Source organism: Spermophilus citellus, assembly GCF_964194105.1.
Source record: "Spermophilus citellus genome assembly, chromosome: 10".
Taxonomy (NCBI): Eukaryota; Metazoa; Chordata; class Mammalia; order Rodentia; family Sciuridae; genus Spermophilus; species Spermophilus citellus.
In genome coordinates, this window is record NC_138197.1 from 125,507,935 (window position 1) to 125,575,537 (window position 67,603).

At 60.6% G+C, this 67,603-nt stretch overlaps 2 protein-coding genes and 1 long non-coding RNA gene across 6 annotated transcripts; 2 read left to right on the forward strand and 1 right to left on the reverse strand.

Annotated features, from left to right (window-relative positions):
- The first annotated feature begins 7,141 nt into the window (after positions 1-7,141).
- On the forward strand, positions 7,142-18,090 carry RASD2 (RASD family member 2). 3 transcript variants are annotated; one of them, XM_081311107.1, is made up of 3 exons: positions 7,142-7,223; positions 12,527-12,806; positions 15,766-18,090. In XM_081311107.1, exons 2-3 carry the CDS (start codon positions 12,536-12,538, stop codon positions 16,293-16,295), a joined length of 801 nt encoding a protein of 266 aa, XP_081167233.1. In that variant the 5' UTR covers positions 7,142-7,223; positions 12,527-12,535; the 3' UTR covers positions 16,296-18,090. The 3 variants fall into 3 exon arrangements, with proteins under 3 accessions (XP_081167233.1, XP_081167231.1, XP_081167232.1); XM_081311105.1 differs by lacking the exon at positions 7,142-7,223 and adding an exon at positions 7,230-8,184; XM_081311106.1 differs by lacking the exon at positions 7,142-7,223 and adding an exon at positions 11,750-12,376.
- Positions 18,091-44,949: 26,859 nt separating this feature from the next.
- Positions 44,950-52,654, forward strand: LOC308657645. 2 transcript variants are annotated; one of them, XR_014024029.1, is made up of 3 exons: positions 44,950-46,766; positions 51,182-51,360; positions 52,064-52,654. It is a non-coding gene; the product is annotated as an uncharacterized lncRNA (long non-coding RNA). The 2 variants fall into 2 exon arrangements; XR_014024030.1 differs by having other exon boundaries at positions 52,355-52,654.
- Positions 52,655-57,554: 4,900 nt separating this feature from the next.
- MB (myoglobin) lies at positions 57,555-64,963 on the reverse strand. The gene is made up of 3 exons (XM_081309544.1): positions 64,782-64,963; positions 60,319-60,541; positions 57,555-58,139 (listed from the first exon to the last, which is right to left on the reverse strand). Exons 1-3 carry the CDS (start codon positions 64,874-64,876, stop codon positions 57,993-57,995), a joined length of 465 nt encoding a protein of 154 aa, XP_081165670.1. The 5' UTR covers positions 64,877-64,963; the 3' UTR covers positions 57,555-57,992.
- Positions 64,964-67,603: the final 2,640 nt, after the last annotated feature.

Consider the following 67,603-nt stretch of genomic DNA (forward strand, 5'->3'; position numbering starts at 1 on the left):
CAGAGGAGGGATAAGCACCTGACATGTCCTGTCCAGAGCGGCCAGGTGAAGGAAGTCGTGTTGGCCTTATTTCTCCACCTGACCCCATGTAGCGGTGGTGATTTGGTGGTGATGGTGGTGGTAATGGTGGTGGTGATGGTGGTGATGGTGATGGTGGTGGTGATGGTGGTAATGGTGGTGATGGAGGTGATGGAGGTGATGATGGTGATGGAGGTGATGAGGTGATGGAGGTGATGGTGATGGTGGTGGTGGTGGTGGTGGTGGTGGTGGTGGTGATGGTGGTGGTGATGGTGATGGTGGTGATGGAGGTGATGGTGGTGGTGATAGTGGTGATGGAGGTGATGATGGTGATGGAGGTGATGATGGTGATGGAGGTGATGATGGTGATGGAGGTGATGATGGTGATGCAGGTGATGGTGGTGGTGATGGAGGTGATGGTGGTGATGATGGAGGTGATGATGGTGATGGAGATGATGGTGGTGGTGATGGTGGTGATGGTGGTGGTGGTGGTGATAATGGTGGTGATTTTGGTGGTGATGATGGTGGTGATGATGGTGATGGTGGTGGTGATGGTGGTGGTGATGATGATGATGGTGGTGGTGATGGTAGTGGTGATGATGATGGTGATGATGATAGTAGTGGTGATGGTGATGATGGTGGTGGTGATGGTGGTGGTAGTGGTAATGGTGGTGTTGGTGATGGTGGTGGTGATGGTGGTGGTGATGGTGATGGTGGTGATGGTGATGATGGTGGTGGTGATGGTGGTGGTAGTGGTAATGGTGGTGTTGGTGATGGTGGTGGTGATGGTGTTGGTGGTGATGGTGATGGTGGTGATGGAGGTGATGGTGGTGGTGATGGTGGTGATGGAAGTGATGATGGTGATGGAGGTGATGGTGGTGGTAATGGAGGTGATGATGGTGATGGAAGTGATGGTGGTGGTGATGGTGGTAATGGAGGTGATGATGGTGATGGTGGAGATGGTGATGATGGTGGTGATGGTGGAGATGGTGGTGGTGGTGATGGTGGTGGTGGTGATGGGGTGATGATGATGGTGGTGGTGATGGTGGTGGTAGTGGTAATGGTGGTGTTGGTGATGGTGGTGGTGATGGTGGTGGTGATGGTGATGGTGGTGATGGAGGTGATGGTGGTGGTGATGGTGGTGATGGAAGTGATGATGGTGATGGAGGTGATGGTGTTGGTAATAGAAGTGATGATGGTGATGGAGGTGATGGTGGTGGTGATGGTGGAGATGGTGGTGGTGGTGATGGTGGTGGTGGTGATGGGGTGATGATGATGGTGGTGGTGATGGTGGTGGTAGTGGTAATGGTGGTGGTGGTGATGGTGGTGGTGATGGTGATGGTGGTGATGGAGGTGATGGTGGTGGTGATGGTGGTGATGGAAGTGATGATGGTGATGAAGGTGATGGTGGTGGTAATGGAGGTGATGATGGTGATGGAGGTGATGGTGGTGGTGATGGTGGTGATGGTGGTGGTGGTGATGGTGGTAATGGAGGTGATGATGGTGATGGTGGAGATGGTGATGATGGTGGTGATGGTGGAGATGGTGGTGGTGGTGATGGTGGTGGTGGTGATGGGGTGATGATGATGGTGGTGGTGATGGTGGTGGTGGTGATTGTGGTGGTGATGATGGTGGTGGTGGTGGATGGGTGGAGGGAAGGATGGGTGGATGAGAGAGGGTGCTCTAGCGTGCTCAGGACAGGCCTCAGGACAACAATGGAAGGATGAATTGTTCTAACACCCAGATATTTTTCTACCAGGCTCCACCTCTTATTAGCCACGTGAGCTGGGCAACCACTGAACATCTCTGAGCTTTGGTTGTCACCTGTAAATGGGAACAAAACCCTGCCCTGCCTGCCTCCCAGGAGGCCCCTGGAGACTCTTGGCTACACGGCAGCTCTAGCTGGGGCTGGGGCTGCAGCAGCAGGAAGACCTGGCTCCCGTGAGGTGCCACTTCCTGCCTAGGTGTCCCACTGCATGGGTCCCTCTTGGCCTCACCTTCCTCATCTACAAGTGGACTCACAATGCCCACCCCCTACACTGGGTGGTGGTCTGTAGAATGTGGTTTCCAAGACCAGCCCGACGTCTGCAGGAAGTGGGGGTACTGCACCCAGCGGCAGGGGATGGCCCTGATGTGGTCGAAAGCCTCTGGATCCACTGCTGTTTGTCCTGCTGCTGCTCATCTTGATCCAAACTGGTGGAACGCAGGTGAGGTGGTCACACCCTCTTGGTTTTCACCATTTCCTGCGAAACTGTCTTGTGTCTATTTCAAGGGTGAGATGAGGTCACAAAGGGCTTCCCTGTCTGGTTGTACAGGTTGCTTACTGCTCAAGGGCACTCAGCTGAGAAAATTCAGCTCGAGTTCAGCTCAGGCTGTGAGCCCTGATGCGGGTCTGCCTCTTCGTGGGAAGGCACCTTTCTCTAGTTTCCACACACATGGTCTGGAAAGTGCCTGAGTCACCTGGAGGGGGACTCACCCAGCTCAGTCACGAGGGCTCAGATGGGGCCTCAGAGAACATCTGGCCCAACGTTCTAGTTAACAGAGGAGGACGGAGCCCTGTTCACTCAGCCTGCTGCCCCAAGTGACAAGACAGGGCTGCACCCGCGGCAGGGGTTTCCTTCTGCAGGGCAGCTTCAGCTTTGGGGGTGCGGAGGAGGGGCAGCAGGCTTCCCAGAAGCAGCGAAAGGAAAACTGGGCATCTACCAGCATCCCAGAGATAAGAGGCCCCTCAGGCAGAGGCACTGGCTCCAGCAGGGGCCAGCAGGTGTAGCGAGCCTGGGAAACTCAAGGGCTTACAGGCCAGTGTTTCTGGCAGCAGCGTAAGAGGTAAGGAGGAAAAGTGCTGGGATCAGAGGATCAGCGAGGTTAAACAGCTCATTAAGAGCCACAGAGCAATCTTCTGGTCTAGCTGGGATTAGACTCAGTCTCCTGATTGAGTTGGGGTTTGTTTAGATCATGAGTCTCATGGGGCAGAGTTGGGGCAGGAGGATACCTGTGCAGGCAGCAAAGACAGAAATGGTCGAATGAGAGGAAGGGTGCAGGGTGGCAGCTGTTTTGAATGTGCTCCTGCTGACCTCTGACCTGGAGACACCCCTCTTCCCTGCCATTCTGCCCCCAGAGATGTCAGGCCAGGTTCTGAAAGGCCAGGCACTGCCATTCCACTCTGGCCATCTGTTTTCTACACGGACATGTGTCTGTCCTGTGCCTCAATCCAGTTGGGCTTGCGCAGCTGGTGACCCACTGTCCTCTGCTCAAGTTCAATGCTGAATCAGATGCCCAGGCCTGCCAAGGCCAAGGCCATCAACGCAATTAATGACTGTCCAGCAGGAAAGAGCACTGTTCCCGGAGTCAGAGCTGGGCTCCGGGTCTCGCCTCTGGTCAGCACATGTTGGTCTTGGTCAAGCCACAAACCACGTTTGTCTGCCAACTAGGAAGGTCAGGCATGGGACCTCAGAGGTACTGCACACCCAGGCTCTGGCCAGTGCTTCTCACACTTTGGCGTGTCCCTGAGTTGGACATTCAGATTCCATGGGGTAAGTGGGGCTGAGATTCTGCCTCTTTAATTCCCAGCGGCCGCGTGTTAGGAAGCCACACTGACGCGCTCGGCCTCACTCGGACGAGTTTGGAACACCGCAACTCCCAGGCCCAACCGCGGAGCCACGAGCCTGGGCTTTGGTTCTTTGTAGAGCTCCCTGAGGGCCAGGGTTAGGGGCCACTGTTCTGGAGAAGCAGCTGGGAGGGGACAGGACATTCAGCGGAAAAAATGACCTCAGTCCAGTGCAGCCCCTCACTAGCTGCCTGGCTTTAGAGCCTCCCCGGGCCTCGGTTTCCCTCGCAGCAAGGGGGGCTGTCGGAGGCCCAGCCAGACTCCCCCGCGCCACTCTGCCCTCCCCTGTCCCTCGTCTCCCAGGGGACAGTGTGCAGATCTGCTCTGGGCGTGATTCAATAAGTGTCCATTAAAAGCGCACGAGGTACAGGACGCTGCCCTTAATGATGTGGGGACTGGAAGATGAATCAGGCTGAGTCTCCGCCACGAGGAGCTCACGTGAACCAGGCTGACGAGGACCGTGTCCAGAACATGAGGCAAGAGGGGACACGGGCTAGAGAGCAGGTTGTCAAGACTGGCCAAGGCTGCCTTACACAGGCACTTTACAGTCTGTCTTCGTCCCCCCAACAGTTCCACCCGGCAGCTATGGTGACACTTGCTCTAAGGCAAAGAAATGGGTTTCAAGAACCAGGTTTGGTGCCACGGGAGCCCCGAGGAGGACAGGGTCCTCCTGACAGAGAGGCTAGGAGAAAGTCTGTGGGGAGAAAGGTGAAGGTTGTGCCATTAGGTAGAGATAGAGAACAGGGTGCCCGAGGTAGGGGACCGTGTACACAAACCCGGAGGAGGGCAAGTACCACTTCTTTAAGGACCTGGCAGTAGTTGGATTTAGCCAGAGTGAAGGCTAGCGCAGAGCACGTGAGAATCAGATCCTGGTTAGAGGCTTCGTGGGCCAGCATAAGGAATTTAGATTTTATACCTTAAGAAATGGGGAGCCATTGAAAGTTCTTGAGCAGGGGATGGCGTTTTTAGGAAAAGGTTTAAGTGGTCCTGTTGGGTGCAGAGCAGGCTGAACTGTGTTGTCTGCAGGGCAGGCTGAACAGATGTTGGCTGCAAGATAGCCCACACACTCAAACCCCCCTCTATCTGGTCCTTTATCACCTGTTTGTGTCAAGTCCCGCTCAAGGCTGAGCACTCAACCCCCCTTGGGCCAACAAGGCAGCTTGCAGACCCAGAGGCCCCATTAGATTTGGACTATAAAAACTCCCTCCTGCCAGGGCCCCCTCTCTCTTGCTCTTTCTCTCTTGCTCTTTCTCTCTTGCTCTCTCTCTTGCTCTCTTTATCTTTCTTGCGCGCGCTCTCTGTCTCGCTCTTGCTCTCTCCCTGTTCATCTCTTCTCTCTCTCTCTCTCTCTCTCTCTCTTTCCTTCCTTCTTTTCTCTTTGTTGCACTGCTGCAATAAAGATCTTTTGGTTGCTCCGAGTGTTGTGGTCACTTTCCTTTCAGGTCCTGTTTTCTGTGGGAGAAGGGGTTGACAGAGAGTCCAATGAGGCAGGCAGCTACAGCAAATTGGTCCCGACAGTGGAGAGGATGGGGACATGGGCGCGCGTGTGAGGTGTGCTGTTGCCACAAGAAAGTTCCCTGAGCACTGGTCCCTTCTGTGCATCTGCTTATTAACTGCACTGGGTGGCTGGAGGGACAGCGCAGCAGACAGAGGTAGAGGCAGGGGGCTCTCCCAGGGTCTCTCAGTGCCACATGCAGCTCCCCTCGCCATGGGGACATGGCCAGTGGAGTGTGTGCTCAGAGGAGGACTCAGCTGAAGCGGTAATGGGTTCTTGGGCCAGTTCACAGCTGGCCACCTGCCACAGTCCCATGATGGGAGCTGGCCCAGTGGCCTGAGTCCTCTTGACCCCAGCTTTCCAGGTGAAGCGTGCCTCCCGGCCTGCCTCCCTGCGCCAAGTTCACAGCCAGCTCAAGGCTCAGAGGCTGTGTGCGTCAAGCTCAGCACAAACCCTCCGGGGCTAGAACCAGTTCCTAGAAGACCAAGTCTGGACATGGAAGAGCCCTAGGCCAGGAGCCCGCCTCTTGCCAACCTGTGACCTTGGACACATCCCCGCAGCCCCTCTGAGATGTAGACTGGGTGCCGAACAGTCCAGGAGCACAGTAGTGGGCCTGCTGAACACCCAGCCGCCCCACGACCACTCTCCCCGTCTTCCCTGGTCAGCCTCCCCAGGGCAGCTGGAGAAGGTGCCAGGACAGGAGGACAGGCAACTTTCTAGGCTCAAAGTCAAGGTCATTTTGGCAGTTTTGTCACTCTGTAGACACAGCAGTATCTTGTTCCTCTTATACTTGACCCAGTCAAGGCCCAGAGACTTCCTGGGACTGGCCCAGGATCAGAGATGCGGGTACTCACAGCTGGGGAGCTGGCGCTCCCAGGTCTCAATGCTGTCATGAGGGGGGAGCCAGGTCCCCAGGTGGGGAGCCAGGTCCCCAGGTGGGGCTAACATGGGCAGACACCCCAGGCTCAGGGTTTGGAGTGAGGAACGCAGAGAACATTCTCTTTGAAGCCTCTTGAACACATGAAGAGGAAAATCTCCCTGGTGCGAATGGTCGGAACGTTTCCCATCTCCCTTTTGACCGAGGGCACGTCTCAAACCTTGGCAGGGCACAGATTCCAGCCAGAATCCAATAACTGTGCTTTGTTTCCACCGAGCTTATTCCACTGGTACCGACTATTTATGGTAAGCCATACTGGTTTCCCATTTAAGGCAGTGATATTAACGTGTCTCTGAAAAATACGTTGGGGGTGGGGGAGAGTGGATCTGGGATTTAAAGAAAATATTAAGTAATAAGTGGTGTCTAGATATGGCACAGTCAGATCCCCTGAGGTCTGACCCGTGCAAACCCTTCACCGTGAAGAGAGGGCTGGGGGTAGCTCAGTGGTCGGGTGCCTGCCTATTAATCACGAGGCTTGGATTCGATGTCCAACACGGGAGTGGGGGAGGGGTGGGGGATATGGCGAGAGAGGCGCTGCCCAGGGGCGCATCGGAGTCCCCGGCAGGGCTCGGGGTGCCGCGCTCTCAGACCCGCACAGGCGCAGACTTCCCATTCAGTCGCGCTAGGTCAAGGTGACTCCTGGGCGCCCCCACCCCGCCCCCGAGATTGCACGTGCGCGGCCCATGTGCCAGTCCACGGGGTGCAGCTGGCATTGCGACCTCAAGAAAGAGGCAACGGCTCGGGGGGGGGCAGATGGGGCATTTGGGAGGGTCTTGGGGGTTCCGTGGCGGGGGGGGGGAGCGCCCCGGAGCCCCCTCGGCTCGGTCCGCTGAGGACCCAGCTGGTCACCTGCGACCGGGGCAGGCGAGCCGGCGAGTGCGTGCGCAGACGTCAGCCTCCGAGGCTCGTGCCGCGCCGCTTTCCGGTCACGGTGCGCGCGCCAGAACCTCGGCCGTCCCCGCGGCCCCGGCCCCACGCGCCTGGGCACGCGGAACCAGCAGACTGCAGCGCCCAGGCGGGCGCGGGCGGGCCGGGGGCGGGGCCGGGCCGCGCGACCTCTGCCCATTGGCCGGAGCGGCGGGGGCGGGGCTCGGGGGCGGGGCTGGCAGAGGAGGGAGGCCGCGGGCGCACGCGGCTGGACCCGTCGCTCGCGGGCTGCTGGGCAGGTGGGCGCCGCGCGGCCGGGCCACTAGTGACGCTCGCCCGGCGGGAGAGGGCGCGGGTGCCGCCATCGGGAGCTGGGGCTCCGAGCACTCTGGGGAGGGACCCGCAGCTTCGCTCTGAGGGGAAAAGGGGGGCGTTCTCCAGCCGGAGAGGGGCGGAGCGAGGAGCCGAGCCCGCAGAAAGTTCTCCTCCTCTGGGGGAAAAGGAGGCGAGCAGGGAGGCGGCGCCGGCTCCGGCTAACTTGGAGCGCGGAACCTTGGGGCGGCGTTCAAGGCCTCCTCCCACACGCTCGCGGAGCCGAGCGCCCTGCTCCTCCTCCGGCGGCTGGCGTCGCCTGGCAAGGAGAAGGGAGCCGGGGCTCCAGCCGGGCAGAGCTGCAGAGCTGCGGGCTGAGGAGGAGGCCGCGGCGAGCTGGCAGCGCCTCTGTCCCCACCCGCGAGACCCCCGGGGCAGGAGAAGGTAGCGTAGGCGACCAAGGCGGGCTAGCCAGCCTGGGACGCGCACCCACGCACACACCCACAGTCACCCAGAAGGATCCGAGTCTCCGGGGGGCCGCTCCTGAAGACCGGAGGCGTCCCTTCATCCCTCCCCCAACCCCGGAGCCCCAGGCCGGGATCCCGGATCCGACGTCCCCAAGCCTCCGGTCACCTGGCTCAGCAGGAGGCCCCCGGGTCGGGGCACGGCAGGGCCGGCGACGGCGAGCCGGAGCCCGCCCAGTGCCCGGACCCCGCTGAGCCCTCGGAGCCCACCCATGGGGCCCCGGCTCCGCTCGCCTCCTCGGCCGGCCGCGCCCAGCCCGGCGCCCCGAGCCGCGCAGAGGAGGATCCCTGCGCAGTGACCCGGGAGCCGCCGCGGATGCTGGGAGGCTCGGCGGCTGGAGCGGCAGGCGGTTCTCCGCACCTCCAGGCGCTTCCAGGCAGCCCTCCGAGCCGTTCCAGAGGCCCGGCGGCCCGCCCTTCCCAGGTAGGAAACAAACACCCCATCAGAGCTGGGGTGCTGGGTGAAATGGGGCAGCTGAGAAGATCGAGAAGCCGTCAAGGCCAGGGAAACTTGACATGGCTTTTGCACCTACTGTGTGCCCTCACCATCTGGCAACTTTGCCTATCTAGAGAGAATTAAACACGGGAGCACCTCGTCTGTGTCAACCTGGGCGCTAGACTTTTGACTTATCCCAGGAAAGAGATTTATTGAGCTTCTACTATGTGTTGGGTTTAGTGCTAGGGGCCTTCCGTGTAAGAGATGGAGAATCATAGGCCGTTTAAGGGGGGAAGCTTGCTGCAGCCTCTGTATACCTAGTTGGAGGCGGATGCTGGGGTAAAAGGGTGGGTGGCTTCCCCTGCCCTGGCAGGGACCTCCTGCGAGGAAGGAAGGTCCTGGGCCCCTTGCTCATACAGTCCCCTGAGCTGCTAAGAGTGAGCCGGGGAAGGGCTTCCTGTACTTGCTGGCTCCAGGACCCCTCCCAGAGCTCTAGGGACTTGTCGCCTGCCTCTTTGCCTCCAGCCCTGGGAGGAGGATGGAGGATGTTGTCCAGGACCTCTGAAAGATGGGAGGTCAGGCTGGGAAGGGACGGCCAGCTCAGGGGCTCTTGATTCGGGCCTCCCCTAGCATCAGAGGGACAAGATGGGGTCCCTGCTAGTCCTCTGCCGGCACCTCCAGTTCCACCGGACCTAGCTGCTCTAGGTAGCCCCACGTTTCCAAGAGAAAATGTCTCAAAGAAAGGAACCTCGTGTTTGTTAAGACTGCTGCGTCCAGGGTCAGCAGCAGCCTCTTGACCTCCCACTGGACCTTGGTCCATGCTAGGTGTGTCTGCACCATCCCATTTAACAGTGCAACCCGGGCGGCAGGTGTGGGCAGCGAGAGGCCGGGCTGGTCTGCTGGGAGCTCCCGCCTGTGTGCTCTCTGCGTCCAGAGCTGCCCAGGACAGGGAGATTGGCTTTGCGAAGTCCGCAGGACCCTGGGGGTAGGGCACGGAGGCCAGTGACTGATGTGTGTCCAGAGGCTGGGGTGCACCCTAATGGAGGGGCTGGAGCAGTGGTGGGCAGGACGGGACAAGCCCCCCGGGGACCACACAGGGGAGGGGCACACCCAGACTCATCCTGCTGTCATTGCCTGTCTGACCTGTCCGTCTTCCAGGCAGGCCCTGGGGACAGAGGCAAGGCAGAAGGTGAATCCAAGATGCCCCTCTGGGAGCTGACTTGCAGAGAGTTTGCAGGAGAGTCCTGGGTAGTGACTGCCCCCAGCTGCCTGGAGGGACAGAGAGAATAAGGATAAAATGTGCCTGGGGTCTGTTGCGCCTGTTGCCAGCTGACGCTTCACTGAGTCAGACTCTGCTTAGCAAAAGACTCCGCTGTTGGCCGAGAGGTGCGTTTTCACAGTGCCGAGCGCCCAGGCTTTGGAGCCTAAAAGCCTGCTCTCAGCCCAGCCCAGCCAGTCATCTGCTGTGTGACCCAGGGCAAGTGACTCAACCTCTCTGAGCATCAGTGTCCCCATCAGTCAAGTGGCCCATGGGGAGCCCTCCTCTTGGACTGTTGTGAAGTCGTAGGAATTAGGCACATGCCTGGTGCGAGAGGTGCCTGCTGGTCAGCTGCACCCCATCTCTGCTCCTGTTCCAGGGACATTCTGCCTCCCAGCTGTCCTCAGAATGGCCCTGTGGGGACTCAGCAGTCAGTGCCCACATCCAGGTGTTCTGTTCAGTCTCTGGGTCTCCAAGGTTGGACACCAGACTCTCAAAAGGCCCTGCCTGCTCCTCCCTGTGGGGTCTGCCTGGCTGATGGCAGAGGCTGCCGGCCACAGGTCCCCGAAGTGCTCCCCCCCCCCCCCCCCCCGCCTGGGGAGGCGGAGGGAGGCCTGTCACCTGGCCTCCAGGTGCCTGGAGCATCACCGCCCCACGTGGCTGGGGCCATGTGAAGGCGCTGGTTCCAGGGAAGAAAGCCTCTGGTTACCTCCCCCCGTCTGCCGCTCTGACCCGGCTCCCCTTCCCACCTCCCCGCTCTGTCTCCGGCCCCTGCTGCCTCCTCTCTCATGCTCCAGTTCATTCAGTCCTTGGTGTCACCCCCGCTGTCCCCGCTGTCCCATCTGGAGCTGTCCCGTCTGGGGCTCTGGGCTGAGGCTGGGCCAAGGCAGTGATGGACAGGACCTGTCCCTGGGGCTGCTGGCTCCTTCCTCTCTTCTGCCCAGACCGAGGTGACCACCAGCAGAGTTAAGCTCCCTGCAGGGCACTTGGGGAGGGGGCTTCCTGAGGTGGGGCCTCCCCTTCTGCTTGGAGGAGCTCAGCCAGCTCCATGGGAGCCGGAGCGGGTCCTGCTGCCTGCCCCAGCTCCTCAGCATCCAGCCAGGCTGGGGTCCAGGGCGAGGGAGAGGTCCCCGGGGCAGGGCTTGGGGGGAGACCACAGGGGTCCTTCCTTATGGGCTGGGGTTAGTCATGGCCGTAGGCACTGGTGTGAAGGAGAGGCTGTGGGGATCCGGCCTTGGCCTCTCCACCCAGGCCCCTCATTAACCCGGGGGCGCATCACATAGTCTTGTGATCACGGGGCCCTTATCTGTAAAGTGGGGGGAGAGGCGGTGCCTGGGGTCCAGTCCCCCTCTGCTGGTCACTGGCTGAACAAGTGTGATCAAGTGACTTAACCTCTCTGTGCCTCTGTTTTCTCACCACTTACCTTCTGGTGTTACTGAAAGGATGAGCTGGTGACTGTGTGTGCAGCCTCAGAACACTGACAATGCTGAATGCAAAATCAATGTCAGCTGTCATCACGGCTCTATACTTAGCCCCGTCCTTGGCACAGCCTGGGCTCGGCTGGTGGACCGTCATTGTGGCTGCAGGCCGGGGGCCGGGGGCCAAGCTCGCCTATTGTGTGCATCTCTGCGGTTCATGTGTTGAGGTCGCGCTGGCAGCTGGGAGTTGGCCATGAGGGGAGTGTGTACCCCTGGAGTTGACCAATGCCACCAGCCAGGGCTCTAAAATAAATAAATACAACAGAGCTTTCTCGAGGGTGTCTTGAGGATGGTCACTGCTCAGGGGCTCTCAGCCGGGCTGCGAGGTGTGGACACGTGCCAGGGACTCACTCCCAGGAGGGCTTGCCATTGCCAGGGGCAGGTGGCCTTTCATAGATAGGAAATGATGGCGATTACCTTGGGGTTAATGGGTGAGGCCCTGGGGCTGCTGACCGGGCACCCAGGGGCGCCCGCCACAGCTGAGCACACAGAGCCCTTTGTTGAGGTGCCGCCTTCCTTGCGCAGGGAGCTGCACAGCTGCCCTTTCTCTGGCATGTGGCCCTCACTGGCCACCCAGCCGGGAGCCTCAGGTGGCGCCCCGCCTTGCAGAGGCCAGGGTGTTGCTGCCCCTGTAGGTCAGTGCCCTGGGCAGTTCTGGATTGGAGAGCTCCCTAGAGGGGAGGGAGCCCTGTGGGATGGGAGGCTTTTGAAGGAGGCCCTGCAGGGAGAGGGGGAGGGTAACTGGGGGAGGGGCTAGTGAAGCAGAGGGTGGGGTCCGGGGTCCTGGGGGAATTCTGGTGGAGCTGTCAGAGGAAGAGAGGGCCAAGGGAGGTGGGCCAGGCCGGGTGGGCCTCAGGGGCTGGCTGCTTGCATGTCTCCACTTGGGGTTCAATTTGGATCTGTTTTAGCTTTTCCCTTGAGGCCAAGAGGCTCTGGTGGCCCCGGGAGGTGTGGGGGAAGGTCCAGTTGTCCCTGGGCTGTTCCCCCACCCAGGCCTCTGGGTCTCCCCAAGGCAAGCGAACTCCCTGGGCTGGGAGGTGAGAAACTGGGCAGGAAGCAGAGAGGAGGCTGGTGGCCCGGGTGGGGAGGCTGGAAGTGAGGGTGGGAGAGGAGGCTGGGGCGCTGTGGTGGGGGCCGCCTTGGGCACACCAAGCTCAGGCCCGAGGGGAGTCCTCCCCTCCCTGTAGACTTTCCCTCCTTCTGGGCCACAGCACCCTTAGATGCATTCGAGGACCCTCTGGATCAAGCCCCAGGACTAGGGGCTCTGGAGAGGCCGGGGACAGAAGGCCTGGTTCCAACTGTGCTTAGCTTTTCTGAGGTCCAGGCCTGTGCGGAACCCTCCGCGGACTGCCGCTGGCGGGGAAGCGGGGCTTCACATCCTGTGCTGCCCTCAGACGGGCTGCGTGGACAGAGGGTGACCGAGTGGTCGAGCGGCTGGATGGGGGTAAAGAACCGCCAGGACGCAGATGCGGGTGGTGTGGGTGCAATTTTGCAGACAGAAAACTGAGACCCAGGCGGGGGAGGCCTGGGCCCACGACCAGGGGGGCAGGGCTGGGCCCTGGCCTCCTGACGCCTGTCCCTCACTTTGCCGCAGCCCCGAGCCATGATGAAGACCTTGTCAAGCGGGAACTGCACGCTGAGCGTGCCCGCCAAGAACTCCTACCGCATGGTGGTGCTGGGCGCCTCCAGGGTGGGTAAGAGCTCCATCGTCTCCCGCTTCCTCAACGGCCGCTTCGAGGACCAGTACACCCCCACCATCGAGGACTTCCACCGCAAGGTCTACAACATCCGCGGCGACATGTACCAGCTGGACATCCTGGATACCTCTGGCAACCACCCCTTCCCCGCCATGCGGAGGCTGTCCATCCTCACAGGTGAGACCGCGGGTGGGGCAGCGCCATGCCGGGAGCTGATTGGACTGGGGATCTTCCTGTCCAGGGGACAGAGCTGTGTCAAGCTGCTACCTCCCCACTCAGGGAGTAGACCCGGCAGAGCCTTGGGGACCAAATCTGGGCTCAGGTTCCTGACCTTTTAGGCCTTTGCCACTTCTCCAGGGGTCAGGGCAGGACCCAGGCGGCGGTCAGGCAAAAGGAACGGACCCTGTAGTAACAACCAGGTGGTGAGGGCAGCAGCCCCACTCATCGGAGCCGTGGGCAGGGCGTTCATTTAATCCTTGCAGCTAAATTCCAGACAAGCGCTTGCCTCCGCTCACAGGGGGAAATAAGGCTGAGAGATTAAGTGACTTGCTCCAGGTGGCCAGCGCTGGGCTGGCTGGGCTGGCTGGCTCTCCTTTACCACCAAGGGGCGGAGGTGCAGGGGGAGCTCCTGCAGATGTCCCCCTGGCCAACACATCAAGCAGCTGAGAGGCAGGTCCAGAGGCAGCCTGGGGCCCAGTCCTGGTTTCACTGCTTCCTGGTTTTGGCCTGTGGGGCAAGTGACTTTATCTCCCTGTGCCTCTGTTTTCTCTTCTGGAAACTGGGATCACGTGCACACCCGGCTCAAAGGTCCCGTGAGAATTAAATGAGTTAATACGTGTAAAGTGCTTGGTGAGCAGACATTAATGCTCAATAAATGCTGGGCTTTAAAATTGAGTCAATGTTCCTAGTGTGCCCAGTACGGTTACACTGTCATGTCCCACCGTGTCCCTCCCCTGCTGGGCAGAGGGGAGGGTGTGAGCAAGGACTCCAGGTGGCACTGAAATAGCATTACAACTGAGAGCCTGCTGCTCGGGGAGCCATGCCCTGCCCACCTCTCTCCACACCTGACCAGGATGGAGGCTCATAGGTGACCCAAGGTGAGTGCCCCGGACATGTGGCTTCCTCCTCCAGGCCTCCTTGCTGATCCTCTGACCTAGATTGCTCCCAGATCCCACCTCACCCATATTCTAAAGAGGGAGCATGTAGACAGGGGCCCTGGGTGGACCTGGGTTCAGATCCTGGCTCGGCCTCTTGGTTGGCAGTTAGATGTGTGGCCTCCTGGAGTCTCAGCCTTATGCAGCCATGACCTTAGTCCCCTGTGTGACCGTGAGGATAGAAAGAAGGCACAGGGGCCTCCTCCAGCCCAGCGGGTGTCACTGGTGTCTGCTTTTCCAGTCTTGGGGAGGGCTCTGGGACGGGTATCACAGGGAGGTGCGGGGAGACTCAGGGGAGGACCTCGAGTGTGTTTTCAAAGTTAGTTTCCAGTTTCACAGACGCACCTCCCTCCCACACTACAGAGAGGACGGGGCCCGGGACCGAGTCCCCATCAGGCCGCTGCGTCCCCCCGTGGCTGCCCCCTCAGTCTCCGGTGACTCCTCCAGGCCTCCATGAGCACATTGGCATTCAGATGCGTGTCCCTGCAGCCGCGAGCGCCCTGAGCACATCTGCTGCGGTGCCTCGTTCTCCGACCTGGAGCTGGTGTGCAGGGAATTCTGGAAGCCATTAATCCTGCTGCCGGCTCTCTCTCCAGCTGCCGCCCGGCCGGGCTTTTGGTGCTTGGCGTCCGTGTCGCGTTTAAAAATGTCAGGCTGCCACGTCCTCGGGGGCTGAGATGAGCCTGATGGGACGGGCTGGCTGCCAGGGCAAAAGCGGTGGGCGGGCTGGGGCTGCCTTGCTTGTGCCCTTCAAAACATCGAGGTCCTTCACAGGCCCCACCTGGGCCCAGCCAGCCTTGCGGCCAGCACTGAGTACAGGCCCTGGCTGGGATGGAGTCCCGTGCCCCTGATCCTCCTGTTTAGAGCACACCGCAGCCAGACGCTGTTCTGAACTTGACATGCTCGATTATGGGGGACCAGTGGGCCCTGGGCCCAGAGGGAGAAGGTGGTGGTTCTGCCAGAAGCTGGGCTTGTCCATCTCCTCCCGAAGATACGTCCCAGGGCCACCTCCTGTTCCCTCGCCTGTGAGACAGGGACTCTGAGTCTAAGTGAAAGTGAGAAGAAGCCTGGAGAATGAGATGGTGACCGTCATAGGAACTGTGACCTGGGCAGGAGTGTGGAGGTGCTGGCCACACACTTGCGACCCCCTCCCGCTTCCAGTCACTGTTCAGAGTCACTGTGTTTTAAGTGATGCCGGGAGTTGTAATGCAGGAAGCAAGGGCCTTGGAGGTGATGTTCACCTGCTCATTTCATGGTTTAGTCAAGAAGAGGGAGCACCTACTGTGTGCCAGGCGTGGGCCAGACGAGGACAGAATCGGGTTGCAATCCTGGCTTGGCATTTAAGCTGTGTGACCTTGGACAGGTTGCTTGCCCTTTGTGAGTTTGGTTTGCTCACCTGTAACGGGAAAGTAATGAAATCTCCTTCACAGAAGTGCTGCGGGAAGTTAGGGAGCAGCCAACAGGGAGCTCCAAGAGCTGCCTGTCCTTGTCATCACTGACATTCGAGAAGGCTGAGTGCGTGCCACCTGCATTCGTTATCTCCAGGAACTCTCAGGATAACCCAGTAGGCTGTCCAGATAGGAAACTGAGCTGGAGAGTCGCAGGCCACCCCAGGCCAGGTGAAAGCAGAGGAGGAGCATGTGCACCTGGGGCCCTTGGTGCCAGCATCTGGACCTTAACTATGGCCTCGGGTGTTTGCTGAGCTCCTGCTGCGTGTCCCCGGGGCATGCACTGAGCAGGACAGGCAGGACTCGACTCTCCTGAAATCTGAGAGCATCCTTAGAAATTGCTAACACTCTACAGTCCCCTCAAGTCCTCAGGTCCCCTGCCCCCAGCCCTGCAGTCACATTCAGATGGGGAGAGTAACAGCAGCTACCCCAGAGCCGCGGGGGTTTCCTCACTCTCCCGGGTTGTAGGCAGCAGCTGCTGCGGGGGAGCGGCTGGGAGGGCGGTGCCCGCTCACGCCTCGCTCTCTCCCGCAGGCGACGTCTTCATCCTGGTCTTCAGCCTGGACAACCGGGAGTCCTTCGACGAGGTCAAGCGCCTCCAAAAGCAGATCCTGGAGGTCAAGTCCTGCCTGAAGAATAAGACCAAGGAGGCGGCCGAGCTGCCCATGGTCATCTGCGGCAACAAGAACGACCACAGCGAGCTGTGCCGCCAGGTGCCCGCCACCGAGGCCGAGCTTCTGGTGTCGGGCGACGAGAACTGTGCCTACTTCGAGGTGTCCGCCAAGAAGAACACCAACGTGGACGAGATGTTCTACGTGCTCTTCAGCATGGCCAAGCTGCCCCACGAGATGAGCCCCGCGCTGCACCGAAAGATCTCGGTGCAGCACGGCGACGCCTTCCACCCCCGGCCCTTCTGCATGCGCCGTGTCAAGGACACGGGCGCCTACGGCATGGTGTCGCCCTTCGCCCGCCGCCCCAGCGTCAACAGCGACCTCAAGTACATCAAGGCCAAGGTCCTTCGGGAGGGCCAGGCCCGGGAGAGGGACAAGTGCACCATCCAGTGAGAGGGAGGGACCCTGGGGAGGGGCTCGGGCAGTGCCTTAAGGGAGGTGGCCCCAGACGCCCGCTGCGGTGTCCCCAAGAGCTCAGCAGCATTGTGTTCAAAGACCTTTGGCACCAGCCCGAGGCCCCAGGCGCCGGGCCCTGAGCATTCTGCCCTCGCCACTTCCCTCTTGTCCTCTTGTCCGTGGCTTCCCCGGACTTCGGCTGCTCCGTGGGAAGACCGACGTATCCCTGGGGACAGGGGCAAACCAGGAGCTGTCAGGACTGATGTGGGCCGAATCGGAGCCTTCCAGTCGCTGGGTTGGAAGACAAGCTGATGCTAGAGGTCGGGAGCCTCCGAGGACAAGTTGCAGACTGAGAGCCCGACAGGAGCGGCCTCCCGCGAAGGGACCCTGACGGCCATGTCCACCCACCTGCTGCTGCCGGATGTCGAGCCAGTGGGGGGGGGAGGGGCGGCGCTCCCACCAGGCCACGTCCTCCCAGGCCACACCCACCAGCCATCCCGGGCCACGCCCTCCCAGGTCACACCCACATGGGCCATGCTCTCCGGGGCTGCGGTCTGACCACCTCTCCCACCCCCGCGGCTTCCTTTGCAGCTCGTGCTGTTAGTGGTAGACAGGGAAGCCTCGCCACCTGTCCTTGCCCGGGGCCCCAACTTCAGATTCCCTGCCGCCTCTGGGGACACCTTCCTCTCTTGCTCCCCGACAGGGTCCTGTGGTCTGTCTGCATCTAACCATTGGCCTGCAAGGGAGCGGAGCGCGCCGTTCCCTTGCAGGCCTCTGGGCAGACAGGTGGCCACTGAGACTGGAGGGGAAGGTGACGTGTCCCAGGCCCGCCCTGCCTCCCAGCTAGATCAGGGCAGAGCTCTGTCGCAGGGAGCGGGCTGTCCTCTACTCTGTTCATTCCTGGAGCATTTACTGAGCACCTACTGAGTGCTAGGAAACAGAGAGGGTGAGGGGCTCACATCCCCAGCTCTGGCCTCTGTCCACCTCGATGCCTCAAAAGGAGGGGCAGCTGAGGTCAGAGCAGAGCCTGGGAGGAGGCAGGAGAAAGGCTCCTGCGGGCCTCTCCTGGTGCCCAGGCCACAGGTCTGAACTGGGAGCCCCAGGGCACTAACCACTGAGCCGCACCCCCAGCCCTTTTTATTTTTTTATTTAAGAGAAAGGGTCTCACTAAGTTGCTTAGGGCCTCACAAGTTGCTGAGGCTGGCTTTGAACTTGAGATCCTCCTGCCTCAGCCTCCTGAGTCACTGGGATTATGGGTGGGCACCACCAGGCCCAGCTGTCAACAGATACAGTTTATGTTCTAATCTCCTGAAAAATATTGAAGTTTAAGGTCAGAGGAAACCACAATAGTCACTGAGTGAGTTTTTGGAGGCCCAGGAAGGTAAGCCCCATCCGCGCCAGGTCACCCAGTCAAAGTGGCAGAAGCAGGGTTAGCTCTGGGCCTTTTGCCCACACTGTGGTGTGCCCCTCGCCCGATGCTTCTTCAGGGATCTGGGGTGTCTGACCCCTGTTGCCCCGGGAGGTCCCTGTGGGCAGTGTGGACATGTGCCCACAGGTGAATGCTGACGTCCCCGGCCCCAGCTCCGCACACCTGGCCCCCACCTGCGTCTTGCTCCCGCCCGCCATCAGTGCAGCAGCTCTACCCCCGCTCTGTCTCCTGGCTGTCCACCCTCCCAGTCAGAACCCTCGGAGCAGACCGGCCACCTGTCCATAGGCGCGTGGGGCCTGGTCTCACCCTGTCACCCCCACTGTCCCGGACCTCTGCGTTCACTATAAATTAAAGTGGATTTGTTACGAAGCTGTGGCCTTGCGTTTCCTGTGCTTAAAGAAGAGGTGGCCTGACCCCACCAATGCCAGCCCCTTCCTCCCCGGGTCACCTACTGGTGCCTCACCCTGCGTGTGGCGCCGAGTGGTCTTCAAGTTTAAACTGGGGAGGGGACAGTAAAACCCACCTGTGCATGGGATGTGCATGCGTGTGTGCATGGAATGGTCATGTCCCCCTGGGGTGGCCAGTGAGGCCCACAGCTACCAGGAGGCTGAGGAAGGAGGATCCCTTAACAACATAGAAAGAGCACGTTTCCAAAAAGAAAGGAAACGTGTTGTCACCAGCACCTGAGATGGAGGCGTCCTCCTGCGCACAGGCCCCCCCCAACACAGTTCCTCAGCCCCACCTCAGTCACGGCCACCCCTGGAGGTCAGCACGTGCGCTCCAGGATGGGGAACTTCCCGAACAGCACTCGATAGACTTGGGACAAACAGTGAGCCTCTGTGACATGAGACAGGAAGTGGAGGCCGAGAGAAGGTCCTGGCCCCAAATGCTACCAAATGTGCCTCTTGGCCCTGAGGGGTCCTCCTTGGGTGGGGTGTGGGGGGTGGAGACGGCCACTGGGTGCTGGCTGGGTGACCTGCCGTGTCTGGCTTCCCAAGCCACCTCTGCCATCCAGCTCCTCGAGACACCCACTCCTCAGAGCGCTGCATTGGCAGTGAGGATCGAGGTTCAGAGACCTCAATATCTTGCCCAAAGTGGCCCAGCCGAAGGGGCCGTTGGAGGTGCAGGACCAGAGGCTGTCTCACCTCAGAGCGGGGGAGGAAAGGATTTTGCATCGGGAAAGAGACCGCTCTGCTGTGATGAGCAGATGCCACCGAGCATGACCAGGCGCGAGCCCTGAACACAATCCCAAGAAGTAGGGCGAGTCCCTGGCCACGGGCCTCACCACCCAGTGGAGGGGTCACGACCCTCAGGACACACAGAACAAGAGGCATCAGGCTGAGGACGAGGCGGGCCAGGCAAGCCAGGGAGCTGGGGTAGGGACAGCCGCTGCTCCTGGATCCCGGCTCCCTCTGATCCTGAGCCCACGGCAGCCACGGAAGGTCTGGGTGGGAGGCAAGTCCTTTGGATGCGCTCTAGGTCCTGCCTTTTGTAACCTGAACTGTGGCGTGGCCCCCTCCCCCGTGGCAGCTGAGACTCAGGAAGGGCTGGTGCCCCGCAGGCCCTCCGGGTGCCCTGGAGGCCCCTGCTGCCTCCCTGCCTCCGTGCAGATAAGTCGACCCGGCCTCTGGTTCTTTGTCTGTGAAAGGGACGTGGGCAGGGCGCGTGGGCAGGGGGCGGCTGGCCCAGAGGCACAGGGACGGCCTCCCGCGGCCATGACCTTCTGCAAGAAGGAGCTGGTCTTCCCACTGCACCACCGACATCCTGGTCCTCACCAACAACCCTGCCCCCGGCTCCTGCCCACAGCTCTGGCCCTGGACTGGGCCGAGGACAAGGAGAAAGAGTTCCCTGGCCAGGTCTTCTCGGCCCTGGGGGGGTGGACTCAGATGTCAGGAGAGTTCCCCTCCCGTGAGACCGTTCCACGATAAGCCTAGTCCCAGCCTGGGAAGGCAGCATCGCCCGGGAACGGGAACGTGAACTCCAAGTGCTTGTTGTGTTCCGCCTCCCTGAACCTGTCACTCACTCCAGAGAAAAACTGGAGTCTGCGTCACAGCTTGGCGGGGGGCGGGGGGGGGGTGCCTGCCAGCCTCTGGGCCTCAACGGGTGCCAGGAATGGGGGAAGGAAGGGAGCTGACCTTGGCTGAAGACCCACTATGCACCAAACACTGTGCTGGGCCTGTGACGTTGGATTCTCTTGGCAAAGCTACGTGGAAGGACTATAAATCCTTTTTAGATAGGAGGGAGCAGAGGCTCAGATAGGTAGAGTCACTTGCCCAAGGTTGCACAGCAAATAAGCAGGAGAAAGCTGGGCTAGAATCCATGTCTGATTCCAAAGCACGTTCGGTCTCCAGGGCTTTCATAACCGAGCCTGTTGGGGGGCTGCTCTCGGGAGGGAGAGGCTGGCGTGGGCACTCTGCTCCACCTGGTCATTCAGCACCCAGGATTCTTCCACCTTCGGGCTCCTCTGTCTCCAGGATGTTGTCACCTTGGCATAGGTAGCGGGAGAGAGGGAGGGGAGGCACACCTCCCATTGTCTCACCCCTTCTGCACACATCACCAGGACCCAGGTGAGTGGCGTGCCAACCTGACCAAAGGGCTGAGAAACATGGTCCCCTGCTCGGCGGCCCCAAGACCAGGGGTGACTTCGCTGTGGCCAGACCTGGCTGGCCAGCTGCTGCCTCCACCCCGGCCCCGAGGCAGCGGGTCCAGCGTCAGGACACCAGGACACCGTGTCCACCGTGTCCCTTTTGACCTCACCCAGGCTGCGGGCAGCAGACACGACCGGAGAGCACCTCCCATCTCCCGGGCCTCTGCAATGGCTCAGGGGCTCCTGATACCTCATCCCTAAGTGAAGCCTGGACCCCCCACATCTCTCATCCCTCACGGTGACAGGGACCCCCCAGGCGCTCCCAGTGGCAAATGCCAGCTCAACTAAACATCCTCGGCCCACGTGACCCCGCATTTTGGTCTTTATGGGGGGCTTCCTCTGCGGCTGGCGGCTACTGCACCACCGAGGGGGGGAGGGGGCTCCTGGGTCCCTCTAGCGGCTTCCGGTTTCCCTCCCCCCAATTCTTGGGGTGCTCTGGGGCGCAGGGGAAGAGGCCAGCAGAGCGGGGAAGTTCTTCCTGCCCAGTGACCGTGCCCTGCGGGGAGGGCAAGGCAGACGGCTGAAGATGGCGTGGACCTGGATCAAGGGTGAGTCCGCAGCTCTGCAGAGGCCACTTCTGCCCTAGGAGTCTCTTGGCTGTGGGGGCCTGTGTGGCTCTTTGTGGGGCTGCTCAGCCCTTCTGTCCCTCTCGATGCCCTCGGACTCTGTGACCCTCCTGATGCCCTCGTGGCCAGGGCCTAGGGCATCACCGTGCCAGCCCCTGTCCAGTGGTCCCACGTCTGGGCAAAGCGAGATTTATGCTCCTGCCCACTCGACTCCGGGGGCTAAGTCACCGTGGGCTCCGTTGGAACTTGAGCATCCGACCCAGCCTGGCTGTCCCCCATTAGACATGTGGCCCCAGAGCCCCTTGCTGCAGGGACGCAAGCCAAGCCCTCAAGGCGGGAGCCACAGGGTGACATTCTCCGCACGCTATGCTGCCCTTCACGCACTCTACCCTGCCCGCCTGTATCTCTGACAAAGGGGGGCTGCAGGCGTGGGGGAGCTGTGCTCCTGGTGTGGCACCTGGCTTTGGAATCAGCCTCGTTAAAGTCTCAGCCAAAATGAAGGGGCCAGGGTCTGGGTCGTCTGCCAGATCAAAGGGCCTGGAAGATGGCACTCATGGAGGTCCCTGGCCTCCCCTTGGAAATGGAATGTGTGAGGATTGAACCAACCCAGGTGCCCAGGAATATGCCCTTACGAGAGAGAGAATGCATTTTAACTGCTAATAATATGGACCCTGATCATGGGCTGCCTGGGTCCAAATCTCAGTACTGAGAGTGGTGAGGCAGCTGAGGGTCCTCAGGCAAATTCCCTTTTGTAACGGTCAGCAATGGCTGCAGAGATGCTGTGTAACAAACCGCCCCAGAATTCAGTAGCCCATGACCACAGCATTTCTGCTAGGCTCACGGGTCGCTAGGTCCAGGAGAGTTTGAGTTGTCTAGACTAGGATGCCCTCATCTTTATTTAAAATGTTGACATCTTGTGTATTTTGGATTTTTTTACTTTAATTTTTATTTTGAAAATATTATTTGGCTCTATGACTGAGGACTTTTTTTTTCATCTTTTTAAACTGTGTGCCGACAGCAGTGGTCTCTCTTGCCTGGCCTCATCCCAGGCCGGCTCCTCTCTGTCTTCTTTATGACTCAGTTTCAACTTTCCTGTAAAGTTAAGGATGATAACCGTCACCTATCGGCCAGTCCTGAAGAGGAAATGAACTAATACTCAGCATGTGACCCCAATGCCTGGCACATCATCGGTGCCAGCTGGTGAGACGCTGCTGGCCCACCTAGGGGCGGGCAGTGACCCTGTCCTGGCCAGCACGGTGCTGACCGTGAGGCTCTTGTCAGGCAGCCTGGGACACACGGCTTTCTCTGTGCCTCGGTTTCTTCATGATGCTGGAATATCCCGAGGACCACCAGGGAGGTGTCCAGGAAGCCCCCGGGGAGTCCATGATCTGGGCAGAGGCTGGTCACGGTGATCATCAAATTATTTGACAGGCTCCCCACCCAGAGGTGGGCCCGGCCGCCTCCCCTGGACGGCCGACCGCTCACTGCCTCTGCCCAGAGCATGCTGGGGAGCTGCCCCAGGCATCTAAGGCCCAGTCGTGAAAGGCCACGTGTGCGGCATGGCCAGGTTCTCTTGGAGTGTCCCTGGCCTTCAGGGCACTCCCCCTGAGAATCCAGCTGCGGACCTGGAGAAGCCGGGTCCCCACTCAAGGCCACTGTGGGCTCCATCAGTTCCAGCTGTGCCCAGCCCAGACGCCAGGCAGGTGAACTCTGGGGCCTCCAGGTGACCCCAGCCCCAGGGGCAGCCTTCAGATACCGTGGAACAGGGATCACACCCAAGTGGTGGCCACGGAGCCTGAGAGCAGGAAGAAGTCATTGTTTGATGCCACGACACTTGGGGTGGATGGTCAGGTAGCAGGAGAGGCTCAGAATAGGCCCCGAACTCCTCCTCACGTCAGGGTCTCAGGTCACAGTGGTAAATCAGACAGTCCCTGCTCCACTAAGCACCCACAAGAGCCCCCAGCAGTCACATGTGACCTACTGAGCCACATGGCACATGAGGGTCTTGGACTCAGGGGCCTCTCAGCCGGCGTGAGTGAGGTCCTGCACTAGGCTCTGCAGGACAGGATGCTGGAGTTGAATCTAAGACCCCAGTAAAGGCCAACCAGGAGAACCAGGGAGTAGATTCTTAGTGGAGTGTGCAGAGGGTTAGAGGTGAGCGAGTGGTTGTCGGAACCCAGAGCAGCTCGGGCACAGAAAGTGAACAGCTGCTGTTCCTTGAAACGCACTGTATCCCAGCTGCCCCAGGGCTTTTGCATGGCTATTCTCTCTTCCTGGAATGTGCTGTCTCCAGAGACCCTGCGGGTTCACTTGCTGACTTCATTCATGTCTTTGCTCGGATGTCACCTACTCAGAGACACCTCCCCGACCTCTCTGTGTCAGGTCTCCCCCACCATCCCCTTCCCTGAATTTCTCCTTCCTGGTAGCAGGTATCACCACAGGGCTTCGTGACTCATGTCATTTGATATCTTCTGCTGCAGTGTGGACTGCAGAAGGCCCGGATCCTCCAGCTGAGCATGGGGCCTGGCGCACAGTGGGTCTTCCTTACCTGGGAAGGTGAAGGCAGGCGGGGCAGCCGCGCGCCTTCTGGAGCCTACGGTCCACAGGGCGGGGGTGGGGCAGGCGGGCGCTGGTCCTGGTGGAGCCAACGCGCGAGGCGGCCTCTCCTGGCCAGGAGGAGGGGGTGGCCGAGGGGCGGAAAGGAGAACTGGGCCTCCAGGTGTGGGAGTCACCCTAGGAGGGAGAGAAAGGTGGGCGCCCGCGATGCCCCAGGACAGGGTGCTGGCTGGAAGCCCTGCGGAGGGCAAAGGTGGGAGGAGCCGAGGGCCTTCCCGGGGTGTGGCGTTGGGGGCACCCACAGGACCTGCAAGGGCAGCTGCCTCCAGGAGGCCGATGCATGGGTCGGAGGCTCAGGAGAGGAGTCTGACTGCGGCCTGGGCCTGCGGGTTCCGCGAGCCACGAGAGGGGGTCGTGAGAGGAGCAGCCAGGACCCATGGGTGGGGGGCCAAGTGGACGCAGGGGAGGACGGCGGGCCAGGCGGCAGGAGCCGAGAAGGGACAGAGGAGGCAGGGAGGCCAAGGAGGATGACAGTTTCCCAGGGTCAGAGGCTGCCTGGAGCTGCTGGCGGGTGTCACCCAGGCTCAGGAGCCAAGGTCACTGGAGACCTGGAGCCAAGGTCAGGAGGGCCCACGGCTCTTTATGAGACTCTTAGTTGGCGAGGTCCTGGGCACGAAGAGCAGCGGGGGTGAAACAGGAGGAGGGGAGTCCAGAGCCTTCGCTGTCAGGATGCCCTCACCCTCAAGGCCCGGTGGTGACCCGGCTGAGGTCCTTGGGAAAGGCGGGCGGGGGGAGATGGAGGGTGATGGAGGACTGGGGACTCCAAGCTGTGGCCAGGATGGATCCAGGGCAGCGGCTGGGGTTTCCAGGGAGAGCCAGACGCTTTGAGAAGAAGCAGGCGGCAGCTGAGCCGGGCAGGAGCCTCGGGAAGCTTCAAGGGCATTGCTGCTGGGGACAGGAGCCGGTCCCCAAGAGAGAACAGTCGCAGCTTTCCAATGTTTTATAAGAAATTAAACAAAGGACAGATCACTTTTATCCAAAACTGAGAAAGGAGCTCTCCAGGGGCCCAGAGCTGGGTGGCATTCACAGGGACGTCTGAAAGGAAGAAGCCGGTGACACTGACCTCCAGAGCTGTGCCTGGGGGCCCGGGTGCTGGGCCCCCGGGGGACAGGGCTCTCCTAGAACCTGGGGCAGCCGGGGACAGGCGCACCCTGCGGTTCCAAGTTCTTGCTGACAGGGGCTGGGAAGATCTCTCAGGGAGGTGACCGCTTAGCTGCCTCTTGGGGATTTGCAGAATTTTACCAGGAAGCACTTCCTGGCGGTGGGGAACCACATCATTTAATATAAGCATCATTTTACTTAACAGGAGCCATTACAATATTTTTATTAATAGCTTTTACGCATTTATAATTTTGACTGCCACCAACATCCCCTCATTTTTTATCTGATACAGTTACTGCAGGTCCAAGAAATCAGACGAGACCCGTAGGAATCAGGGATACTGTCTCTGCCGCCAACTCTGGCCCTCAAAAGGAGACGGGAGCAGTGGAAAGTGAAGTCAGGTCACCTCCACAGTACCATTGTGTTCCTCGCTCCCAGAAGCCTGCCGGGATGCAGTGTGCCGTGGTACAGACTGGGGCCACCAGGCCACCGCGGTCCTGCTCTCCTCTGACAGCCACATGTCACAGGGTCCCCTGGAGTCACAGACCTGAGCCAGGGCCACGCGCTCTTAACCCACTCCTGGGCTCCTTTTTCTGACTAAAGACCAGTCAATTCTCAGTCACCCCATCTTTCCATTGTTGGCACAGCCGGGGGGACTCTCTAGAGGCCGTTTTCCAGAAAGACACTGCTCACCTCTGGCTGGTCAGCCGGGCTCCCCACGGCTCAGCGCCGCCCGGACATTTTTGCCCCAGGAAAATGATCAATTCTCCGGGCCGACAGCCGATCAAAGCCGAGTATTAAATCCCCGAGGGCCGAGGATTTCCTGGGCTTTTCAATCCCTTCTTCTCCCAATTGCACCTTTTAAGTCACCTGAAGTTCCACACGTGCACACACGCATGCACGCACCATGAACACACAGCCCAGGCACTTGCACACACATGAACACACATGTCACAGACACATATGCAAACATGGGTCCTATAAATGTGTGTGTGTGTGGCTCACACCCATGCTCACACGTGAACACATGCACACAGGGGATGCACACGGGCACGAACATCCAGCACAAACCCACAACACACAATATCACACGTGCACGCAGCCATGAGCGCACACGCAGACCTACGGACACACGCACGCACACGCACACACATGTAGACCCGCAGAGGCACGGCGGGCCAGGCGAGCACACACTGTGCCTGGAACAAGTGGGGGGGGAGACGCATCACCCCCTCCCTCCCATCCATAGGACGTCTCTGCCTTGGCACCAACGTCTGTTTTGGTATCTTGTGTGGGTTTTTTAGATCATAAGGACATGGGACTGAAACCAAGTCCCCAGCTTTCACAGATAGGAAATGAGGTCTCTGGCAGCCAGTCTGGGGAGCCAGCAGGAGGACGGGGAGCCTCTGGGGGGTCGTCACGTCTGTAGCACCCACCTCCGCCCCTACGAGGAGGCAGCACCCGCTGGGAAGCTGAGCACCTGCCTCTGGCCCCGGCTGTGTGTGCTGGTCCACTTGCTCCCGTCTCTGGTCCTTCCAGCTCGGGCACTGTGAGGTTAGTTAGCCCATCTGGCAGGTGAACTGGGGCGGGGGGTTCAGAGAACTTTCCTGGGGGGCCGCGGCCCCTGCTGTGGCTTCTTCCCCCGGCTTGGGGCTTCTCTACCTGAACTGCGTGCCGACCACCCAGGACAGGTCGGTTCCGACTGGCACACTGGGCCTGGTGTGGACCTGAATCTTTCCCACGGGCTCCCAGGCGAGGCGACGCTCAGGCCTGTGACTACACCTTGGCTGGAAAGTTCTGGAACTTTTAGAAGGCACGGTGAGGCTGAGGTTGGCTTTCTGCACTGTGCACTCGCCTGGCTGGGATGGGGCCTGGGAGGGCATCATCGAGCGCCCCCCTTTCTCTTTGCCTCGGGGCACCCAGTGCCACTGGCCTCCATTTTCTCAGCCACCTGGAGCTGAGGGGTCAGTGGGCCAGAGGGGACCCCATTCTAAAGCCTCAGATCTCCTCCTCCCAGGGGCCCCAGTAGGTTTCCTCTCCTGTCTGAGCCTCGGTTTCCCCATCTGTGCAAAGGGGAGACGATGCGTCCTGGGCCCGGGCAGCAGGTCAGAAGCACGGGCAGAGCCTGTGCCCAGCACCCTGGCCAGGTGCCCCTCAGAGTGTCCCTGTCACTGGACGCGGTGAGGCACAGATGTGGAAGTGTTGGAACAGCTGGCCCTGCGCCGTGGGTGCCTTGGTGGAGGACTACGGGTCTGGTGGTCATTGAAGGTCAGTGCCACACCAGCGTGTGGGCTGGTGGCCTGGTCTGCACTGACTGAGGGCTCGGGAACAGGTGACGGACATGCACAGAGAGGTCTCTGCGCACTGTCAGACGAGGACACACGTCCCCGTGGAGAGACACTCAGGATAAAGCCCCGGCTGACACCTGAACTCCCCTCCTCTGCCTGCACTGGAGGGAGGTGGGTTTTAATTAGAGACTCAACCCCACACGTCAGTCACGGGGCCTCCCTGCCCACGCACCTCCCCCTGGAGGGCTGGAAAGAGCATCTCGTGGGTGCCTGGGGGCAGAGGGATGCCCCAGATGCTGCTGAGCTTGGGGTTCACCCGGCATCGTGGCTGGGGGGACCCACCGGGCTGGAGCCCCTCGGCAGCCTCGGCAAAGCCCCGTGGAAGCCTGGAAAGGTCTCCTGCAGCCAGCCGGTGGTGCTTCTGTGGAGTCCCGAGGTTTCCATAGCAACCTGCCTCTTCCTGGGGTGACAATGGCCCTTTCACCAGGGGAGCCTTTTGGTGTCCGAGAAGCCCAGCCCAGAGGGGGTCCGGCTGAGCCTGTGTGATCCCGAGGCTCTGCAGTGCCTGCTGGTAGCTGGGAGGACATCCTTTTGCAAAGGGACGAGACCCCAGATGTGCAGGAGCAAATCTCTGTGTCCCCCGGGTGTTTGGGGTCCAGTCTCTGAGGACAAGAAAGCAGTCATTAGAACGAAGACAATCAGCAAGTCCCCCCACCATCCCTGGCAACAGAGAGTGGGGGCCGAGCACCTCCATCCTGGAGCCGCAGTACCCGGGGCTCAGATCCTGGCTCTGCCGCCTGTGGCTGGGTCAGTGCCAGAGACCTGGTGGCTCCACGCCTCTGTCTTCCCATCTGGGAGATGGGGATGCTCACACCACCCTCCTCTAAGACGCTCCCAAGGATCCCACGAGCCAGTGACAGGGGCTGAGCGCAGGACCAGGCCCCAGCAGGCCCTGCTCCCCTCATGGCTCCCAGCCGGTGGTTCCAGGCCGTAAGGTGGCCCCTGGGTGGGAGGCTCTGCCAGGCCCTCGGTCCTGCTTGGCCTGGAGAATGTGGACTCATTCCCATGTCCAGCGCTCCTGTCCTCTACCAAGACCTCTTTGGGTAGGCACCAAAAACATTTGGGAGGGGTGGGGTACTGGGTATGAACCCAGGGGTGCTCTACCACCCACACACCCTCCCCGGGAGGGCTGGAGAGAGCATCTCTGGGGTGCCCGTGGGCGGAGGGCTGGCCCAAGGCATCATAGACGGGGGACCTCCAAGAAGGAGCCCTTGGCAGCCGCGTGGGAGGTTCCCCCTGAGCCGCCCGTCGGTTTTTACACCCCCAGCCCTTTGTGTTTTTATTCTGAGACAGGGTCCCGAGAAGCTGCCAGCCTGGTCTGAACTTGCGATCCTCCTACCTCGGCCTCCTGGGTGGCTGGGATGACAGGTGTGGGCCGCCAAGGCTCAGGCCTCAGATCTTTAGAAAATCCTAGAGGCAGGTGGAGGCTCAGCCAAAATTAAGGACCAGCAGAGAGCCACCACCCTTGGCCCTGTGAGGCGTGGCTGGCCCGAGTCCCCAGGCCCCCAGAGCTCCTGAAGTCGGAGTGGAATGGGGGCGTGCATCCCAATTTATCCTGCAAACACCCGGGAACTAGAGGAGGTGATGAGGACCACGGAGAGCACCTGCAGCAAGGAGGGTGGTGCCCGGCCCAGCTGAGGCAGAAGGAGGCGGAGCCAGCAGGTGGGAGGCGGGGCCTGCAGGTGGGAGGTGGGAAGAGCCGGTGCCAGCCACAGGACCCGAGGCAAGAGGCAGCCCTGGCCCCTTCGAGCAACCCAAGGGTGGCTGCGAGGTTAACACCGGGTGAAGGAGGCGCCGGCCAGGCAGGGCCAGGTCCCAGCGACGCGCAGGCCGGGGACTCCACCTGATCTGAGCATCACCAGGCGCCGATCGGTTTCAAGCGCAGGAGAGACGAGATCAGATTTGCAATTTAGAAAACTCCTTCTAGCTGCTACAGTCGGGGGACAGACTGTCCCCCTCACGTGGCCCTGTCGGTCAACCCTAGGACAGATAAGGAGCCTGCCGCCCGTGGAGGCTGTTCTGGTGGGAGTCAGGGCTAGTGGGCCACAGAGGCCAGCCTCCACCGAGCCTTCAGCCCAAGGCTGGTCCTCTCAACCCCTCTTCTGGCTGTGTCCATGTCTGTCCCTCTCACGGCTCCCGCTGTGTCCCCACCATCTCCCTCCAAACTTCAAACTCTCAAGAGACCAGCCTTTCCTGAAGCCAACACAAGGGTGACTCTCCAGTCTTTGGGGATCGGAGTGATGTTGAGGAGCTGCCAAGGGTCTGGGAAGTCTACTTGGCAGGACGAAGCTGATGAGCTGATCGGTCCCCCAGCTGCATAACAAGCTGTCCTGAAACTTAGTGCCTTAAAACAACAAGGGCCATTGACCCTCGCTGTCCGCATCGGGAACCCAGGAGCAGCCGAGCTGGGGGTCTAGGCCTGGGTGTCCCCTCCTCTCAAGGCCACAGTCCCCAGGTATCAAACAGAAGAGCTTGCACCGGACCCCGCTGGTCACCCTGGCCTGGTCACTCCCTGAGAGCTGGGTTGGCCCACTCTGGCCGGCAGCTCTTCCTCGGCCCCCTCCTCCCCAGGGCCCAGCCCCCAGGGACCCGCAGGAGGTCGCCTGGTCATTTTCTTTCCTTCTACAAAAACAAAACCCCACTCTGGGCCCTTGATTTCCCTCCCAGAAAACACCAAGGACCCCAAGCCCGAGGGGAGGTCCGAACAAGAGCCCCGAAGCAGCTTCAGCCCCAGCCCCAGCCCCTGCCCTGGGTGGGTGCAGGCAAGGGGCCCCAGGACCGTTGGGGCCTGCTGTGCAGCAACAGGGGTACGCCACAGTCCTGCTGAGGGCCACTGGGGTGCGTCACAGGTGAAGTCCAAGTGGGGACACCTGGAAGGCTTCCTGGGGAGGTGACAGTAGAGTTAAACTCAGGGAGAGGGCCACCCTTCAAGGACCTCGTCCAATCTGCCAAAGGAAGAGGGGGACAGGGCGACGGGGGGACAGGGAGGTGTGGGGGAGGAGTTCTGTGGCACCTGTGCCAGCCCTGGGTGTGGTGGAACTGCGGTCCCGACTGTCACCCCAGGAGTTCTCAGAGAGGCCGCCCTGGGCTCATTCATCTCCCAGCAGACCAGCCAGAGTCCCTGGGAGGACCGGCCGCCCGCTTCCTGCCTGCTGCTGCAGATGGTGGGTGTCCTGGGGATGGACGCCCACTGTCCTGCCTTCTCGGAGAGTCCGCCTTCTGTGAAGCAGTCAGTGCTGGGATGGATCATTCCAGCCAAATGCTGAAAACAGACCCAGTCTCTCTGAGCCACCCACCACCTGCCGGCGCACAGGCAAGAGCCTCTTCCTTGAGTCTCTCCGCCCTCGGTTCCTCCCAGAATGCCAAGCAGATCATCTTCTCCCCAGTTCCTCAGCCACAAACCGGCCTCTAGATACTCCAGCTCAAACCTTGCTGTGCCTTCAACTCACCGGGTTCCAGCAACCTCAGGACCGTTTCACCTGCTTTCCCCACCGTCTCTGCTTCCAGACATACACATGGCTTTCTCTCTTGCTTTGTCCAAGTCTTTGCTTCAATCTCACCTATTCAAAGAGGACTTTTTAGCTGCTCCATCCCAAATAACCCCTCTGGGACTATTTATTCCTCCCCTCTGTTTTTTAATTCTCCCTAGCCCCTGCCACACTCTGTGTGTACACACACTCCACCTGCCTACAAGGAAGATGGGAGCTATTAGGGGCAAAGCACACCTGCTCTGAAGGCACAGGTTATTGTTTCTTGCGACCATCCCCTAACCGCTGTATTAACTGTGATCTAGAGATGATCTGGAGTGTGCGAGAAGACTGGGTGGGTCCTCTGTAAATACAGCACCGTGTTATATAAGGCATTGCAGCATCAGGGGACTTGGGGACCCATGGGGAGGGGTCTGGGAGGCAATCCCCCGTGGAGATGGAGGGCAACTCTATACGGGCTTTTAAAATCTACGATCCGTGTCTTTCCTGGGATGCCAACGTTGATGTCTCGAGAGCCGATGGCCCAGGCGGCCGTAGGGAGAGGCGCCTGCAGGTCACGTTCCGGGCTCGGCCACCCATCTGCTTCCTGATCTCCCTCCGGAGGCCTTGGTCTTCCTGTGTCGCGGGAGGCATTTTAGACCATTGATTTGTTTATTTTTAATGCAACGTTTCCTCAGCAGCTTTAGGAAGACTTCCGGGGGACCCAGCAGATGAAGCGGGGTGGGGTGCTGACAGTGGGAGTCGTGGAGCCCTGGCCTCTTGAACTTCCTGCCGCCCACTCACTGTGGCCCACCGGGGTCCGAGAGGCTCTGGAAATCCCCAGAGTCTCGTGAGACTGGTTTAAAATCCACTCAGCCCGCCGTTCTCCAACACGGTAGTGAGCTGCACCGTACCAGGAAGTTGGGCTTGGCCATGTGACTTGATTTCTCCCCAAAACGTGGGCCTAAGAGGCTGTGCAACTGCCTCCAGGGAAGGCTGTCAGACGCACCCCATCCTACTCGCATCCCTGCTCTCTGCTACGAGAATGGGCCCTACAAGGTAAGAGCCACTCCTTAGGCTGGATCCTGGCAGAAGAAACGCCTGGGCAGCCCTGGACCTGACCACAGCCTGGACGGGAGTTGCCGCAGCTGCTCACCCGGCTGCAACACCAGCAACAAAGAGATGGCAAAATCACCGCAAGAAAAAGACCAGGGGATGCTTGTTATGCAGCACAACCTGATGAAAACTGACTAATGCAGAATCCTTCTAACTTTCATGTGACTGGACCAACTCTGGGAGGGGGAGTGGGCATTTCACACAGAGTACAAAACATTTCTTCTGCTAACTTTTCAGCAGTCCTTTCTCCTTGTGATGCCCCCCCTGAAAATCCTACTCCTCCTGGCTCCACGTGTGCCCACCTACCCGTGCATTCAGAGGGTCACCTCAGGAAGATCCTTCTCTTTAGTAAACATCAATGGTGTTCCTTCTCCGCCACGGCCGCTGAGAGGAAAGGACCCAGCCCTGTTTCCTGGAAATCTAAGGTATTCCACTCGGGGTTGGATGTGAGTAGGCCCCCATCAGCAGCACACCCCAAAGCCCTCCTCGGCTCAGATTCAAAGAGCCACTCGTGGCATACCCTGAGCGAGGCCGGGTGATTTCTGGGGTTGAAGCATGCTTACTGCATCCACGAGAAGGGCCTTGGCAGCAGCGGAGCCTTTGATCTGGCTCGCAGGCAGCCCGAGCATCCCCACCGTCCTGTCTTGGCTATCTTGACTGAGCCTAATTTTCACAAACATCATTTTGAAAAAGCGCCACCGTGTGCCAGCGTGGGAGTCACCTCGGGATTTGGGGGCCGTGGGGTGGTGTCGCTTTGCCTCTCTGAGCCTCAACTTCTCCATCCACCACGTGGGCTGTGGGGACACAGTGGGCTGGGCCAGGTGACTCTCTGCCTGGGAATCTCAGGTGTGTTCTGTCCATGGCTGAGGTGAGGTGCCTGCTGTCCTCGGGGGACAGGGGACTCAGTGAGGCAAACCTGGGCCCAGCTTCCTTCTTTCCTGCTCCCTGGAAGCCCAGGATTCCTTACCAAGTTCTGTGTCACCTCCCTGCACCCCACCTTTCCTCGTCTGGCCTCACCTCCCGGCTCGCCATACTCCCCAGTCCTTGCAGATTCTTGAACACACCAAGAGGTCTGCCCCCACCCTGCCCTCTGCCGGGAGTGCCCTGCCTGGGGTCCGTGGGGCTCCACCTCAGTGCTTTTAGGGCTCTGCTCCAGGGCTTACCCTGGAAGAGGACCCCCCCAGCCTGCAGCCCGCGGGCCCCTCGATCACGCCATCGTCATTTCCTTGGAATGTCCACGAGTCCCCGTCACAGCCCGAGGACCCCCTACTGCAAGTGCTCGAGGCCGGAGGTGTTTGGGATTTCAGATTTTTTCAGATTTTGGAACACTGGCAGATTTATAAGGAACCGTCTCAGGGAGGGGACCCAAATCTAGGCTTTCAATTCATTTTTGTGGCACATGCACCTTGGACACGGAGCCTGAAGGGACTCTACACCACACTCTCAACCCACATCTGCATCTCGATGGCAAAACGTCACACGAAGTCAGGCGACCTCGGTCGGTGCTCAGGAGGCCTCAGACTTTGGGGCATTTTGGATTTCACGTTTTCAGATGAGGGCTGGATGCTCGGCCTGCCGGTCCCCTCTGGAACCCGCAAGGCGCGGTCGGTCCACTGCGCATCCCCAGCACCAGGTCTGGCACACGGGAGGTGCCCACGGGTCTGAGGAGGGAGCAGCGGGGGGGGGGGGGGGGGGGCCTGCTCCAGCCATGGCCTCAGCTTTGCCTGTCAGCCCTGGGGGTGGAGACCTCACCCAGGGGCAGCTGCTATAGCCAGCAGCAGGCTCGGGAGGGGACCCAGGATCAAGGGCAGGCCGAGGCCTGGCGTGGGTGAGGGGCCGTCCACTCCGCCTGCAGGGTCACCCGGCACATTGTCCCGAGCAGGGGTCCCGATGTCGGGAACCTGGGGTCCCTTCACCTGCCCAGTGCAGCCTCCAGCCCCCGACGCGGCTGAACTCCTGCCCTGCCAGGATGCCCAAGGGTATCCCTTCCCGTCTCAGCCCCGAGGGGATGGAGGCTGGGCGGGAACTGAGGGTGTCCCGAGGCCAGAGGTGGCACACGCGTGCTCTTTCTGTGTGACCTCACCACGGGCCAAGGCGTCCCCAGGGTCAGGGCCGTTGTCCACACTGGATGGACCAGCGGAGCGAGGCCCAGGGATGAAGCTGGCCCAGGCTCGCCAAGCCGGAGGGTGGCCCAGCAGCGGTCTCTTGTCCGCCTTCAAGGCCCCGGGTGCCTGGGGCGCAGCCCAGCTCCTCGCGAGGGAAGGCTGTCACTCAGCCCTGAGCTGGGCTCCTCCTCCCTCCCACGCCACCCGCCTGTCACATGCACCTCAGGGAGCAGAGCCTGCGGGGGCACCTCCCCCAGGGGCTGTGCAGGGAGCCCTGGGAGCCGCACCCTGTGGGAGGCGGGGGGCAGGGCTCTGCACATGTTCAAGGGCTTGCATGTGCACGTGCTGCTACCTCAGCGCCTGGGTCAGCAGCCCCACGGCGGGGGCTCCCAGGGAGAAGCCTCCAGCCTCAGCAATGGCAGCGGACCTCGGAGGTCAGCCAGAGCAGCCTCCCGCATCCTCTGGCTCAGACCACAGTGGAATCCAGGCCCTTGTGTGCCAGATCGGCTGAGGGCGTAGCCAGGTCACCGTCCTTTAGAGCAGCATTGCGTCTGTTCCACACAAGGGCTCCCATGCCAGAGCACCTGGGTTAGAATCTCCTGGCTGGTGGACCCCAGACGAGTTCCTTTACCTCTCTGAGCCTCCATTTCTTCACAACTTTCAGAGATGGCATTTATTGAGCATTACTCAGTGACTGGCATGGTTCTGGGTGACAGTCTCTGTGACTGTGTTCAGTCCCCCATGTAACCCCAAGAAGCAGGTACTATTGCTACCCTGATTTAGAAACCAAGACACAGAGTGGTTGGTCACCTGCCCAAGGTCACACAGCTTTGGAAGTAGTAAGCCTGGGTTTGAGCCAATACAACGGGGCTCCAGAATCCCTGAGCTCAGCCACTATCTGGCCTCCTGTCTGCGGAGGGGTGGCAACTTAAACAGGCTGTGCAGGCCCTGCTGGAGTGGCCACATGTGTCCCTGCGAAGGAGTAAGCCAGCAAGGTGGGCGCTGCCTGGCCTGCCTGAGAACTCCGAGGAGTGAGTGATAAGTGAGATAAGGTGTGGGCCGTGCCTGGCAGCCTCCATCAGTCCTGACCTTTACCGTGTGGGTGACAAGGTCCTGGGCTGCGGGCGGCGAAGGGCCCTTTGGTGGAAGGTCAGCACAGACCTCCGTAGAGTCCAGGTTCCCGCTTCTGAGCCCCCACCCCGAGCCCGCTGGAACCGGGGCTCAGTCCCACCCTGTGGGTCCCGCCAGGAAGGGGGAGGGGAGGGCTGGTGGGGGTGTCCACGGGTCGCCCAGATGAGCAAACCCAGGCGCCAGGTCGGGGGCAGGCTGGCCGCATGGACGTGACTCTTCCTCCCAAGGCCCCCCTGCTCCTGGCTCCTGGCGCTGCTTGTCCCTGACGCCAATGAGAAGCGGGGTCCCCAGGGCCACGCCCACGAGGCACGCTCTCACCCCAGACTGGTCGGGAGTGGAGGGTGGGAGCCGGTCTGCGCAGGGCGGAGCGTCCAAGGCCAAGGCCAAGGCCGGGTCAGAGCGGCGCCGGGTGCTCTCCGCCAGGTCTCCCTGAGGACACCGGGGGAGGAGGGAAGGAGCCTGGGTCCTGGCAGGCGACAGCGCCGCTGCGACCCCAGGCCCACGACTGAGACCGCCACCTGTGTGGAGGACAGTTGCCCTGGACGGTGGCCGGGCCTGGGAAGGGGTGGGCGCTCAGCAGCGCTAGGTAGAGCAGCACGGGACAGGGCGGGCGGTGGCCGCAGAGCCCTGGCGTCCACATTTGCACAAGGACAGTTGCTCTTAGAGTTAAGCAGCTGACCACTGTCCATTGGAAGTTGTTCCCCCGCCTTCTTGTTCATCAGTCGGAGACAGTTCACTGTGCAGATTAGAGGGGGACCGCAGGCGAGGGGCGGGCAGAAAGGCACCCTCTGGACTTGGTGGCATCGGTGTCGCCCACCCGCGGAGGCTCTGGTTCCCAGGCTGAGCTCTGAGGTGTCTCTGTGACTGCGTCTGGCAGGAGGCTGGGCCGAGCGGCCGGGAGGACAGCGGAAGAGGCTGGCGGAGCCGGTGGGAGGGCAGCCTGGAGGGAGCCCGGGTCCAGGGAGCGTCTGTGCCACTTAGTGTCCCCGCACAGTGGAGGAGGACCCTCTATTGGAGAGGCCTTTAGCAAAGGGCCACCCAGAGCACTCCCCTGGGGACTCCCTGGATGTGACCCAGAAGAACAAAACGTCCTGTTCACCACCAGGGAGGACCTGCCCCAGCCCCCTCTCCAGCCCCTGTCCTCCTCTGTGAAGCAGCCAGTCACCTCAAGGGTCCCTGGGTGCCACCTTACAACATCTGATTCTCGGGTTTCCCGGAGCATTGGGAGGGGGGCAGGGCTGGGGGGTGCGGAGGGCGTTCCCTCTCCCGGGGCCTGGGGGGCTACTCAAGCTAGAGGGTTTGGTTGGCAGTGAGGACACCCTGCAGCGACCCCCACTCCACTCCAGTGAGAGCTGAGGTCCACCCAGGCCGCAGCACCCCACCCCCTCTCAGGTTTCTCCTAATGCCACCGCAGTGCCACTAACTCTGACCCAGGGTACACTCACTCTGGTGTTGCTCCGGCAAGCCAGGCAGCCCCCACCTTGCTGGCTTACTCCTTCGCAGGGACACATGTGGCCACTCCTGCACCTCCTGCATAGCCTGTTTAAGTTGCCACCCCCAGGCCCTGCACCTGTGAGTTTCTAACACGCTCCCTAGTGTATTTTGTAAGTGGGCATGACCCAGTGCTGGGCACAGGGCTCCCTCATTGGCTCCGTGTGGTGCCCCATGGGACAGACACAGGTGTCTTCTAGTTTGCAGATGAGCCAGTGGGGGCTCAGAGAGGGGATTTGCTCAATGACCTCCAGCACGGCTGGGACTAGAACGTGCTGGAGTCAGGTCCAGAGTCTCCCCTGAGAGCTCGCGAGTAGTAAGCAGAGTCCAGCGTGGCCTCTGCAGGACCTTGACCTTGGCCAGTCCTCTCTTCTCTCTGGGCCTCGGTTTCTTTGCCTGTAAACTGGGACGACAGCGGTCTTGTCTTGGCCGGGCTGCTGTGTGGTCAAGGAGGCCACTGGTTGTGGACCCTCACAGGAGGCCGAGCGGGGCCCCGGGAAGCCTGGGCAGGCGGTCCTCAGACAAGCCCAGAGCCCGGGCTTCCGGTGATCCAGGATCACCCCAGGGACCAGTGGGGTCGGGGATCCACCCCTCCAGCCTAGGCCCCTCCCCCTCTCAGCTCCACTGGACGCTGCCCCCTCCCCGCCCCCGCCCCCTGGGAATTTCTCGCAGCTGTGGGGATGGGGCTGCCGCCGGGCGGGGACCGGAAGGGCTCAGAGTTTTCCCAGGCTGAAGGTCACTGAGGAGCTGCCCTCCCATCCCCTGCTGCAGCTGGACTGGGCTCCGGCGTGGCTTTCCCAGACCCTGCTGGCCCCTGTCTGCTGGATAAACAGGGGGGAGGGGAGGGCCTTTCCAAGAAGGCGGCTGGAGGCTGGGGCCTGGGGGTGCAGCCTCAGCTTCCTCACCTGGAAAATGGGTTCCCACTAGACAGCTTCACCAAGCTGCCCAGCGCTGGAGGCCAGAAGAACAGACCAAGCAGCTCAGGGACCTGCCCAGAAGATGCCCCCGTCCCCGACTCCCCTGCGAGATGGAGGCAGGTCACTGTCTGTGTCTGGCCTGGGCTAGCGGAGCTGGGAGATCCTAGAAGTCCCTCTCCACTGTCCTTCTGTCCTAGCGGGAGGAGGGAGGGGGCGGCACTGGGAAGATGCTGCCAGGAGCTTTCTGACCGTGTCTGAGTTTCCCGTGGCTGCGGCAGCCCACGGCTACACACTTGGTAGCTTAAAATAGCATGCGCTTGCCGGGCCTGTGATCCCAGGGATGGGGAGGCTGAGGCAGGAGGATGGCAAGTTTGAGGCCAGCCTCAGCAACTTAGCGAGGTCCTAAGCAACTTAGCAAGGCCCTGTCTTCAAATTGAAAAAAATAAAATAAAATAAAAAGGGCTGGGCTGTGGCGCACCTGCCCTGGGTTCAATCTGCGGCACCAAAATAAATAAATAAATAAATAAATAAATAAATAAATAAATAAACAAATAAATAAATAAATAAAAATAAAAAAGCATGTACTTGTTATCCACAGCTCTGAAGCCCCAAAGTCCAAAATCAGGCTCGCTGGGCTGAGATGTCAGCTGGCCGGGTCGTCCTGGCCTTTCCAAGATGGATATGGCTGTCACTCCCACACGTGGCCTGTTCTGCCGTCCCCTCTCTTCTGACACTTCTGATAGCCTCTTAAAGGGACCTGCACAGCACGTGCCACATGCCTGTCATCCTAGCGACTCAGGAAACCAAGGCAGGGGGACCGCAAGCTCCAGGCCAGCAGGTGGGAGCCTGTCTCAGAATTCTTAAAAATGTGTACAGGGCCGGGGACTCAGTGACGGAGCACCCTGGGCTCAGTCCCCAGTGCCATAAACAAGGTGCTGTGATGATCCCAGGCCCCAGGCAGACGGGAGGGTGATGTCCTGGCTCAAGTTCGGCTCCCTCCCATCTGCACAGTAGTGAGGTCCACCACTCATGGGCAACTTGGGGTGTCAGGACGTTGGGGTCCCCTCCGGGTCTCTCAGCGGCTGCCCCACTGTGGGGGGCTATTTCGTTCCCAGCTTCTGCACTTAGTGGCTGTGTGACCTTGGCAGGGATCCAACTTCTCTGGTCCTCAGGTGCCCTGTCCATCCTGAGAGATGGAAGCCAGGGTTGCGGGCGAGAAGGCGGGGGGCATTCTGGGTACAGCGTGGACAGGAGGGGAGTCCTGCGGCTCTGAGCATGAGGCCTGGGCCCAGGCTGAGGGTGGAGTTCACGAGGTAGCCACGGACACCAGCCCACGATGGCCCTCGAGGAACTTACCAGAGAAACAAGAAGACAGGTTTACAGCAAATAATCACACAAAGAATTTGGTGATTACCCCTCGAAGCCCAGAGAGGCCCAGGTCACACATCTGGGAAGAGAAATGAGCAGGGGTCACGCCCGAGTCCGCTTGGCTCCCAAGACTTTGTTTCTCGAAGGCGCTCGCAGACTTTCAAAGCTGGTTGAGGTCAAGCAGAGGACCAGAGACAGGAAGTAACTTGCCAAAGGCCACACAGCAACACAACAGTCAAAGGCAAACCAGAGCTCTGGGCATCCTGCCCAAGACTCTTGCCCAAGGAGCCCTCGAGGCGTGTCACTGCTGACCCTAGAGACAGATGGCGCTCCCTGAGCTTCACAGTGCCAGGAGGCAGCAGAGGGGTGCTTGTGCCCCATCTGGTTCAGTCTCCCCGACTCCTCTGGGGAAGACTCTGGATACCCTGCTTTACGGAGGTCACAGAGGTCCCAAACCACACCCAGAGCTCACCCAGAGAGGCACAGGGCACCCCCTAGAAGAAGGCCTGGCTTGGAATCTCGGGCTCACCTTTGACGGCCTCTGCCAGGGGCCTCCTGCTGGGAGGAGGGAGGTGTGGTCAGCTCACCCCAGAGCTGGGATTCCCGGGCAGCCTCAGGGAGATGGGTGACCCGCTGGCGCCATCTAGTGGCCTTGAGGAGACACGCCAGTTCCCCCGGGAAAGTCTCTGGGGCCCAAAGACTCTGGAGAGTCCCCAAGACCAAGTCCTACCTGCCTTCAGCTGGTCCTTGCAGCCCACTAACGACACTGAGCTAAAAGTGACCAAAAAGCCCTCCTCTTTGGGCGTTGAAGAAAACGAGGCCCAGAGCGGGGGACCACGTGCCCGTCCAGGCTCTCGGAGGCCAGAGCTAGTGAGCTCTCGGAGGAGTCCGCCTGGAGGTGAGGCCCTGGGATTTGGCCTGGAGGCCGGGACAGCAGGAGGATTACGGGCCAGTTACCAGGAGGGGACCAGGAGGCTGGCAGCAGACAGCCCGGCTGCAGTGAGGACCGAGGTCCTCCACAGAGAAATCTGGGACCCTTAGGGACATGCTTGGCGGGAGAGATCCCCTGATTCTGAGAGACAATTACAGCTCCTGCCTCTCAGGGGCTCCACGGGTTGTTCATTCATTCAACAAATCACCTCTGACAGTGAGCTCGGAGCCTACGCAGGATGGGACCTGTGCTTGGGAGCCACGGGCCAACCAGAGCCCAGCCAGAGAAGTGGACCGGCACAGACACACCTCCTCATCCGCAGGGGACGGTCCCAGGAGGCCGGAAACTGTGGAGAGTGCCAGACGCCATGTGAATTGTTTCTTCTAATGTTTACATACCCAGGATAAAGTTTAACTTACAAATTGGGTAAAGTAAGAGATTAACAATAATATCTAATGATAAAGTAGATCAATTATAACAATATGCTGTCATAAAGTTGCCAGTGTGTCTACTCTTGTGCTTGGCAGCATAATCAAGTTAAATGAGGGTTACGTGAGCACAGCACTGTAATACCATGGCAGGTAACCTAGTCACTGAGATGTTTACTAAGTGGCTGAAGAGAGGGTAGTGCATACAGTGTGGATACATGGGAAAAGGGATGATGTGCACCCTCAGCAGGACAAAGCCGGGCAGTGAAATTTCAGAATGATGTGCATTTTGAAACCTGTTCATTTCTGGAATTTTCCACTTAATATTTTCAGACCAGTTTTAGGTGGGTAACTGAAACCATAGAAAGTGAGACGAAGGATAAGAAAGATCTCCAAAGGGCCAGGGCTCTACCAGATGGATCTAGTTGGTGATAAAAACAGTGGTGTGGCTGGGCACAGTGGTTCCTGCCTGTAATCCCAACAGCTTGGGAGGCTGAGGCAGGAGGACTGCAAGTTTGAGGCTAGCCTCAGCAACTTTCCAGGGCCCTAAGCAACTTAGCAAGACCCTATCTCAAAATTTAAAAATAAAAGGGACTGGGGATGTGGCTCAGTGGTTAAGCAGCCCTGGTTCAATCCAAAACCAAACCAAATCAAAGGTGCCTAGCATGCATTGAGTGCCTACTATGTGCCAGCCACTGGAATAAGTACTTTATATTAGTTAATTTGATGAAATTGGGACCCTCTCCTACTGTGTGACTTTAGGCAAATTACTAAACCCCAAGATTGTCATGGAAAAATGGAAGATTTAATACGAACCTTGTTAGGTTACTGTGAGGTTTGAATGATGTGCGTGTGTGTGGCGCCTGCATACAGTAGGTACTCCATAACAGCTGCTCTAAGGGAGGGATGCTGAAGGGGCCTCAGTCTTGTGCTTATCCAACCCAGTCAAGACCTGTGTCCCCAGAGGTCCCCAGGTCTCTGCTGCCTGGAGGGCCACGAGCTGCCAGCTGCCCCTCAGGCCTCTGCCCTCCTGGCGCAGCCCTCCCAGGTCCCCGCGTCCCTCCCTGACACCCTGCACAGGTCCAGATCCCCTGCCTGCTCCACCCTAGCGCTTGGCTGATGAGTCCACCCCCACTGGGTGGCGCTGTGGAGCCAGGGGAGCGGCCACTGGAGCCCCAGCCCACCTAAGGCCCCAGGTGGCCAGCGCGGCCAGTCTGACGCCTCCCCACCTCTGCTGAATTCAGCCAGTGACACTCAGGCCTGCGCCTCGGTGCCAGGTGCCGCTTGGCCACACTCCCAGGGCTCCCTACACCCCCAGCCCCGGGGAGCTGGCACCCCAGGACCCTGCGCTGTGATGAGGAGACAGGCAAAGAGGGAGGCGCAGAGCGGAGGCCCCGGGAAGCCAGCTGTGGGACTCCGAGGACGCTGTTCCCACTGGGACGCCCCCTCCTCGCCCGCCCACCCTGCCCGCCCTGGGCCTCCTCCTGGCAGAGCCTTCCCTGAGCACGCCGTGTCGCCCCCTGGTTCCGGCGAGTCCCAGGTGTTTCCTGCTTCTCTTCATCTTACACCCAAGGCCCAGGCACAGCCCCCGGACACCCGGTCACGCTGGGCCTTGACAGCAAGGACGGCTGATCTCCTTACTGCCTGCACTGGTCCGCTTGGTGTGACTGTCACGAAATACCCAGCAGGCCACTTTATAAAGAAAGGAGGTTTATTCTGGCTCCCAGTTGCAGAAGTCCAAGGTCGAGCGGCCACATCTGGCGATGGCCTTCTTGCTTACCAGTCCTGAGGTGGGACATGGCTGTCTGTATTAGCCACCAGGATTCAATCGCGGGGCTCCACCGGACGACCTCATGTAATCCTGTCCCCTTCCAAAGGCCCCTTGGACACCACGCTGGGTCGACTCCCGCCCTCTTAATGTCCCTCGATGGGGTGAATTCCAACACACGAAGCCCAGGGGACCCCCAGCCATATCTAAGTCACCTGAGCTCAGCAGGCACAGCCGATCTCCCAGAGGGTCCCCTGAGATCCTGGCCTCCCGGGCACTGGGCAGAGGCCTGTGGTGGCAGCAGGGGAGCGAGGCTGGTCTTGAGGGACTCCCAGGTCCCCGCTGGGGGAAGCCAGCGGCAGGGCAGGTTCCCACGGGAGGTTCCCACGGCCAGGCGCCAAGGCCTCCGCCAGCAGCCAGCCTGCGCCTGCCTGTGGGCACGGGGGTGGCCCTGCTGTAGCTCAGTCCTGGGCACGCCTTGGCACTGCCACGTCCAGAGCCGTAGGACTGCCGCAGAGGGCCAGCGCTGGCCACCGTGGGACACTAAGCTGGACGGCTGCCCGCAGCTGTGCAGTGACAGTGAACCCGACACTTGCTGATACCGTCCTGGGAGCGCTGGGCAGGCGAGGCCAAGGCCACACACGCTGCCCACGGCACTCTCCCTTCCCCGAGTCCCGCTCCACACTGTCCCCGCTCAGGCCGAGTCAGCGGAGCCCCATGGCCACCTCGGAGCTGCCATGGCACGTGCCCTTTCTACAGATGAGGAGGCCCCATGGTGAGGCCAGTCACTGCTGGGACCCAGCTACTATGGGCCACCGGCTCCCGTGGCTGCGCCTCACCGCCTAGGCGGCTCCCAGCCAGCTTTCTGGGCAGGAAGCGACTGGCCACAGCCTGGCCCCGGGGCCTCGCCCAGGATGTCCTGGAGCTGCAGCGTCCTGGGTGCCAGGGCCACCAGAGCTGGGGACCTGGGGCCGGGATTCGGGATTCGGGAGGGGAGGAGGCTGAGAAGTGAGGAGTTTTGCTCAAGGGTCCTGCAGGATGGGAGGCGCTGGGCCAGCCTCAGACCCCCGGGGCCACAGAGAGGAGAGGTGCAGCCCCTCCCTGCCCTCTCACCCCCTGGGTGGGCCCGGCTTCTGGCCCCAAGGGATGACTCAGCCTGAGCCCTGGAACCAACCTCGTCCCCTCTGCCACCTGTCCCTCTCTGGCAGCACCTGCCTCCTGGGACACAGTTACCGCCAACAGCAAGTGGCTGTGCCAGGTCCCCAGTCCAAGGGCAGCCAGTGCGTCCTTGTGAGGCGGCCTGGACCTTCATGCCCTCCAGCTGGAGACACAGCCCACCCCCTGGAGAGCCCTAGGAGCCCCCCCTGGAGCCCCCCTGGAGGGCCCCCTAGAGAGCCCCCCTGGAGACCCCCCTGGAGACTCCTCTGGAGACTCCTCTGGAGAGCCCCCCTGAAGACCCCCATGGAGAGCCCCCCCTGGAGATCCCTAGGAGCCCCCCCTGGAGACCCCCCTGGAGACCCCCCTGGAGAGCCCCCCTGGAGACCCCCCTGGAGAGCCCCCTGGAGACCCCCCTGGAGAGCGCCGGGAGCCCCAGGCGGTGCTTGGAATGATCTTGGAACCTTTGAAACCTGTCTTGACTAAGAAAACGCGTGTGGAAGGTGCCCTCCCGGCTGCTCTCTTCTCTGCCTTGGACCCCCGACCCGACCCCTGACAGCCCTGGGGTCCGTTCACCTGGGGATGAACGAGGAGACAGGCTTCCCCAAGGTCACTCTCTGGGAGCGGGAGGCCTAGGCTCCCAGCACCACGGTCCCCTGGTCGTGGAATTCTAGGGTATGGGACTGTGTGAGTCAAGTGCCAGCAGCAGCTTCCTACTGTGCTGGGGGACAACTTCACCCACTTTTCATCTGTTAGTTCACTTGGAGTCAGACGGCCTGGCCTGCACTGCCGGCTCCGCCAAGCTTCACGCTCTGCAACTTTGGGCAAGTTGGTCAACCTCTCTGATCCTCAGTCTCCTCGTCTCTGAAATGGATGCAATACTAGCTCCTGCTTCACGGGCTGTTGTAAAGGTGAAGGAGGTGCTGTGTGTAGAGCCCAGGCCCACGTGGGAGCGGCTGCTATTACTGCTACAGTTAAGGACCTTCCCCGGCAGAGCCCAGGCCCCACCCAGCCTGCAGGAGCTCTCTGAAGTGTGGAGACGGCCAAGCAGTATGTCTGCTTTGGCCTAGAGAGGCCAGGGCTGGGTCACCTTTGGTCCAGGCTCAGGGCCCATGGGGATCCAAGGTGCTGTGCAGGGTGCCTGCTGGGAGTCAGGGTCCCCCCAGCTCTGTGACCTTGGGCAGGCCCTGTACCTGCTCTGGGCTGCAGTTCCTGCGTGCATGGGTGGCCAAGCACCGGGCTCTCTTGCCAGGGACCAGGGTGGCCCAGTGTCGGGAGGCTGCCATGGCGGCTGGTCTATTTTTACAAATGGGCAGTCACACGTCTTGGCTTACAGTCAGGCCCTGACGGGAAGGCAGGCGCTGAACCCACCTGGCCCGGCCCTCCGGAGTCCCAGCCGAGTCCCTTGCAGGCCTCCTGGGCCCTCTGTCCCCTCTGCCCCGAGGCCTGGCCCCACAGTGTGCTGCCCACTGTCCTCAACCCCCGTCGCCCCTGGCTAGTGAAGGTTTTTATGTTGAGCTGCTCACTCGATCTCACAGGCTATAGGTTAGGGAGGGAGGGAGGGAAGGGTCAAGGGACAGAAGCAAGAGCCAGGTCACAGTGTCAAGCTCCTGCCTGAAGGCCAACACACAGATGACACAGAGACACAGGACCATGGAGAAGACAGGCAGAGCCCGGGCCCTGCCAGCCCCCGCCCACAGCCCGCTGGCCAGGGCCCACCCTGCAGGGCCACCTTCCCACGATGGCAGACTGACCAGGTGCACCCCCTGAGGTGGTATAGTAGGCAGGTGGGGTCCCTGGGAGTGTGTCCTGGGGATTATGTCTTGTCCCAGGCTTCTCCATCTGTCCCTGCTTCCCGGCCCCCGGTAGCCGAGCAGCTGTCCTCCGCTACCGGCTTCCATCATGGTATGCTGCCTCCTCTCAAGCCGAGAGCCATGGAGTTGGCCCATCGTGAACTGAACCTCTGAAACCAAGAGCCCAGAGTGAGCTTTTCCTTTTCTAAGTTGTTCTTTGGTTGCAGCAACAGAAGCTAACACAGAAATGGGTACCACGAGTGGGCTCCTGTGATGAACCCGACCAGGTGGTTCACAAGGTTTGGCGCTGGTCTGCAGGAGGACTTGGGAAAGGTTTGGAGACACAGGATGGGGAGGACTTGGGATGTCCTGAGCAGAGCTTCACGGCAGTTCTCCTGGGAGCTCACAAGACTGCAATGTGGGTAGGAAGGCAGACAGTGAGGACTGGCTCACGGAGTTTCAGAGGGAAATGAGCCCTCTGGGAAACTGGGCTTGAGGCCACTCACTTCACATTCTGCAACGAACTTGTCTACATTTTGCTCATTGCCCTGAGTCTTTGTGTGAGGCTGAACTTAAAGGTGATGGATTAGAGAACCAGACCTAGAGCCTGCCCCTCTGAGCTGTGAATTCATCTCCCGACTCCAGATTCTTATGACACGTTAAAGCTCCTTACTCTCCAAGCCGACCTTAGTTGTGTTGTGGGGTATTTTGAGTCTGGAAGTTTCCTAATGCAGTCCTCACCAGCCCAGGAGGTGATGTGTCCATCTTGCTGAAAAGAAAACTGAGGTTCACAGACATTAAGCACCTCCTCAGTTAGGAACCTGGTAATGATAATTCTAAGGTCACCCCCTGGGACACCCTGCCCTTCTATCAAATCCTACTGATGACTTTCTTTCTTATCCCTCACATGACAAAGTTCAGGCAATGTGGCCTGAGGCTCGCTGACAAGTGCCCAACCATTTGCTCTTCCCAGAGTGTCCTGAACCCCCCCTCCTTCAGTCCTGTGCGGGCCCTGGCCCTCCGCGGCCCTCCTCGGTGGCCCTCCTCCGTCTGGCGAGCGGTTCTGGTCATGCCTGCCCGCCAGCCAGGGCAAGGCCCCACCCTTCTGGCACATTCCTCCCTTTAAGCACCTGTCACTCTACTCTAAGTCCTGGCACAAAGACAAGGCACGGAGGTCCTGGCAAGATGCCCAGAATCAAGGCCTAGGATAGTGGGAGCCATTTCTACCTCCAAGTGCAAGGGCCGGGACATTGTGGGGAGGGGGACAGGGAGCTGCTTGGAGCAGGGCTAGCCTGGCCCACGGGAGCTCTGGCTTCCCTGGAGTGGGGGACACTGGGCAGCCCCCCAGCAGAGGCTGGGGTAGGAAGATAAACGGATGGCTGAATTCCTCCCCAGTTCTGAGTTCCAGTACTTGCCCACGGCAGCCTGAGGGCAGACGGCCCGTGGGTGTGGCCCCTGGGGGTCAGCTGCCCAGGCAGGAAGCAGGGGCAGGGAGAGCGGGTCCCGGAGGGGAAGAGGCCGCTGTTTCCTGCTGTTCTGTGTGACCCAGGGCCAGCGGGGACGACCCACAGCCCCTCCACTCTCCTTATATCTATAAGTGGAGCCCAGCTCTCCTGCCCCGGGACATCAGCCACCCTGTGTGACTTGTGCCTAGAGGGTAGCCTGTGGAGGCAGTGGCCTTGGGCATCGAGGTCACAGAAGCCTTTCTCCCGGGTCTCCACGTCTCCATGTCACAAGATAGCTCAGCCACCTCTGGAGGGGCTGCGTGCAGCTGGGGGGGGGGGCGACGGGGCCCTGAGATGGGACCCAGCCGTGTGCCCAGAGCCATGGGGACCACGGGACCAGGGGTGTGGACTGCCGTGTCGCAGGCCTCCACACTTCGGGGTGATTTACCACGCGGCCATCCAGACTGGGGCAGTAAGCGTTTCACAAGTATTTGGTGAAGGAAGTCGCTGGCCCCTGACCAGGAGGAGCTGCTGAGAGTCGTGTGAGTTTGAGAGAAGCCTCCGCTGAGAAGTATCCTGGAATATCAGCTGCAGGATGGGTCTGCTGGGGCAGTCTCCGAGCCGCCCTCTACGCCCTGCCCTGGAGGTGAGAGGTGACTGGCTTGGAGCTGGCTACTCCGGGAGGCTTTGGCCGCCACCAGGCTTGAGATCCTGGCCAGCCCAGCCTGCAGGCACTTAGTGGGGGATTTGGCCTCTAGGAGTCAGCTGGCAGATTAGCGGGTCCTGCCCTGGGAACACAAGTGGGCTCTGGCTCAGGGTGCCTGAGGGCGCCGGGTGGGACTGCCCCCCCACCCCCAGCTGGTGGGGTGAAGCTTCCCAGCTGCTCACCATGACGGGCTGAGATTCTGGGTGCAGATCCCAGCTGCTTCTTCATCTATAAACTAGGGATGTGGTTGTGTTGGGCAGGGGCAGGGACACAGAAGCATAATCATGGTGTTTAGAAAGAGATTGATTTTAAGGATTCGGCTTACACAATGATGCGGGCTAGTGAATCCGAAATCTGCCGGGCAGGCCACAGGCTGGAAAGCCAGGAATAGTTCTTGTTGCAGTCTTGAGTTTAGAGGTGCTCGGGCAACCCAAATCCTTCCTCCTCAGGGAACTTCAGACGTTTCTCTTAAGCCCTTCAGCTGATTAGATCGGGCCCACCCTTAGGTGGAGGTAACCCGCTTTACCCAAAGTCTCTTGATGTAAAGGTTAATCACGATCAAAAAATACCTTCACTACAACCAAACTGGTGGGGTTTTTTTTTTGTTTGTCTGTTAATTTTTTAATTTGTTTTAATTAGTTATACATGACAGTAGAATGCATTTATGTACTTTGATATATCATGCATAGATGGGATATGATTTCTCATTTTTCTGAGTGTACATGTTGTAGAACCACATTGGTTATGCAGTCACATATATCCATACAGTAATAATGTCTGTTTCATTCTACTGTCTTTCCTATCCCCACATCCCCTCCCCTCCCCTCCCATCACTTCCCTCTATCTAATCTAAGGTAACGCTATTCTTCCCTCGTGCCCACCAACTTATTGTGAATTAACATCCACATATTAGAGAAAACATTCGGCCTTTGGCTTCGTGGGATTGGCTTATTTCACTTAGCATGATATTCTCCAACTCCAACCATTTACTGGTAAATTCCATAATTTCACTCTTCTTTAAAGCTGAGTAATATTCCATTGAGTATATGTACCACATTTTCTGTATCCATTCATCTATTGAGGGACACCTAGGTTGGTTCCATAATCTAGCTATTGTGAATTGAGCTGCTATAAACATTGATGTGGCTGTGTCACTATAGTATGCTGATAACCATATTTATGTGGTCTGTCTCTGTGTCCTCTATTCTGTACCTTTGGTCTCCATGTCTATTTTGGTGTTTGACCACACGGTTGGAGCCTGACCAAGCTGACAATTAAATCAGCACCAGGGCTGTCAACAGAATAAGCAAGTCCGAGTACAGGAAAGATGTGGGGTACGCGGTGCCCTCCTCATCCCTGGCTGCCCCTCCCCCATGAAGCATCCGATTCGCATCATTGAACAACACGCCCATGAGTATCCCACACCCCCCCAGGGGACAACTTGAGCCCCAACAGATTCACCCCGATGGCTGATTTCTCAGGGAATCCCAGGCTCAGCCTCGGCACACACAGAAGTGAACCTGCCCCTGTGGATGCGGGTGGCCCAGCCCCTCCTCCCCTCCATCCCGCCGGCTCCAGGCCAAGTTCCCAGTGCTGAAAACCTTAAGCTCCTAATAATCCACCTTCATAATCCACAAGGCCGACAGAATCACCTCTGCACTCCTGGGTGGTGAAGGGTGGCCCTTCTACCCTGCAAGTGCTTTGACTTGATAAATCATTAAAGCTCAGCTTTCCACACACCGCCCTGTGGCCCCTGGGAAAGGCCCCCTGACCAGCCCCTGGAGACCTGCTTCCAACAAGACCCTCCTGCGAGTGGAGGAGTCCTCAGCCAAGGCAGGATCTTTGGAATGTGCACGCACAGGGCTGGGACTCTGTTTCTGTTGGGAGTGCCAGCCCCGCCAGGGTTCGCGTTTGGGTTAACTGTGGTCAGACGAAGGCGGCTGGCTTCATGCGGATCAGAGGTGAAGGTTTTGTGGCCTCTTGCAGTTTGTGTCAGTTTCTGAGACACTTGTCAGGGGGGCACCAAAGGAATGTGAGAGAGAGAGACAGCGATGGAGAGAGAGAACGGAATGAGAACGAGGCGGCGTCCAAATCGCCAGGAAGGTGCCGACGTGCGTGAGCCGGGGCTTATCAGCTCGGCCTGTCGGTTTTTGAGGTCACCGATCCCAGCTCTGCTCAGCGAGGTTCGCCAAGTCAGGAGCTGCGGGGAGTCATCCGGGGCTTATCAGCTCTTCACGTTTGTCACGGAGGCTGGCCCGGGTGGCGCCAGCTCCTGGCTGGCCTTGCGTCCTCTCCAGCCCTCTGCTGGCTCCACCCCAAGAGTCCCAGTCGCAGGCTCACAGGGACTTCAGGGCGGCAGGTGACATGGACAGGGGGCTGAATTGACCACACGTGGTGTCCCCACATGTGGTGAACTCACAGGGTCACCTCACATGAGGACCCCTGGGCACCGGCATGCTCCACAGGAGTGGAGCTCCGCTGCATGAGTCAGACGTTCAGAACCAGGGTCCTGGGGGCCCTCGGAGCCATAATTTTAAAAAGCACCCGTAGTCCCCAAGGTCATGGTATGTCCATGTATGTACTACGCTAGAGCATCTCCCAGATAACACGGCCGACTAGAGCTGGCCTTGGGCTCCGGACAAGATGAGCAAGCGGAGGACCTTGCTCACTCCGGCCACCAGGGGGAGACAAAGCGAGAACAGAAAATGCCCAATAAAAACCAGTGAAGCAGCTGGTGCCGCCCAGATGCTCTGGAGGCTGAGGCAGGAAGATCACAAGTTCAAGGCCAGCCCCAGCAACTCAGCAGGCCCTAAGAAACTCAGCGAGACCCATCTCCAAATAAAATATAAAAAGGGCTGGGGACGTGGCTCAGGGGGTGAGTGCCCTCGGGTTCAATTCCCAGTACAAAATAAATAAACAAATAAGCAGAAAAGTCCATCATTATAAACTGGGCTGAGGATTTCCATTTCTGGAAGGACAGCGGCTGGATACTGTGGAAAGCAGCCCATTCCTACAGCCCTGACAATTCTGGAAAAAAAAAAAAACCACACATTTAAAAACAAAAGTGTGTGGCTCAAGTGGTAGCGCGCTCGCCTGGCATGCGTGCGGCCCGGGTTCGATCCTCAGCACCACATACCAACAAAGATGTTGTGTCCGCCGAGAACTAAAAAAATAAATATTAAAAAATTTTCTCTTTAAAAAAAATAAAAATATAAAATAAAAACAAAAGTGTGTGTTCCTGTGTGTCCTGTTGGTGCCTTTCTCCGGAGAATCCTGCTACGGTTTGAATGTAAGGTGTCCCCAGAAAGCTCCTGTGTCAGCGCAGGAGTGCTCAGAGGTGAAGTGGCCAGAGGGCGAGCGCTATGACCTCGCTGGTCCATCCTCCTTGGGACCTGGGGCGACAGCAGGCCGTCGGGCATGGCAGGAGGAGGTGGGCCACCTTGACAGAGCGGCCCTTCTCTGCCTGGCCCTTCCTCCAGGATGCTCCCCCACCTGCCCAGAGCAATGGAGTCGGCCCACTGGGGGCCGAACCTCGAAACCCTGAACCCAGAACTTCCCTCCTCTAAGTTGCTCTTGTTGGGCATTTGATGGCTGTGACAAAATGCTAACATGTCCCCTGAAGGCCTGTCGTTGCTGGCTTGGTCTTCAGCCTGGTGGGCTGGGAGGCAGTGTCCCTTGAAGAGCTGGGTCCTGGGGGAAGATCTCCAGGTCCTTGGGGCCGTGCCCTTGAAGGGGACTGTGGACGCTGAGCTCCTCTTTCCCCTTTGGTTCCTGGCCATGAGGTGGACAGGCATTCCCTGCCACATGCTCCTCCTCCCACAGGCCCAAAGCAGTGCCCCCAGTCGGACATGGACTGAAACCTCCTAAACGGGGAGCCAAAGCAAACCTTTCCTCTTTGTAAATTGATCATTTTGGGTATTTGTTACAGTAACAGAAGGCCCCTGCCGTCGCTCCCGCCTCCCACACTTCTCAAAACCCATCCATCTCCTTGCTCCATGGCCTGTACCAGGGGGTTCCCTCAGGCAGGGTGGAAACTAGCTCTTCATCCTTGTAAGGTCCCTGCTTAGCATCTGGATGGCCATCCTAAGTGACAGATGCCATCTTAAGAGAAAGTTCTGCTTTCCCATCCGAGGTCCTTTCTGAGAAAGGCTCCCCACCCCCAGTACCAACCCCACCTTAACCACCGGCTTTAGGACCCACCCGGCTCTGATCCCTGAGGCTTCCCCATAGAAGTCCCAAGCCCCCAGCCCATGGTGCCTCTCTCCGTCTGGGGAGAGGTGGCCTTGATTTGTCAGCTCTGACAGATAACCGCGTGCCTCTCTGCCTGGTCTCCATCTTTCATTTCTCGCTCACAGTCTCCCGGTTCCTCACTTTCCCTTCATTGGTGCTAAGACCCGGGATCGGGTTCCCCGTGTGCCCGCTCCCCTCTTTAGGGGCCACCAAGAGTCCCTGGGCCCCCATCTGGATTCCATCATGGGACCAGGCCCTCCATTCTGCCGATCGCCCTCTCTGCACCCACCACCGGACATTCCAGGTAAGACCCTGTCTCTGGTTGACCTAAAAGCCCTACGGGTCCTGGGAAGTGACCATCCATCGTCCTACACTCCCAGGGTTACCGTGTGGTCCGGGGCACCCCCAGCCACAGCCTTCACAGCTACGGCTGGTCCCTACTGTCGACTGGGTCTATAGGTGGGCTTTGATTTGGGTCCTGGGTTTTGAGCTCTCTCACCTGGACCTAAAGCCCCCAAAACTTATCCACTTGTGCAACCAGGTCTGGCCTCGATATCCTTTGGACTCTCAATGGCCACTTAACGGCACTCCAGGTCCTATACTATCAGGGGTCCTTTCACCTCTTGGGAGCGTTCAGGAAAGTGGAAAGAGAGATCGTACGTTCAGGCTTCTCCTCTCTGCGTTCTAAGCCCTTCTCTAACTCCCGCTCTCCCACGCGAGTCCTCTCAGCTCTCACCCCCCTTGCGCCTGCTTCCAAAGGGACAGAAGACCCTACCCAGGACTCCTCCTCCTTTGACCCAGGGGATGAGCCCCCGACACACCACAGTTCTCTTTTTAATGAAGCCACTGCAGCAACTGTCCCCTCGTCCCCTAGTCCCTTCTCTCCTCCTGCCACACACTCATGGGCTGCCGCTGCCCCACCCGCATCTCTGTGTCCTGAATGCAGGTGGCTGGGGTCGGGGGTAATCCGGGTTCCTGTGCCTTTCCCTTTGTCCGATCTTTCACAGATAGAAAAGCAGCCTGGGTCCTATACTTCAAGCCCCACCACATAGATCAAAGAGATTCAGTATCTGACCCAATGATCTGACCTTCCACGATGTCCCTATGACCTTGTCTAACACCCTCCTGCCCAAGGAGCGCAGGCGAGTTTGGGAGCAAGCTGGAGATCCTGCTGATGGGTGCGTCAGACCTCCCCTGCCCACCTGATGGGCACTGAGGCAGTCCCTGACCCCCACTGGGATTGTGATTCGCTGGAGGAGTAACGGGTAGAAACCGATTCCTTACTTGCCTCACGGCAGGACTTGGAGAGGCAGCCCCTGGGCTATCAGTGATGAAAGGCTCCAGGAAATCTTCCAAGAAAAGAATGAAAACCCTCCAGCATTTTTAATCTGCTGACCAAGGCTTTATTACAGTAACTAACCTGGACCCCAGAGTCCAGATGGGAGACCACCAGTAATGGCCTACGTTGTCTCCTAGGATTTCCCTGTTGTTAAGGCCAGACTCAGGCACCTCGAGAGGGGCCCCTAACTCCCCAAGCTGAGGTTCTGGGAGTGGGCAAGGATGGCCTTGGGCCTGAGCCTAAGCAGCTCCATGTTAAAGCTCCAGTTTGAAACTGCAGTCTCCCCAGGCCCACCCACGGAGCCCCCCAGTGTGGCCCTCGGCTTGTCTGCCCACCCTGACCAGCTCAGAGTGAAGCCTCCGGCATGTCGCCCTCGCGAAAAGCAAGAAAATCAGGGTGGGGGCCACCAGACCAGAGGCTTTCACCTCAGGACAAATGACGTCACTGAGAAATCCAGCAGTGGCTCATGGGGACTGAAAGGGGGGTCAGAAACCCCAAAATTTAGTATAAATGGTGGAGCAAGTGAGCAGACACTCAGCGCCGACCCGGGTGCCCTCACCTGAGAGCCTGGTGAGGACCGGGGCCGACACCCCAGCTCTTCTCATCTGCCTGGTCCTCTGCGTTGTCCTCACCACTGTCAAACTCTGCAGCCACCTCTTGACCCTGGTGAGAGCCGCGACTTCTCCCGACGACCCTCTCCTCCACCAACTGGCCGCCAGCTCCACCCCAGGAGAAGCCTGCCTTGGCTCCTGACCTGATCTCCGTGGGCAGAGTGAGTGGGCACCTGCTGGACTTAGAGCCCAAGGCCTGAGACTTTAGATCTGGCGCTTGAACTTGTCACTCGGAGGGAGTGTCTTCCATGAGCCTGTCATGAGTAAGTGTGGGAATTTGCTGTGGATTGATTATGTTAATCCCAGCATTAAGGATTATCATTTTCTTGATTAAGAACCTATCGAGTGAAGCTGTATGGAGTGATCTGAGTGAATAAAGCATTGAAAAGGGCTGAAGCGTGTGGACATTCTTTATTTCTGCCCCCCGACTGCCATTTTTCCCATTCCGACAGAGTGGCCTTTAAGGTGTGTCACGGAGAGACGAGAAGGCCCGGAAGCAGAAATCTCAGATGCTCGCTCAAGCCATCGTCGGCCTCAGCATCTGTCCCTGGTCCGCTGGCCTGTGGGAGGGTCCCTAGGGACTGCCCAGACCCTGTTTTAAATGTGGTCAGAGGAGTTACTGGGATTGTACATGTCCCAAGCCTCACAAGCCTCTGGGCCCTTGTCCTAGATGCCATCAGGAGGGACACTGGGCCTTTGACTGTCTCTGAGCCCACAGTGGCCCCTGGCCATCCGGCCCTTCTGGTTCCCCTCTCTGACTCTCAGGACTGGCCCAGAGGACTGAGGAGGCCAGGCCCCCACCACCCGACCACTCCCTTCACTCCGTGGGAACCGGGGTGACTCTGCGTTCAGTCCTCAGGAGATCTGGGGACCTGCCGCTGGTTCTGTGACCTCTATTGTGGGGTAGAGGGCGAACCTCACCAGCCCTTGCAGACACCTGGCCTTCTTGGTGCCTTTGACCGTCTAGTGTCACCCACTCCTTTCTGGTCACTCCACAGGGCCCTGTCCCCTATGGGAGGGGACATCCTCACAAAGTTGGGGGCTACGCTTTCCTTCTCCCCTCAGATGGGCTTCCATGCAGACTCGCCTGCCGCTCCCCTGCTCCTCTCCCTGACCTCAGGGCCACCCCTATTCCATCCGCCAGGGCCTCCCCATTGCCCCCTTCCGAGGGGGGCCCCACTGTCCGGGATGTTCCAGGTCCTTCCGTCGCCTCACACCACAGCCCACTCACGTGCTCTCAAAGGCCCCCTCCCTTTTCTGCCCGGTCACAAAACCCGCTCTCCCAACAAGAACTCCTGGGCTTGAGCCTGTCGTCCAAGACCCTCGGAAAGGGTTCCCTAGATCTACTCATCCCCTAAAACACCCCCATCTCGGCTCCTTGTGCCTGGTCCCAGACCTGTTCCACCAACTCTGTGGCCGTCCCCATCCGTCCCGTGGTGACCGATCCTGACACCCTCCCCCCACGTTCCTTCCAGGACCTGGTACTTCTCACAGCACCCTGCTCCCCGTCACCTATGAACTCCTCACCCACCAGGGCGTACGTTCTTCACCCCCTGTCACCTGTTGTCTCTACAGGTGTCCCTGGTGGAAGACCCAGCCTGACTCTCCACCTTTGAACCCTGCTCCTCTCCTCCCGCTCCTCAGGACCTTCCACCTCTCCTCCTCTCACCCATTCCTCATTGAGACTCTGTCTCCCACCACAGGAGGGCCCTGCTCCAGGCCACATGCACGTGGTCCACAGACGGCTCCTCCTTCCTTCAGGAGGGACTTCATGGCGCGGGGGATGCCATGGTCTCCGACCTCGGCCATGGAGGCGGCACCCTCCCCGTCACACGTCCACTCAGCAGGCTGCAGGGCCTCCCTCATCAGAGCCTTCACTGTGGCCAAGGGAGCCCCCCTCCACCTCTACCCGGGCTCTGAACACGCTGCCCCCACACTTCCTCCACTCTGCTGTTTGGAAGGAGCGTGGATTCCTTTCCACCAAGGGAACCTCAATTCCTAATGCCCCCTTTTTTATCCCATCTCCTCAGGCCCCGCGCTTCCCCTGCCCCTGGACTGGAGGAGGGCAGCTGAGAACCCCCTCTGCAGGGGCACTTCCTTCCTGACCTCTCCTCGCCACAGGCCTTCGGCTGATCCTGCCTCCGGGTCACTAGATTTACTCAAGGCCAGATTCAAAGGCTCTGTGACCAAACCGTGGACCAGCTTCTGTCACAGGACCCCCCACCCTCAGAGTCAGCATCGCCGGCACCGCCTGACCCTCACCACTGCCCCAGTGACACCCGCACCCCTGACAAGGGTCCAGACACCGCCCCTTCCCAGCAGGAAGAAGCTACAGAAGATTGATCTACGCCCCTGTCCCTTCAGGGGCCCAATAACAAACAAAAAGGGGGGAATGTGAGGTCCCTGCTGAGCATCTGGACGGCCATCTGAAGTGACAGCCGACATCTTAAGGAAAAGTTCCGCTTTCCCACCCGAGGTCCTTTCTGAGAAAGGCTCCCCCCCGAGTACCAACCCCCCCTTAACCACCTGCATCAGGACCCACCCAGCTCTGATCCCTGAGGCTGCCCCCTAGAAGCCCGAGCCCCCAGCCCGCGGTGCCTCTCTCGGTCTGGGGAGAGGTGGCCTTGATTTGTCATCACTGACAGATGAACTTCGCAGTCTCCCGGTTCCTCACTTTCCTTTCAATCTTGGGTCCCCAGGGCCTGGCCCACCGCGGGCCAAGGCAAACACGTGTTCCAGGAAGGCACCGGTGTGCCATGAGTGAAGCCGTGCGCTCCCCCTTCCACGGCTCCCTGCGCCCCAGACTCTCCTCCTCTGCTTGTCAGGGTCCCCACCAGGCCCAGGTGGGCTCTTACCCTCTCCTTCCCAAATCTGGAAGCTTCCTGAGGGCAGAGAGCATGTGGCCTGGTCCCAGTCATGGCCTGGGGTATGGTATTTGCTTAAAAGCTGTTTGTTCGGATAACGCAGAGTGGACGCAGAGTGGACGCCGCTGCAGGGTGGTTTCCAAAACCCCAGTCTCCATCCCCCAGGGTCTCTGAGAGCTAACCCTCTTCCTTCCCCTTTGGCTCCTATTTTCCAGAAAATGGGTCTCGTTGCCCAACGCCAAGGGGAAGATGTGACGCTGAATAGAAAACAAAAATAATCTGCGTCTCCTGCCTGAACCTGTAAGCTCAGGCCCAAGAGCTCCTGGGGGAACACGTGGCCCCAGGGTTTTGCAGGAAATGTGAACGTTGAAAAGGCTTCTCTGGAACTGTCAGAAGAGAGCCAAAGAGGAAAAGTGCATATGGTCGTGGTTCCCAGGGAAAGAGGCTCTGCCCTGCTCCAATCAGAGGTTCTGGACCCATCTCCAGGCTTGGAGATGGAGTGCACAACCCACACAACCCTACAGGGCAGCCCTGCTCATGTTTTTCTACCTGTAGAATTTGGCAAATACTCGCTGAAGGAGGACCAGAGGCTGGGGCTCCCTGCTGCCCTGATTCTGCCCAGCCCTGGTCTGGATGCCAGCGCAGGGCGGCGGGGACGGGCATGTTCACCTTCCGGTCCCTGCACTGACCACATCCGAGCCGTCAATCAGATGGCTCTACAGAGCATAAAATTGTCCCCCAAGTCTCAGGAGCGAGACCCCCAGCCTCTCCCTCGCTCCTCCAGGGCAGAAGGTGCCCCAAGCCTGCAGCACCAGGAAGCAGGGGCCCCTCTGAGGCTGCCGTCTAGGGCCTGGTGAATGGCTGTGTGGGGTTCCAGGTGTCCACGCCAGTCCTCAGTGGGCCCTGCTCAGTGGCCTGAGCGCTGGCTGGCCTGAGGTTGGGGCCTGTCAAGGCAGACACTGGAGGGGGGCACGAGGTCACCATGCTGGGACCCTCTGGAGAGGGACAGAGCTCAGCCCTGGAGCTGTCCACTGATGAGGCCGAGGGCTGGTGGTGTCAGGGTCCTGGGCTCAGGCACTGGCTCAGGGTCCAGCCTCTAGGCCCTGGCCTGTGCCCCGCCCTGGGCCCCACATCAAGATCCGGTCCCGGCAGGGACACCCCCTCTGCTGCCCGCACCCTGGGGCTGGTGGACGAGGATTTGTCCCCTGGCCTGCGCTTGCGACTTGCTCCCCACCGGTCTGTCTTTTCTCTCTGACCAGAAGGTCAGCACCTGCCACTGCTGGCCGCCTGGCTGGGCGCCGGGCCAGAGTCCCTGCCGACGGCCAGGCTGCGGCCTCCCCACCAGCTCTGCCACTTACTGGCTGGTGACCTTATCATGTTGCTGAGGCTCTGGCCACAGTGACCATCTCCTCCCTTGTCCCCTCTGCTCTCGCCATTCCCACAGCCCGTGCCCCGGACGCTGACCCCGCATTGCCAAGGTCACGGCTGCTGGATGCCGGCTCCGGACCCAGCCCCCAGGCTCAGGCTGTGGTCCTCCCTGCAACTCCCCGGGCCCCGCCTGGGCCTGTCCCTCCCCAGGGCCTCCCCCCTCAAGGTGGCCATCTCAGGGTTACCTCCCCATCTCCTCCTGGGCTGCGGGTGGGCGCCTCCCTCACTCTGGGACGGACCGAGGCCAGGCACAGACTGAGAGGTTGCAAGTGTTTTATTAAAACCAGGAGGGTTACTCCCATCCCGGAGGCCATGCGTGCCCAGGAACCTGGCTGCCCCCACTGCCCGGGCTTCCCCCCTCACAAAGGGACATCTGTAGGTGAGGGGTCAGAGACTCCAGACAGTGGGGGGCTGATGGCTGGCTCTGGGGTTCAGGGGAGGGAGGAGAGGCGGCTGGGGGGCGGAGGGAGCTGCGGTGGGATCTGGCCAGAGAGACATGAGGCCACCCAGCCCAGCGGCTGCGGTCAGCAGGCCACGATGGCCGGTTCCCAGGGCGGTGACACTCCTCTGGGGCGCCCACCGGCCGCCTCCCGGCCACCTCCCCTAAGCAAGCGGTCACACCACACACACGCTGGACTCGGCCACCACAGCCCTCCGTGCCCACCCTGCCCGGGGGCCCAGGCCGCCTTGGGGCTCAGCCCTGGAACCCCAGCTCCTTGTACTTGGCCGCGATGTCGTTCCGGAACAGCTCCAGCGCCTTGCGCATGGCGCCCTGGGCCGCTTCGTTGAAGTCCCCGGAGTGCTTGCTCTTCAGGACCTCGATGATGGCTTCCGAGATGAACTGTGGGGAGGCACGAGGGGCGCTGGTCATCGGGTGGCCGGGCCCAGGCGGCATCGCGGCTCCCCTGACTCCAGGCCGCTCCCCAGCCCTCGCTGGGCACAGGCACGATCCTGGGTGACTGCCAGGAGTGTCACGGCCACCGGGAGACAGGTGCCACCACCACCGCGTCACAGCGGGGGACACCGAGGCCTGGGGGCGCAGCCACATGTCGGTCAGAGCCAGGAAGGGCGGGTGGAGTTCTGCTCCCCCCTGCCACAGGCCAGGGCCGGGCACCTCCATGGCCAGCAGGAAAGGCCGGGCCTGGGCTTCAGATGTCACCAGGTGGCAGCCGTGGAACCCAGGAGCACGACTTCCCGCGGTGCCCAGTCCACTTTGGCTCTTGGTGGCCTGCTGTGGCTGTTGCTTTGAGGCCCCAGTTTTCCTTCTTTATCTTTCCTGCTGCTGGGATGGACCCGGGCCTCGTCGGCCCGGCCCCAGGGACTCTGTCCTGGGGGTAAGATCAGTGCCCCCCACCCCCAGGAGACGGGACAGCGGTGCCCTGGGCTGGCTGGGGGACCAGAGGCCCCGAGGGAGCGCCCTGTGCTCTCTCCACAGGGAACCAGGGCTGGGTCCCAGCCACGCCCTTGGCCCAGCACCAAGTGGTGACATTTGACAGGAGTCAGCCAAGCGGCCAGACTGAGGTCACACAGCAGGTGGATGGCAGAGCCCAGCAGGGACCAGGAGGGGGTGGGGACTGCCGGCTGCCAAGACCAGAGGGAGGCAGGTCAAGGGCGGCTGGCTCTTCCCTGTCTCAGGCCCAGGGCGAAATGCCAAGGGCAGGGCAGGGGGGGGGGGACGGGACACACCCAGAGGACACCCTGGGCCAGACACAGGGCCGCTGCTCCCGCCTTGGGCACCAGGGAGACAGGGCGAAGTTCACCTTGAGTTTCACAAATTCAAGACAAAGTCCGAGGACAGGGTGCCCGAGATCTGGGGCCGTTTCTCCCGATCAGCGCCCTCCCCCCCCACCCCACCCCACCCCCACCCCCCCACCCCCCCCACCCCCCGCTCAGTTGCCCCCTCCCCCCAGCTGCTCACGGTGGTGCTGGATGTGGAAATTCCCTGGGGAGAGAGATTAGTGATGACACAGCCCGGCAGGGACCATGACAGGGACCAGGACAAAGTGACACTGGGTGGGGTGCAGATGAAGCAGCTGACTTGCCCCATGGGCCTGGGGACCCCAGGAGGCTGCTTACCCTGAGCCTCCAGTTTCCTAATGGGAAGTGTCCCTGCCTGGGGCAGAGACTGCTCCCCGCCTGCCAATCTCTCTCTCCCCTCTCCCCCACTATGTTTCCCAGCTCTCCAGGCAGACCGCCATGACTAACTTGTGGCCAATGAGATATCTACAAAAATGTTAGATGAGACCCAGAACCCCTTAAACGTCTCAAAAGGGAGTCTTCTCTCTTTCTGTTTCCTGTTTGGAATATGGATAAAGTGGGTGGAGTTCTTGCAGCCATATTGAGCCATGAGGCCACTTTGAGGATGGATACCACAGGCTAAAGATGGCAGCGCGGAGGACTGAGCCCGGACCCCTGGTGACAGCACGGCCCACACTGGGTCTGAACTCTCTACCTCTGGATTTTTTTTTATCCAAAAGGAAAAGAAGACGCGGAATGCAGTCTCCACTCTGAGGGTGTCACTTGTGAGAATTCCAAGGTGTGGCCCAGGCGAGTGTCAGCACAGCCTGTCCTGACTGGTGGCTGCCATCAGAGCATGCACCTGTCTGCAGGTGTCCCCAAGCTCCCATCCCCATGTCCCCTGCTGCACTGGTCATGAAGGCAGAACCAGAGCCCAGCGCCGGCCCTTGGCCCAGCCCAGCTCAGGAGGTCACCCGCGGCTCTGCCCAGGGCTCAGGGCTCTCTCCACCTGTGAAGATGCGGGGCCTCTAAGCGGGCCGCTGCCCCCCACGTGGCACCCAGCTGGCCGCTCGGCCACCAGCCTGCGTCTGACTGGGGTGCGGGCGGGGCCGGGCGTCCGGGAGCGGCACCCTCAGGGCTCAGCCCTCCTTGTGGGGAGGAGACACGGTGCTCGGTGGCAGGTGCCCAGAGGGGAACTGAGTCCAGGGAGCGGGACGGGCCGCCCCTGAGCCTGGCCCAGCTGGACGCGGAGCCCTCACGGCCCGCCTGCCCGCCAGCCCTACCTCCAGGTACTTGACGGGGATCTTGTGCTTGGTGGCGTGCGACTGGGCCAGGGGCTTGATCTCCGCCTCGTGCTGCCCCTTCTTTTTGAGGATGCCGCCCAGCGCCGTGAGCACCGTGGTGCCATGCTTCTTGAGGTCCTCCGAGGCCTTCATCTCGTCCTCCGACTTCAGGTGCTTGAACTTGTCAAACTTGTCCAGGGTCTCAGGGTGCCCCTTAAAGAGACTGTGGACACACGCAGGGCTGGGGTCAGCTGTGGGCATGTGCAGTGGGGCCTGCAGGGGGCCGGGCTTGAGTCTAGTCTGACCTGTGCAACCTCAGGCAATTCACTGCACCTCTCTGTGCATCTGCTTCCTCATCCAGGGAATGGGAGATGAAGTGAGATCCTACCTGCCCAGGGGTAGAAAGCACAGTGCCACGTGGCACTGCATCCAGCTTTGCCCGACCTGCCCAGGGCGTTGGAGAGTAGAGACGGGGCTGGAAGCCCTGGTGGCTGGGTGCCCACTCTGGCCAGGCCCCTGCTGGGCTCCGTGCCTGGGTTTCCCTTCAGGGCCACCAGATCATCAGCCTTCACAGCTGGGGAGAGGGGCCCAGTGGGGTGACGTCACAGCTGCATCTGGGTAACTCAGAGCAGTCCTCCACCCGCTGGGGACCTCGGGGGTCCCACTCCTGAGCCAACTCCGTGCCCCTGTGTCCCTCTCCTACCCACCCGAGGGGCCCTGAGCCACCCGCTCTGGCTTCCTGCTGCAGGAGGTGGGGGTGGAGGGGGCCTCCCCTGGCGGAGGAAGCCCCCGTTCCACCCACGCACAACGGGGACCCCAGAGCCAGGTGACGGGCATGGGTCCCACGGCAGGTTGGTCCCAACCCAGTGCTGGACCGGGTCCCGGCCTCTCTCCTGGGCCACACCCGAGATGTTGGGGAGGCCCCGTCTCCCGCAGCCCCCTCCCATCTGGAGCCTTCTGTTCCTCCAAGGTCCCTCCTCTGCGGTTTCAGGCTTGGTGGCACCTGGCAACCCCCTGGGGTCACACTCTGGGTTGCAGCCTGAGCCGCAAAGTGGTCCTTGGGAAGTACCCAGTCCCTGAGGTCTCTGTCCCAGGGTCCCCGGGGCGGAGCTCTGAGCTCCTCTTCTCCCCCTGAGAATGCCGTCTGGTTTCCCGAGTCTCCTCCCTAGTGAGCTCCTTAGCTTGTGGTCAGCTCTAGCCCCCAGCTCCTCTTCGTAGGGACCATGCTCCCCATTCATCCTGTGGCCGGGCAGCTGGTGACTGTGACCCTGGTCCAGCTCCCGTCCAGCCTCGGCAGCCTGACCTTGCGGCGTGGGGCGTGGTGGCTTCTGATTTGGGGTGAGCGTCCTGGCCTGGGAGCCCCGCCTCGGGGAAGCTGAGGGCCGCGGAGCGCTCCCCAAGGACAGGCTGTGCGTGCGCTTGGGCTGGGGTCCGGGTGACCCCGCCAGGGGGAGTCGGTGGCCAAGTCTGCTTCCCGGGGTGCAGGTGGACCACACCCCACGCACCGCGGGTCCCCACAGGTTCCCATTATGCTCACCCACGCGGGGTGGCCCTGGGTGTGTCTTCCGAGGGTGAGCAAATAGCATCTCATTAAAAAGCCTCGGGAGGGAGGCAGATCCATTGACAGGTGAGGAGACCGAGGCCCAGGAGGCCCGAGGGGCTGGCTGGGGGTGGTCCATGTCACACAAAGACGCCGATGTGCAATCTGCATGTGAGCAGAGGCACACCCGTGGGCTCAGAGGTGCACGTCAGTGTCCCCTGGCCGAGCACGCAGGGCTCACGCCACCTGCACCCCACGGGGACGGGGGCAGCGCCTCCCCCGGGAGCCTGTCCCCCCAGAGCGCCAGTTTGTCTACAGCCATGACCAACGTCCCTACGTCACCCGGGACCCTGTCCAAAGCCACATGCGTCACTGACGGCTTGTCTCTGGCACCTTTCTTCCAAGGGTCCCTGAGCCACTGACTATTATTATCTGGTGAAAATGACCCTTGGATTCCTGGTGACGATGCAAGACTGCACCCACAGAGGAGGCTCAAGGTCACTGAAGGAGACTGCTTGGGACAGGAGCCAGCCAAGGAATGGGCGTCCAAGGCAGCAGGGGTCTTGGGCGTTTGGAGAGTCCCCCCATGTCTAGGGGACAGAATTCCGGAAGCCAGGTTCCTGCCTGGCCCTGTGGGGGAGGTCCTGTGTGGCACGGAAGAAGTCGCTCAGCCTCTCTGAGCTTTGCCAACAGAGTTGGTCTAGATGATCGTTCAACCTCCAAACGCCTTTCCCACACTCCACCCTCCGCTCAGCAGCAGAGACAGAGGAGCCGCGGTTCCTGGGTGGTGCGCGAGGGCAGAGCTCACGGGTCTCCACTAAACCACCCTGGCACTGCGGAGCCTCTGGCCCCCGTCAGCCCCGGGTCCTGCAGCGTGGCTGCCCTGGATCTGCCTGAGGGCAACACCTTGGACAGCTGGCGTCCCCCCCCCCCAGGAGGCCACCTGCAGGGGCGACCAGGCACCTTCCTCAGTGGCCCAGAGCCCGGGCTGGCTGGTCTCGTCCTGGGTCCTAGCATCAGCCCCCTCTGCTGAGCCACGGAAACCCTTCACGTTCCATGGGAACAGGAGACCCAGAGAGTGGGCAGGAACCCACCTCCAGCTTGGCAAGACCACGGGGCAAGAGAGCAGGGTCCTAAGAGCAGGGAGGCTGAACTGAAGGTCCTGAACTTCAATCCCAGCCCCCATCTCACTAGCTGTGTGACTTCAGGCAAGTTACTTAACCTCTCTGTTAAACATGGTGATTACAACCTTGACTTCATAAGGTTGTTGTGAGGCCTACATACGATGCACCTCCCACTGGCCTGGCATTCAGTAGGCGCTCTATAAATGTTTGCTGTCTGCCTCCTGCTCATCGTTGTCACTGTTATCATCCCGTCATTATCATGTGGCCATCGTCACCAGGTCTACCCTCAGCTGGCCCTGAGTGCTTGGCGCTTCCGGGCTGTCCCTTCCCTGTAAGGAGGCAGTCCTGGCCACCAGCGCGGCTGAACCACAGAAATGCAAGATGAAGTGAGCAGGAGGGGAGCCGGCGAGTGGCCGAGGGGCCCTGCGGCACCAGATGGCCCTGGGCTCGGCCTGTGGAGATGAAGAGACGAGAGGAGGCACCGAGGCCGTCCCGGCCGGAGCCCAGGGCTCAGAGTGAGCAGGCAGGAGGGGCTGGGCCGGAGCCACGGGGCTGGACACTGGCCTCTGAAGGCCCTGGCTCCCGTGAGCGTCCAGCCTGTCGCTAGAAGCCATGCCCGCTGCTGCTCAGGCCCCGTCCACCTACGGCTCGCAACCAGAGAGGCGTGACCTTGCCAAGGTCAGGGAGCAAGACCAGGGGCCCGAGGCCAACGTCCTGGACAGTTGGCGTCCCCCCAGGAGCCCCACCCTGCACCCCAAGCCCCGAGAGGCGGGGGCAGCGGGCCAGGTGCCAGCCCAAGACAGACAGGGCGTGCCAGGGGCCAGCCAGGGGCCAGCCTGGGCGTGGTGTCTTGCCCCTGGCTGCTGGCCGCTGGCCGCTGGCCCCTGGCAGGCCTCTCTGATGCGCCCTGGAAGGGAGGAAAGGTCTCCAGATCACGTAACACCCGAGTCCCCTTCAAGATGTCCAAGTCACTGCTGGGGGGCCGGGCCACTCTGCCATCTCCCCCGCGGCTCCTGCCAGCCCTGCGTCCTGAGAGCAGGGCAGAAGACAACCCTCACTCAACCCCTAGGGAAACAGAGCCCAGAGAGGGCCAGGGACTGCTCCAAGGCCACACAGGAACTCGCTGGCTTGGGGGTGGACGAGAGGCGGGGAGCCATTCAGGTGGGGCCTGCTGCAGCCCAGCAGTGGCTGCCAGTGACAGGACAGAGACAGGGGAGCAGCTTCCTTCCTACCACCAGGGCTCCCAGATAACCTTGCTGGCTGCGGGGCTGCTCCCCAGCAGGTAGGAGGGGACAGCGAGTCCAAGGGAGGCCAAAGGTCATCTGAGAGGGAGGAGACTGTCCCCCCATGGAGGGGAAAAGCGTTTGCTCAGAGAGGTTGAGTATCTTCCCTAAGGTCACACAGTTGCTCTGCAACAGATCCATGTATGCATCCCAACCGGACTCCCCTTGGAAGTCATGCCTCAGCTTTGACATTTCATGGACTTTAATGAGCTTGTGGCTCTGGGGACATCCTTCCCCTCTGGGTCCCCTTAGTAAGTCAAGTGGTGAGACAAGATAGTGCAGGGCCTTGGCTAGCTCTGTGTATAATTCTAGATTCCCCCGATGGGTTCAGGGCTTCCCCGGCTGCTGACCTCGGCCGGGATGGGTGCTTATCCTCTCCTGAGCCGGGTCCCTGACTCTTGAGGCAGAGAAAACCGCCTCGTCTCCGCAGCCAACTGGTCTACCCAGGGCCGCCTTCACCTTCAACCATGTCTGAGCTCTCTGGGGGGCGGCGGGGCCAGGTCCTTCCCGGTTTACCTGATGAGGACTTGCTGCCCGTGGCCGGCGAGGTCGGTCTCCACCTTCCCCCAGATGTTCAGCACCAGCTGCCATTCCGCGTCGCTGAGTCCCATGGCACTGAGGACAGAAAGAGCAGGTGCTGTGGCTCTGGGTGCTGTGGGCCCTGGGTGCTGTGGCCTGGCTCGGGTGGGGGCTGCCGGCCCGATGGGCTTTTATACCCCCTGCTGCTGCCGCGCTCCCGCCCCCTCCCCTCCGCGGGTCTAATCTCTGCCTTCTCCTGCCTCACATGGGAGCTATTTTGGGGCAGGTGCCATTGTGGACAGGACCAGGACAGCTCAGGCCACGGGGAGGGCTGGTGTGGAAAGAGCCAGCGGGAAGGGCACAGCCCAGGCCCCTGCCAGCGCCGTGACACCCGACGCTCCCTCCCGGTCCGTCCTGGCTGGGCACCGGCGCCCACTGGCCCCAGGACTGCCCTGACCCCGGCAGCCTCCTGGGTCACGTCCTGCCCATTTTCCTGGATGCCCCTCGCCCACCAGGACGAGTGGGAGGAGCCCGGTGCTGTGTGTGCAGCCAGCTCAGGGCAGGTCCCTGGCCCCCGGCGGGGGCTCCTGGCTTCGGGCCCTGCCCTGCGAAGTGACGCTCGGGTCCTCCTCAGGGTCGCTTGGCCTCATGTGCACAGGTGCTGCCCACGGCCCGGCTGCTGGTGCCTCCTCATCCCCAGCCTCTCGCGTGACAGTGGCCGGCTCTCTCAGACCCCACCAGGGACCAGGCCCCTTGGAGGGGAAGCTGGTCACACAGCGGCTGGGGGCAGAGCTGCCTTGGGAGCCCGGCTGCCAGGCCCCATTTGGTCTCGAGGGGCAGGGGCTCCGCTCCGTCCCCTGCGCAGCTCCTGGGCCCCACGGGTTCACTGAGTGGGAGGCCAGCTGGCCTTGCCAGAGAGCCCAGCACAAGGACAGGGACTCAGTATGCATCCAGACCCCTTCACAGCCACAGGCACCCCCTCCACAGCCACGGGCACCAGCCACCACCACCCATTCGTCCTCTCTACATGTCACAGACCCCTCCTCCTCCTTCTCCCTCCAACCTCCCCCTCCCTCCTCCCCCCTCCTCCCCCCTCCTCCTCCCTCCTTCCTTCTCCTCTCTCCCCCTCCTCCCTCCTCCCTCCCCCTCCTCCCTCCCCCCTCTTCCTCCTCCCTCCCTCCTCCTCTCTCCTCCTCTTTCCTCCTCCCTCCTCCTCTTTCCTCCTCCTCCCTCCTCTCCTCCTCCCTCCTCCTCCCCTCCTCCTCCTCCTCCTCCTCCTCATCCCTCCTCCTCCCTCCTCCTCCCACCCCCTCCCTCCTTCCTCCCTCTTCCCTCCCCCTCCTTCCTCCCCCTCCTCCTCCCTCCTTCCTCCCCCCTCCTCCTCCCTCTTTCTCCTCTCTCCCCTCCTCCCTCCTCCTCCTCCCTCCTCCTCCCCTCCTCCATCCTCACCTCCCTCCTCCTTCTTCCTCCTCCCTCCCCCTTCCTTCCCCCCCCTCCTCCCTCCTTCCTCCTCCTTCCCTTCTCCTCTCTCCCCCTCCTCCCCTCCTCCCTCCCCTCCTCCCTCTCCCCTCCCCCTCCTCCCTCCCCCTCTTCCTCCTCCCTCCTCCTCCCTCCTCCTCTTTCCTCCTCCCTCTCCTCCTTCCCCTCCTCTCCCCCTCCTCTTCCTCCCTCCCCCTCCTCCTCCTCCATCCTCCTCCTCCCTCATCCCTCCTCCTCCTCCCTCCCTCTCTCCTTCCTCCTCCCCTCTCCTCCTCCTTTCTCCCTCCTCCCTCTCCTCCTCCTTCTCCTCCTCCTCCTCTCTCCTCCTCCTCCTCCCTCCCTCCTCCCTCCCCCTCCTCCTCCTCCCTCCCTCCTCTCTCCTCCTCCCTCCTCCTCCCTCCTCCTTCCTCCCTCCTCCTTCCTCCCTCCTCCTCCTTCTCCCTATTCCTCCCTCCTCCTTCTTCCTCCCTCCTCCTCCTTCCTCCCTCCTCCTCCTTCCTCCCTCTCCTCCTCCTTCTCCCTATTCCTCCCTCCTCCTCATTCTCCTATTTCCTCCCTCCTCCTCCTTCCTCCCTATTCCTCCCTCCTCCTTCCTCCTCCCTCCTCCTTCTTCTCCTATTCCTTCCCTCCTCCTCTTTCCTCCCTCCTCCTCCTTCTCCCTATTCCTCCCTCCCTCCCTCCCTCCTCCTCCTTCCTCCCTCCTCCTCCTTCCTCCCTCCCTCCTCCTCCTTCCTCTATCCTCCTCCCCACTCCTCCTCCTCCTCCCTCCTCCCTCCTCCTCCTCCCTCTTCCTCCTCCCTCCTCTCTCCTCCCTTCCTCCTCCTCCCTCTTCCTCCTCCCTCCTCCTCTCTCCTCCCTCTTCTTCCTCCCTCCTCTCTCCCCTTCCTCCTCCTCCCTCTTCCTCCTCCCTCCTCCCTCTTCCTCCTCCCCTTCCTCCCTCCTCCTCCCTCCTCCTCCTCCTCCCTCCTCCCTCCTCTTCCCTCCTCTCTTCTCCCTCCTCTCTCCTCCCTCCTCCTCTCTCCTCCCTCCTCCTCCCTCCTTCCTCCTCCTCCCTCCTTCCTCCTCCTCCCTCCTCCTCCTCCTCCTCCCTCCTCCTCCTCCCTCATCCTCTCTCCTCCCTCCTCCTCCTCTCTCCTCCTCCTCCTCCCTCTTCCTCCTCCCTCCTCCCTCTCCTCCCCTCCTCCTCCTCTCTTCTTCCTCCTCCCTCCTCCCTCCTCCTCCCTCCTCCTCCCTCCTCCCTCCTCCTCCTCCTCTCCCTCCTCTCTCCTCCCTCCACCTCTCTCCTCCTCTCTCCTCCCTCCACCTCCCTCCTCCTCTCCTCCTCCTCCTCCCTCCTCCCT

Coding starts and splice junctions, on each gene's coding strand:
- RASD2 (XM_081311105.1), top strand. CDS start 8,077: ATGCTGGGAGGCTCGGCGGCTGGAGCGGCAGGCGGTTCTCCGCACCTC. Junction 8,185..12,526: donor CGGCGGCCCGCCCTTCCCAG/GTAGGAAACAAA, acceptor ACTTTGCCGCAG/CCCCGAGCCATGATGAAGAC. Junction 12,807..15,765: donor GAGGCTGTCCATCCTCACAG/GTGAGACCGCGG, acceptor TCTCTCCCGCAG/GCGACGTCTTCATCCTGGTC.
- MB (XM_081309544.1), bottom strand. CDS start 64,876: ATGGGACTCAGCGACGCGGAATGGCAGCTGGTGCTGAACATCTGGGGG. Junction 60,542..64,781: donor GGGCAGCAAGTCCTCATCAG/GTAAACCGGGAA, acceptor GTGTGTCCACAG/TCTCTTTAAGGGGCACCCTG. Junction 58,140..60,318: donor TCCCCGTCAAGTACCTGGAG/GTAGGGCTGGCG, acceptor GCCTCCCCACAG/TTCATCTCGGAAGCCATCAT.